This window comes from Raphanus sativus, chromosome 6 (genome assembly GCF_000801105.2).
Source record: "Raphanus sativus cultivar WK10039 chromosome 6, ASM80110v3, whole genome shotgun sequence".
NCBI lineage: Eukaryota > Viridiplantae > Streptophyta > Magnoliopsida > Brassicales > Brassicaceae > Raphanus > Raphanus sativus.
Window position 1 is genome coordinate 23,520,700 of NC_079516.1, and position 56,101 is coordinate 23,576,800.

General features: G+C 35.2%; 4 protein-coding genes across 6 annotated transcripts; 2 read left to right on the forward strand and 2 right to left on the reverse strand.

Annotated features, from left to right (window-relative positions):
* Nucleotides 1-14,181: 14,181 nt before the first annotated feature.
* LOC108821212 (NADP-dependent malic enzyme 1-like) lies at nucleotides 14,182-15,556 on the forward strand. The gene is made up of 7 exons (XM_056988586.1): nucleotides 14,182-14,424; nucleotides 14,515-14,635; nucleotides 14,711-14,785; nucleotides 14,861-15,014; nucleotides 15,096-15,201; nucleotides 15,282-15,347; nucleotides 15,421-15,556. Exons 1-4 carry the CDS (start codon nucleotides 14,300-14,302, stop codon nucleotides 15,005-15,007), a joined length of 468 nt encoding a protein of 155 aa, XP_056844566.1. The 5' UTR covers nucleotides 14,182-14,299; the 3' UTR covers nucleotides 15,008-15,014; nucleotides 15,096-15,201; nucleotides 15,282-15,347; nucleotides 15,421-15,556.
* Nucleotides 15,557-22,876: 7,320 nt separating this feature from the next.
* On the reverse strand, nucleotides 22,877-26,147 carry LOC108820157 (uncharacterized). Of its 2 annotated transcripts, XM_056988584.1 has the most exons (3): nucleotides 25,404-26,147; nucleotides 24,973-25,143; nucleotides 22,877-24,780 (listed from the first exon to the last, which is right to left on the reverse strand). In XM_056988584.1, exons 1-3 carry the CDS (start codon nucleotides 25,447-25,449, stop codon nucleotides 23,027-23,029), a joined length of 1,971 nt encoding a protein of 656 aa, XP_056844564.1. In that variant the 5' UTR covers nucleotides 25,450-26,147; the 3' UTR covers nucleotides 22,877-23,026. The 2 variants fall into 2 exon arrangements, with proteins under 2 accessions (XP_056844564.1, XP_056844563.1); XM_056988583.1 differs by lacking the exon at nucleotides 25,404-26,147 and having other exon boundaries at nucleotides 22,877-25,217.
* A 6,812-nt stretch (nucleotides 26,148-32,959) lies between these two features.
* On the forward strand, nucleotides 32,960-41,986 carry LOC108822778 (NADP-dependent malic enzyme 1). 2 transcript variants are annotated; one of them, XM_056988585.1, is made up of 20 exons: nucleotides 32,960-33,058; nucleotides 33,231-33,355; nucleotides 33,445-33,565; nucleotides 33,632-33,706; nucleotides 33,801-33,952; nucleotides 34,030-34,135; nucleotides 34,210-34,275; nucleotides 34,346-34,441; nucleotides 34,509-34,580; nucleotides 34,662-34,745; nucleotides 34,823-34,921; nucleotides 35,005-35,052; nucleotides 35,127-35,180; nucleotides 35,263-35,361; nucleotides 35,444-35,533; nucleotides 35,611-35,688; nucleotides 35,770-35,935; nucleotides 36,024-36,075; nucleotides 41,543-41,619; nucleotides 41,690-41,986. In XM_056988585.1, the coding sequence occupies exons 2-20, from the start codon at nucleotides 33,231-33,233 to the stop codon at nucleotides 41,776-41,778; spliced, it is 1,749 nt and encodes a 582-aa protein (XP_056844565.1). In that variant the 5' UTR covers nucleotides 32,960-33,058; the 3' UTR covers nucleotides 41,779-41,986. The 2 variants fall into 2 exon arrangements, with proteins under 2 accessions (XP_056844565.1, XP_018451442.1); XM_018595940.2 differs by lacking the exon at nucleotides 32,960-33,058 and having other exon boundaries at nucleotides 33,072-33,355.
* Nucleotides 41,987-42,169: 183 nt separating this feature from the next.
* LOC108810583 (uncharacterized) lies at nucleotides 42,170-45,860 on the reverse strand. The gene is made up of 14 exons (XM_018582685.2): nucleotides 45,537-45,860; nucleotides 45,248-45,303; nucleotides 44,985-45,159; nucleotides 44,740-44,841; nucleotides 44,503-44,574; nucleotides 44,168-44,284; nucleotides 43,991-44,068; nucleotides 43,797-43,859; nucleotides 43,607-43,703; nucleotides 43,434-43,512; nucleotides 43,130-43,344; nucleotides 42,897-43,042; nucleotides 42,638-42,760; nucleotides 42,170-42,544 (listed from the first exon to the last, which is right to left on the reverse strand). The coding sequence occupies exons 1-14, from the start codon at nucleotides 45,624-45,626 to the stop codon at nucleotides 42,392-42,394; spliced, it is 1,566 nt and encodes a 521-aa protein (XP_018438187.2). The 5' UTR covers nucleotides 45,627-45,860; the 3' UTR covers nucleotides 42,170-42,391.
* Between the last annotated feature and the right edge of the window lie 10,241 nt (nucleotides 45,861-56,101).

Genomic DNA, 56,101 nt, shown 5'->3' on the forward strand with positions numbered 1-56,101 from the left:
TTCATATCAACATCAAATCCCCACCCTTTTTGGGGATCAAACTTCCACATCCCACAAGAAGCATAAATATGCATCTTCTTCAACAAGAAATTCAGAAAATTTTGATGGTTTCTAAAGAAAAAAAAGAGATCGATGAGGATGAAGAAGAGAACACGTTTTTTTTTAAAAAACTAACTTAGGAAACAAGATAAATAAGGAAAATATTTATTTAAAATATATTCTCAACAGATTTTAGAGAGATTTTAGGAAAATATACATTTCGCACTTGGTAGAATATACCTTCTACTGCCGTAGAAAGTAGATAAAACAGTAGTTTGCATAACGCGCCCACGGTAGAGTAAAGTACTTTGGTAGAAAATGCCAGGCATACATCAGTAGATATATTAGAAAACGTAGTTAATGAAATCAACTGAAATCCAGAAATAAGATGGAAGCTGAATAAATCTACCATGGTAGAAATGTATTTACTGGCAGCTGATTGTTTCTACGATGGTAGAGATATGTACAATGGTAGATATAATTGTTCTACCAGATGTAGATAACTAAGTTATTTAATGAATATACTATCTACGGCCCGTAGTTGGTAGATTAAGTTTTCTTCTGTCCGTAGATCTAAGTATGATATTTTGATATAATAATATTTAGTCTATAAAATTATTTTTCATATGATAGTTACTTGTTTATATACAGTTTGATTATTTTTCCATATTTTTCTGACTCTTAAAATAATTGATATGATTTTTTAAAGTTATTCAGGGGTATCTAAGTACAAAACAGATCAAAAAGTGATTTATGGCAAAGGGACAATGTAGTTGTTTTTATGTTCTCTTTTGGCAATTTTTTCTTTAATTAATACAATATATAATCATGGCGGTGGAAGCAGCTTTTTTTTTTTTGGACAACCTTGTGGAAGCAGCTCATCTGAAGTTATATGAGTATATTTCTAATAAACTAAACTACACCAAGCCGACCAAATCAGACACTACTGCATGTTGGGAAATCGGCCAATTTATACATCAACAGAGGGTTGCAGTTCCGATCAATACATCAACACGGATCCTGTGCCAAAACATACATCAACACATAAAATATTCAAATTTCATACATCAACTAACACAATTCGGCTTTAATATACATTGACCAATTATCTGTTAGTCAATCATGACGGAATCTGAGCTGTCCGTTATATATTGATTACGTGGCTTTTTATATTTCTAATTAATTATTAACTATTAAAAACAAAATTTCGAAAATGAGGTATGGGAGACTCGAACTCAGGTCTGACCAGGGTAACAATGGACCCATTAGCCACTGTGCCAAACGCAATTAAGTGATTGTGTTCTCTATTGGCTTTTATTATACATAATGAATATTTAAAAAGAATATATTTTCATCTTCTTCTTCCCTCTCATCATCCAAACAAACTAAATAATCAAAGGGTCTTTCTACTCCTTGATTTATAGATAATAAAAATAAAATATTTTTTAATAATTTGAAATTATATATTTTCAAACTTGAACTTTTCTAATCTTTTATCAATTTTTTTCTTAAAAAATCAATTTATTGAAATTCAAAAATATATATTTTTTTTGTTGAAATGTTAAATTTATTTATCAACAAAGAAAAAAAAAGTTTACAATACGAAGGAGTTCGAAAAGACTGAGAACAACATCATCGTATAAAGAGAAACAACAGGTTAGCCATTTCTACCCATCCAGCGAATCATCATGCTACTGCAGGTCTCTGCGTTTCTAGAACGGAGAGAGGAGATGCGGTTGCGAATTGTCTTGTCCATAAATTTCGTGAGTTGCTGAGCTGTACGGTAAGTACCCGTGTGCTTTCTGCTGTTCCGTTCCCTCCATATACTGTGAATTGCAGCTTGGAAGGAAAGTCGAAGAAGACATGAATCAATGGCAGACCTGCGAGGCGACAACAGTGTTGTAACCGTGATGCTCCAGTCTGGGCTTGGCCAAGGTAGAAGAGTTCCTGTGAGCTCTGTCCAAATCGTGTATGAATATGGACATGCGAAGAAGAGGTGGGCGCATGACTCGTTAGGCTCACCACATAATCGACATGGCTGATACTCGCCCCACACTTGAGTACGATCACCAGTCGAGAGTCTGTTACGGAGGGCCAGCCACGCGATAAAAGAATAGCGGGGAACAGCTTGTGAGAACCAGATCAGCTTGCTCCATTCCACTGTAATGCCTTGTCTTCTTACTTGATTCCAAGTGTTCTTCGATGAGAACCAACATTTGTAGTCATTTTCCCCATGACGCCAGAGCAAACAGTCGCTGCCTGCCTCCTCTACTGGCGGTGGTACTGAGTTGATACGAGTAATCATCGCCCGTAGGTGACTACTACGACATCGCCTTAAGTTCCACTTACCAGACAAGGCGACAGACGCTACCGTTGCATAGCGTTGAATGCCCATGACTTGAGTACCAGAAGCTCCTGCAATATCAATCAACTTGCCCATATCCAGCCAATTGTCAAACCAGAAGAGAGTATCTTTACCGTTATGAATTTCAGAACGCAGAAATGTCGCAGCCTGTTGCCGAAGCTTGAGGAGCTTGCGCCATATCCATGATCCCGACGATTTATCACTTACATCCCAGAAACATTGATTCCGCAAGAGGTTTCTTCGGGTCCAAGCAACCCATAGAGAACCTGAGTTGGTAAGCAATCTCCATATCAGACTTAAAGAAAAAACCCGAGACGAGTCAGCCATACATCGTATTCCCAGTCCCCCCTCCTTCTTTGGTTTACATACATCTTCCCATGCCACTTTAGCTCTGGCGGTGGAGTTTGGCGATCCAGACCAGAGAAAAGCGCTGCACATGCTCTCAATAGTTTCAAGACATCTCGTCGCGAGACGGAACACTGAACACCAAAAATTTGTAATGCTGACGATTACAGTGTTGATGAGCTGCAGCCGACCAGCATAAGAGAGAGATCGGCTAGACCAGGAGAGTAGGCGGGTTCTGATCTTGTCAATGAGGGGTTCATAGTCAGTGCACGTCATGGATATAGTCGTGAGAGGGAGTCCCAGGTACCGGACCGGAAGGCTATCGACTGGAATTCCCATATTGGTAACTTCGTCACGAAACTCTTGACTGATTCTTCCTGCCATGTAGATAGAGGATTTCGCTGGGTTTATATTAAGACCAGAGAGGCGCTTGAACTGGTCTAGGACTGAGAAGATTCCTCGAAGAGAATCAGTATCTCCGTTAGTGAAAATCATGATGTCATCGGCAAAGCTGAGACGCGTAAGGTTCACTTCTGAGCATGTGGGATGGTAACCAATAACTCCAGATGTGGCTGCTCTGTTCAGAAGACGTGAAAGAACATTAATCGCAATGACAAAAATATACGGAGAGAGAGCGCAACCTTGACGGAGACCCCGAGTACTGGGGAAGAACCCTTCAAGTTCCCCATTGATAGATACAGAAAAAGCAGCTGTCGAGAGGCATACATGGATCCAGTGCACAAACTGTTCGGGAATGTTCATGGCTCGAAGTGTGTCTAGAATGAAAGACCAGTTTACGGAGTCAAACGCCTTTGATATATCGAGTTTCAGTACACTGCGAGCCGAGATGGAGTCCTTATGGTAATTCTTGACCAGTTCTGTGGCTAGTAAGACATTTTCTAGGAGAAGCCGCCCCTTCACAAAAGCGCATTGGTTCGGTTCAATCAACTCTGGCAGGAAGACTTTCAGACGATTGGCAAGGATTTTTGAGACAACCTTGTAGAGAATGTTGCAGCAAGAGATAGGGCGGAAATCTTTTAAGGTTTCTGCTCCTTGAACCTTTGGAATGAGGGCAAGAATTGTTGCATTTACACCTCTCGGTAAGAACCCATACAGAAAGAATGACTGGACGGCAATGGTGAAGTTGGTGCTGATGATGGGCCAAGCAGAGCGATAGAACTCAGCAGGGTAACCGTCGGGTCCCGGAGCTTTATTTGAAGGCATAGCAAATAGCACATTCTTTATCTCTGCCTCTGAAATAGGACGAACGAGGAGCTCTGCAATATTTTCAGGGCAGCGAAAGTCTAGCAGGTCCGAGAGGCTTGGTATATCATCAGTTTCAGGTGGCGTTTGATCAAGGACAGGACCAAGAAATTGCGCAAAATATGTCGCTGCAGCCTGTTTGATTTCTGCAGGGTCAGTAATTATCACTCCACCCGCGAGAACCAGTTTCCTGATTGCATTGTACGATGTCCTGCTCTGTACAATCTTGTAGAAGAAAGTTGTATTCTGGTCACCAAGCTTTAGCCAAGTAATACGAGACTTCTGTCTTAGAAACTGCTCCTCTATACCAGCCCAGTAGTTCCAAGATGATGTTGCTTCTGCTACAGCTTCAAAAGCGACGGTGTCTGGATTTGCCAAAGCTTGCTCCTGTTTCTCACACAGGTTCTGAAGAGCTTCCTTTGATCGAAGAGGAATATCACCAAATCTGGTCTTACTTAGAAGCCTAAGAGCGGGCTTCAGGAGCTTTAATTTCCGGTGGAAGAGATAGAGAGCAGAGCGTGAGTGGTACAGTGGCTCTGTCTCGTTCCAAGTCTCAGCGACGACAGTGGCGAAATCTGGGTGATCAACCAAGAAGTTAAAGAACTTGAAAGGTCTTTTCTTCCCCAAAGTTTGAGCTTCCAAAAACACCTTGCACCGAGTATGATCCGAGACACCACATGGTTCAAACTGAGCATAGGACTGAGAGAATTGAGTAAGCCATACATCATTGACGAGAACTCGATCCAACTTCTTAGCTATGGGGTTTGCTGGTTGGCTGTTGGTCCATGTGAAAGTGTTACCCAGTGACGTGAGGTCCGTAAGATTGCAGGTGGAGACAGTGTGTTGAAACTCCCGCATTCCTCCTTGATGCCGAGGGTTGAGGCCCGTGGAATGTTCAGAAGAAGAAAGAGTCTCGTTAAAGTCTCCCATGATTATCCAAGGCACTCCTTGAGACGTGAACTGAGTATTATTTTGAATCAAATCTTCCCAGAGATGTCGTCTTTCTCTCTGAAAGTTGGAAGCATAAATACAAGAACAGAGAAAAGCTTCCCCTGTCGCAGAGGTGACCCAGACGGTGATGATCTGAGCACTCTTGTACAGGACAGTAACGTTGACGTTGTCAGACCATACGACCCAAATTTTTCCAAGTCGATGATGATGGTAGTTATTAAGATGCTTCCAGCCTGGAAGAGTAGTAGTTAAAATAATTTTTGAAACTACTGTATAAATTTATATTTTTAAAATTTGATATTGTTTTTTAAAAACAGAAATAATCACTAAGTTATTTACATACAATTACTTATGATATATATACTTTGTGAAACTAATTCTAAGCAATTAAAACCCCATAACAAGGAATATGAATATATCCTATTATTTTCATATTCCTACATAATTACACATTTTCATATGTTCATATTCCTTGTTATGAGTTTTAAATTATTTAGAATTATTTCCACAAAATATATTAATCATAAGTAATTGTATGTAATTAGCTTAAATATTATTACTGTGTTTAAAAAAATATTAAAATTTCAAAATATTAATTTTAAAATAGTTTCAAAAAGTATTTTTAGATTTTAATAAAAATTGCAAAAAATTGAAAAACAAATCGAGATTTTTTTTTGAAAATGTTCAAATTTGAAAACATATAATTTCAAACTACTTTTTATCTATAAATGAAGGGGTAGAAGGAGAGGGAAGAGGCTGAAAATACTTTTTTAAAAATTAGGTATAATAGAAAGTAATAGAGAATACAATCAGTTAATTGCGTTTGGCACTACATGTTGATGTACTGATCGGGACCGCGACCTTTTGTTGATGTATGAATTGGCCGATTTCCCACTACATGTTCTATCTGACTTTTGATGTAATAATATAAGAAAATTATCAATTCTATTAAAACAAAATAAAACAGAAGTACAATAAAACTTTTGCGTTTTTTATATAACTTTCTTTTTCACACTTTGTCTAATTAATAACTCAATTTCAGATAAATTTAATAATTCATGTCTAAAATATAATCAGAACTATTTATTTAATTTGACCATTTCTACCATATAGTTTAGATCACTTTCCAAATTTAGAGGTCACATTTATAGTTCAATCTTGCATATCGTTTAGATTCCATCTAATTAATATGGTTGTCATGTACAAACATTTCATTTCCTAAACAAAAACTAATACATGCGTGGGTCAAGCTCTAGTTATTATTCTGACCGAAAGACAAAATCATGTTCAGAGGTTAATAAATACTAGGATAAGATCCGCGCCCTGCGCGGAGTGAAGTTATTATTTTTATTATGTTTTGAAGAATGAAATAATAGTTTGGTTTTATTTGGATTAAGAGTGTTCAATCCGAATATCGGGTTGTTTTCGATTCGGTTCAGTTTTTTCGGTATTTCGGTTTGTAAAATATAACTAATATTCTAAATCTATATTTACTTCGGTTCGATTTGGTTTATATACCGTCAGTTTGCATTTTATTTGGTTTTATACCAAAGAGCAAACTTATTTAGTTTGAGATCATATTATATATTATACGAATTTTGGAGTCATGTTGTCAAAAGTCATTTTTTAAAAATATTATATATTTAAATAAAAGAATAAAAAACAAAAAAAATGTTTCTATCATCTGATAAAATAATCAAATATAAAATTAATATCAAAGCTCTAAATTAAAAAAAACAGAAGCATGAAAGAAAATTTTTATTATTCTTCCATATTTAGTGTTCATCTAATTAATATGTTTTCGATTGAACACAACTCTGTTTGTTTAAAGATAAAAAAAGTTGTAAAGAATTTCAACTAATTGTTATCCATCAAATTTATAATCTTTACTTTAATTTAGTTACTGTTAAAATAAAGCAAAAAGATCAAAAAAGACTAAAAAATAAGAAGCCTTAGTTGTGGTAAATTGTTACTTGATTCAAGTGATTTAGTATATATGAGATATGTTGGGCTGAAAATTTGTAATTGTAATTTTGGACCGCAATATATTTTGAATTTATGATGAGTCTGATCGATTTGGGCTTAAATTTTTTATCACCATGTTTATCTCTATAAAAAATGTATGTGGTCAATAAGTCATTTTTATTCTAAAAACAGGTTATAATTTTTTTTTAATATTTAACTTTCACATCATTGAGAACCATTTTAATGATTTTATAACCATCACCTTATTATTTCCAAAATGTTTCAACTGGACGACTAAATTGATGCAACCAATCTTGTTGCTTTAAATTGTTAGTATTTATATACATATATATATATATATATTATTTAATTTGAATATTTATTAAATAAAAATTCATATTAATACAATTTTATGATCATTTGTATCTTATAATAACAAAATAAATTATCTATTGATCACAAAATTTTCAAAGTGGGATCTTCAAATTTCTAATAATTTATAGACGTTTTTAAAACTTCAAAATAACATATAAGAAAAAAATCTAAATGTTTTTATTATATAGTTAATGTGATTATTTAATATCTTTTAATAAAAAAAATTAAACAAAAAGAACTAAGATACAAAAATTGTTATCAAATATTTATTATTCATAATCATTAATTTTCATATATACGTTAATCATATTAGGTAATTTCGTAACTTTTATTTAAGGATAGTTATTTAATTTGAATATTTATTTAATAAAAATTCATATTAATACAATTTTAAGATCATTTGTATCTTATTATAACAAAACAAATTAATCTATTGATCACAAAATTTTCAAAGTGGGATCTTCAAATTTCTATTAATTTATAGACGCTTTCAAAAATTCAAAATATAACATATAAGAAAAATCTAAATGTTTTTATCTATCTATATTATTAAAGTTGAAGTACACAATTGGATTGTTTGGAAACAAGGATAGTAGAATAAATGAGATATGTTTGGAAACATGAATAGTAGAGGAGAAATTGCCAAAAAATACCATTTTTATAGTACCACTTTTTATGTTTACACTAACCTCTTTTACCACTATTTTTAATGAAGGGTTTAGATTTGAAGGTTTAGGATTTAGGGGTTAGATTTGATGTTTTAGGGTTTATGGTATATATTCTAGGGTTTAGAATTGAGGATTTAGGATTTATAGTTGAGGTTTTAGGGTTTATAGTGAGGTTTTAGGGTTTATAGTTGAGGTTTTAGGGTTTAGGGTTTATGGTATTGAATTTAGGGTATATAGTTTAGGGTTTAGGGTTTAGAGTTGAGGATTTAAGGTTTAGGATTTAGAATTGGGTTTTAGGATTTAAAGTTTGTGGTTAGAATTTTGACAAATATATAAAAACAAAGATATAAGAGTCTTTAACCTTGTAATAAATAAGGTATTTTTGAAAATTGTTTTTAGTGGTGGTAAAGATAAATAATGGTACATATAAAGTGGTATTTTTGAAAATTCCCCATAGTAGAGATGTGTACTTTCTTTTATTTACACATTTAGCCATTATATTTTCAATAAATTAATAACAAATGAGAATTGTTTAAAAACATGAATAACATATTTAATACTTTTTTATTTAAATTTTTAGCCATTTTTTTTACAATAAATTAAACAACCTTCTTTCTATATTTATTTTTATTTACAATTCTGTCACTATATTTACAATTCTTTATGGTGAAAATAAAAACACAAACTGAAATATAAATAGTATATTATATAAAACAATTTTTAAAAACAGTATTATTACCTTATTTAGTTTAGTCAAATATAAAATTTCAAGAGTTCATTTTTCAAAAGACAAATATCATAAATTTAATAATAATTCATAGAAAACTAATGCAAAAAATTAAAATTTTGAAACATGGATAAAAGTAAGAAGAAAAAAGTAATGGCTTATGTTATTAATAAATTTTGGAAATCCATTATATCAGTTTTAAAATATACAAAATGGACTAATCAATTACCTAAAAACATTGTTTTGTCTAAAATAATTATAAAATAAAATTTAAACTTTATGTACATATTTCAAATCAAAATAATAATTTAAAATTGATTTATATCAAAAATTGATTTAGAATATGCATATATTCAAAAAGAATTATTTTTACTAAAATATTTTCCAATAACCATTATTAAAAAATGTTTTCAATATATATACAAAAAATACAACAAAAATATTAATTTCATATACCAACTTAATTTATAGTTTTTATATTTCACATTAAACTTTAAGAAAATAATATATGTGATTATTTATAAAATGGTACATATAAAATACTATTAATTATATGATTATTTATATGATGGAGCAATACAATTAATTATATGATGACATATATATGATACATAAAAGTGACTAGGGCTGGCGTTCAAGTATCAATTTCGGTTCGTTTCAGATCTATTTGGGTATCGGGTTTCTGGGGTCAAAGATTTCAGCCTCATTCATATATTTCTAAATTTCAGTTCGAATTATATTAGGATCTTTGCGAGTTCAGTTTGGGTTCAGATAACCTATTTAAATTATTTTTTAAAATTCATTATATATTTTGAATTTCTTAAAATATATAAATAAAATAATATATTGTATATAAATCTAAATAACATATGTCAAAATACCTAAACTTAACATATAAATCGGTTTTGTTTAAATTTTGGATCAAAAATCAAAAATTATTTTAAATATTTTTGGTGTTTTGAGTGTACTTCCGATATGTTAGATATTTATATTTGACTATTTTTATATATTTTCAAGTATTTAAACCAACCTAAAAGTATCATATATATTCTGGATGTTTTTATATACATTAAAAATAAAAATAATACTTCGGTTCGAATTGGTTATGGTTTTGGTTGTCTAAATATCAAAATTTTGAATAATTTAGATATTTAATCAATTTTGGTTCGGGTTTGATATTACTCTTTCGGATCGTGATCGGTTCGGTTCTTCAGATTTGAATTTTTTTATCCAACTCTGATATTGACATAAAAAAAATAAACAGCAATATATTTTTGAAATATACACCCGCACAGACGTGCAGGTCAAAATCTAGTTATATAGTTAATGTGATTGTTTAATAACTTTAATGATATAAAATAAATAAAAAAGAACTAAGATACACATTTTTTTATCAAATAATTAATTTTCATATATACGTTAATCATATTAGGTAATTTCGTAACTTTTATTTAAGGAAAATGCGAGATTGTTTTTGTACATTATTTATCAATTCGATAGTTAGTTTAATAAAAAGTGTAATAAGTTAAGATGGACCAACATATTTTTCTAAGAATAGTATATTTTATATAGTTATTTATTAAATGAAACTTCATAATCATTTCGTTATATGATCAGCGCTTATATAATAAGTTTATAATTTATAAATTTTTGTGAAAATTCATTGAAATTTTTAATATTAAAATATTTATGTAATCTTATATGGTATATATTTTAATCTATACTTGGGCGGGTATTTATTTGATGTTTTTAGTTTTATATTTATAAATGATATATTTGTAATATTTAAACATAAATTTAGATTGAAAATTAACATTTGTAGTTATAATAAAAATTAAACGTTTTAAAAAATATTTTGATATAAATTTTAAATTCCTAATTAAAATAATATAGAGATGGGTCATAATTTTTTCCAATTCCAAAATCTTAGCAATTTTAATAAAAAATAAAATAATTTATAAATAAATAAAATATATAAACATATTTGAATTAAAATATTTTTTTTTAAAAAAAATCATACGCCATTGTTGTTTATTTCAATAGTTTGACCCGTGACCGTATAAATATTTGCTTTCACTTCAATTTTTTTCTTTGTTCTAATGATAATATATATATATATATATATGTAAATTAATATGTATTACATAATTGTTAGTATAACATTTTAAAACAAAAATTTTATTTATTACTTTAAATAATTATATTATGTAATTTTAATCGTCTATTATATCACAGTGTATCATATAAAAATCTAATATTTATAACTAATTGGACTTATATTATAAAAGTGTTATACTAACAATTTATAAATAAAATATTTTATATTTTATTTATATGATATATAAATTGATTTTGATGTGTGATTTTTATTTTATTATTTTTATTAATAAATATTGAAAAATATTTAATGTCAACAAAAAATCTATAAGGAAATTTATTTTGGTTAATATTCATTCTATTAAAGAAATCTATTATTTAAATTAGGAAAAAATATTAAATACTTAAATGTATCATTTAAATAAGGAAAAAACAAAATTCTCTACTATCTTTGTTACCAAACAAAATTTAATTTTTTTCAAGACTCATATCCCTATTACCAAACAAAAGTTTAAAGTACTTCTACTTTAATAAGATATATATATATATATATATATATATATATATATATGTTTTATTATTAAATGATATTTTTTACTCATATGATTTTAAAATCATGTGTATCTTTTTATAACAAAAATGTTAAACCATTGATCATTAATTTATGATAATAATTTTTATATTTTAGTCATTTATTGTCGTTTTTTAAATTCAATATATAATATATATGAAAAATCCAAATTTAAATTTTGTAGCTAATTTGATTGTTTAATTTATTTTAATAATATAAAATTAAATAAAAAATGATGGAGAAGATATAATTTATTATCAAAACTTTATTATTATAATCATTAATTGTCATATATATATATATATTAGTCATTTATGGTAATTCCGTAGGTTTTATTTAAGAAAAGAAAATAAATAAATCAAATTAGACCATTCACTTTTTTAATTTCAATGTAATCATGACACGTAGAGTAATTATAACATTCTAATTGAATGACACATGGACATAAGGTTTTTTCTAAATACTACAAAAGTGAGGTTATTATTTTTCAAATGTTCCTCCTTTAATATATAAGGGATTTTCTTACATGGCTAACAAATAACCATATCATTTGTCTATAATGGTAAAGAGAAGAGTTTGTGTGCTTAACATTTTTTTTTTATAACCGTGGGGTCTGGCGACCGAGGTCAACCGACTAATTCCACAAAGCCCACGGCACTCCACGTATTTTTGCGATTTAACGCTAACCCGGATGACCACCGCAAATCGAACCCACGCAGCGCTATCTCTTTGACGCTTACCACTGGGCCACCTTGAAGTGGTTTGTATGCTCAATATTGCCGTGTCAAAAGCGACAGTTCGTGTAGAATTTGGTTTACCTGAAGAGAAGATGTAGAAGCATAAAAACTTAAAAATAGTGCAAAAGTAACAACCGAATCAATCCATCATCTTAGGGGACACTAAAATAAAAGCGTGTAACACAACTCATGTACTATAGGAGTCGAGTTTGGCAATGATTAAATTCAAGCAAATGAGGAGCTTAATTGGAGTTCAAGAAATTGGAATTAAGGGTGAATGTTGGATAATTTCAGGTTTGTGAAAACTTAACATATTATTAGATGTTTAATATATTAAGGATAACCACAAAAAAAATCTAGAAATGGAAAAAAAAATTATTTAGGTTACTTTATTTTTCCATATCCCACATGTTAAAAGAGAATTGTTTTTCTAGAAATAGAGGTCTCATAGAAAAGTGTTCCACAAAATTTAAGAGAGTAAATCATATGATCTAATAGAGATATTGGGAGCTGTAGTTTTGAGAAGTTTCTGAAGTTAATAAGAAAAGTTGTTCTTGTAAATTTTTTGTTTCTAGAGATCATAGAGATTTGAAAGTCATGCCTTTTTGATGTCTTCCCTCAGAACCTCTGTTAAACCATACACAACTTCTTTCCGAACCCATCATTACAATAGGTGAACGATTTTAGTGAGGTGGGGTAGTCACTTGATGATTTAATGTCAAATACATAACACACATTTCTGTTAAGCAAGGAAACACTTTAGAAGAATCAAGAAAAGCAAATGGACCTTTGTGGTAACAGCACAATACAGCATCCACTGTAGCAAAATCTGCATCCTCTGCGGAGATCAGTCATTGGTAGTAGTTTATGAGGACAGAGAGAAAGGTTTTGACCATTGATCACTTATATATACACCACCACAGAGCATATCATTGAGAAGCAGATTCGTAGCTCTTGAAATTTTTGTTAGAGATGGAAATCACTTAATACTCGAGCTCTCAAGTGATGGGAGGGAAGAGGCTTCCCATTGACTGGCCAGCTTTTCTATCAGCAGTCATGAGAGACTGCCACGGAAACGCGGATGATTTGCAAGAAGCCTTACGCTCTGACATTCAATTGAAAAAGGGATTCCAAGTCACTTGTAAAATTTGGTAATGCATTTGAAATCAAAACTAAGATACTTCACACATTCCAAGGCATTACGTACTGTGTTCACTCCCAATGCTTAAAGAGCTTTGGGGTTGATCACAAAGCACTTGTTATCTGCCCTATTTGTACTGTAAATAAGCCTTTTTGTTGTGATATCATCATGTATCATAAGAAGCGTGTGAGTCAGGTATCTTACCTTGGTAAAAACATAATATATAAGTGAAGCTATCCGTTCCAGATGTGATGTAGCACCTTTTGTTTTTAGTTCTACATCTACTCCTCATCCTCTATTGTATGATACTTTCGTGTGTTTGCTTACGAACTGTTCTTGTATAAAATTGTTAAATATCAGTTAGTTAGCTCTGCTGCACCAGTGTTGAATAATCATGAAACTTGTAATATAAGTACCAAAATAAACGCTTTGAACCAGCTTCCTCGGACGAGACAGTCAGACAACTCTACCGACAAGCATTGGCACTTGACAACTTCGTTTGCGATTATACCACCGTAAAGAACAAAGTTTGATTTTGTCGGTTTGTCTAAAAGGCTGCAGGACCGGTCTGTTTAAGTTTAACTTAAGAAAACAGAGAAGTCAAACCCCTGTTTAACTTCTGTCCTCGAAGAGCTTTCGGGTTCAACAAACTTACTTGCCATGTTCTGTGCTGTATGATAGGTTGCGTGTTGATCAAGTATCTTATTTAAGTAACCTAACTTGTAGGGTGGAGCTCTGTGGTGTATGCCTTTTGGTATTAGTTCTAATCCTTAATTTTGTCCTCTAATGTGTACAAGTCCGTGTCTATATTTGCTTATGATTAAAATAAGACTAAGCTTATATATTTTATTTTCTACCTAACTGTACGTGGCGACCTGTGGAGTTCATGTGGTGTACAAATCTGTCTTCTTCAGTGTGACACCTCTCTGCATCCTCAACCCTCCATTTGGCTTTTCCACCACCTTCTTCTTGATCCTTTATACTATAATACATAAACAAAGTTCTTTCCAGATTCTTGCCTTGTAATACTCTCTTCAGATACACTTCTTTTCAAGATGGAGAAGAATGTGACAAACTCAGATTTGAAATCCTCTGTCAACGGTGGCGTTGTTGATGTCTATGGAGAAGATTCAGCCACCGTTGAGCACAGCATAACTCCATGGTCTCTCTCTGTTTCTAGGTAACAAGTTAACTCCTCCAGGGTCACAGAACTACTAAGTCTCTAACCTAACAGATAAGGTAGTAAATAACTCTTATTTTTTTGTTCCAGTGGTTATTCATTGCTGAGAGATCCTCGCTACAACAAAGGACTTGCTTTCACTGAGAAAGAGAGAGACACACATTACTTGCGTGGCCTTCTTCCTCCAGCTGTCGTTGATCAAAATCTTCAGGTGAAAACTTGATGATTTTAGTTATTATTTAGATATCTTTTGTCAACACTGTTTCTGTGTTTCAAATGATTTTAGGAGAAGAGGCTGATCAACAACATCAGACAGTATCAACATCCATTACAAAAATACATGGCCCTGACAGAACTTCAGGTAGAATCTTGTTTGTTCAATCTGATGATATATCAGAGAAAGATGAGTTAATCTCTTACTATTACTATAATTCAGGAAAGAAACGAGAGACTGTTTTACAAGTTGTTGATAGATCATGTTGAAGAGCTTCTACCTATCGTTTATACTCCCCAACTGTTGGTGAAGCTTGTCAGAAATATGGCAGTATTTTCAGGCGACCTCAGGGTTTATTCATCAGCTTAAAAGAGAAGTATGGATCATAACTTTTTATCTTATGATTGTTTTTTTTTGTTTTCACACTTTTAACTTTAACTCTTTAATATTCATACAGAGGAAAGATTCTGGATGTGTTGAAGAACTGGCCTGAAAGGAACATACAGGTTATTGTTGTTACAGACGGCGAAAGGATTTTGGGATTAGGAGATCTTGGATGTCAGGTATGTAGCTTCAGTTCAGAGTTTTGATATGATCTTTGTATAACTAAATGAACAGAGTTGTTGTTGTTGTTGCCTTTTAGGGGATGGGTATACCTGTTGGTAAACTGGCGTTATATTCAGCACTTGGAGGTGTTCGTCCTTCTGCGGTAATTGCTTAGGGTTTGTTGAGTGTGTTACAAGTTATGAATATGAGACTAAATTGCTTTTTTTTTCTGGCAGTGTTTACCTGTAACCATTGATGTGGGAACAAACAATGAGAAACTTTTGAATGATGAGTTCTACATAGGACTCAAACAATGATCTTCTTTTCGGAATGAAGGGTCGTGCAAATCTTTTCGGAATGAAGGGTCGTGCAATTTTTGCAAGTGGAAGCCCATTTGATCCAGTTGAGTACGAAGGAAGTGTGTTTGTATCTACTCGGGCGAACAATGCCTACACATTCCCTGGTTTTGGGCTTGGCTTGGTCATCTCAGGAGCAATACGAGTACATGATGATATGCTTCTGGCCGCAGGCAAGTATCTAGAATGCCTGAAAATCTCAAAGAGAACTAAAGCTACTCTAAAAGCTTTGTTGGTATTATATAGCTGAGGCATTAGCTGGACAAGTAAACAAAGAGAACTATGAGAAAGGAATGATATATCCTTCCTTCTCTTCCATATGAGAATTAATAGAAATATGAGAATCAAAGAGTAAAATGTGGCTGGAGAAATGAAGAACAATGAAGAACAAGAGAGAGAGAGTGAGTGAGACGAAATTAAAGAGAGGAAAGGAGAGAAATAATTTCCTTGATTCATTTAGTTGTCACAAAGGTTACATAAATAGATAAACAAGAGAAAGTAAGACAATCAGAATACATAAATAATTGTAGACAAGATCAGGGCATGTCATTTTCAACTGAGATGAAAGGGACATCTCCTCTTTCTCTTCTTTCACATGTGACTTTGGTTTGTCACACTCCTCCAACAACTCCTACCACTTGCTACCACTTGTTTAAACTCGTCCAAGATATCAGGAAGGTAGTTAAATCAGTCTTTGACATTTCCATACCTTCCAAGACAAGTTTAGGATAAGACTTGTACACATGTACAACCAGGATGATCAAGACTTGTACTCATGTACAGCCTGGATGATCTAGACTTGTACAGACTGTTCTTCTTATTACTACCACTTTTGCTCTTTTATTCTCTTCATGTCAACACTCTCCTTCAAGCTTGATCATATGGAACAAGTCAAGCTTGGAAGCCATGAATCAATCCCTCATTAAAACCTTAGCTAGGCAAAATCCAACGGGATAAAATCCAAGCCAAGAAAAAAGAGTAGATCACTTCATGGAGGAGAGATCAGTGACATGAGATATCTATGAGTCCCATCCTTGAATGGATGGACTCACACACCTTAGTACTTGCTGCCTTTGTGAAGATATCAGCTAGCTGGTCTTCACTTCTTGTGTAGCATGGAAGAATCACTTACTGTTCCACTGCTTGTCTCACCTTGTGGCAGTCTACTTCTATATGTTTTGTCCTTTCATGGAAGACTGAGTTGGATGCAATGTGTATTGCAGCCTGGTTGTCACAGTGCATAGTCATTGGTGTGTTGATCTCGATCCCCAAGTTTTTTAGCAGCCCCTTGATCCATATAAGCTCACTTGTAAGCTTCCTCATTGATCTATATTCTGCCTCAGCACTTGAACATGACACCATCTTCTGTTTTTTACTCTTCCATGTGACCAGGTTCCCTCCAATAAAGGTGCAATAGCTTGTGGTTGATCTTCTATCAACTCTGTCTCCAGCCCAATCAGCATCACAATACCCAACCACTTCAGTGCTCTTGTTACATGCCATCCATACTCCTTGACCAGGCGCCTCTCTTAGGTATCTTAAGATCCTCTCCACCATGTTCCAGTGATGCACCTTAGGAGATTCCATGTGTTGGCTTACTTGTTTCACAGCAAAGCACACATCAGGTCTGGTGATGGTTAGATATATGAGCTTGCCAACCATTCTTCTATACTTCTTGACATCTTTGAATGGAGTAGCTTCATACTTCCCCTCTCGCAGCACCTTGTAGCCCTCTTCAAATGGTGTTTTGGCTTGTCTACTTCTAAGGTTTCCTGCTTCATTTAAAATGTCAAGTGTGTACTTCTTTTGAGATAAGAAGAGCCCTTCTTTAAAGCGGCATATTTCAATCCCAAGGAAATACTTCAATTCTCTCAAATCCTTAATATCAAAGGCACTCTTAAGAAAAAATTTAGTTGAGAGGATACCTTCCTTGTTGTTACCAGTGACGATAATATCATCAACATATACTAGGATCACCACAATACCTTGCTGGCTGGTTAGGGTGAAGAGAGTGTGATCAGCCTCTGATTTTACAAATCCTCTCCCATTGAGAATGGTGCTCAGCTTGTGATACCAGGCTCTTGGGAATTGTTTCAAGCCATAGATGGCTTTCTTTAGTCTCAAAACATTTCCTGGTTTCACCATGTCTTCTAGGCCAGGAGGTGGTCTCATATACACTTCATCCTCCAACCCTCCTTGTAAGAAAGCATTCTTCACATCCATCTGCCATAGATCTCATTCCAAGTTGACAGCAAGTGATAGAACAACTCTTATGGTATGCAGCTTGGCCACTGGTGCAAATATCCCATTCTAAGTTGACAGCAAGTGATAGAACAACTCTTATGGTATGCAGCTTGGCCACTGGTTCAAATGTGTCTAGGTAGTCTTCACCATACACTTGAGTATATCCCCTTACAACCAGTCTTGTTTTTCTCCTTTCTGGCTTCCCATTAGCTCCATACTTGATGGTAAACAAGAGACGACTTGTCACTGCCTTCTTGCCTTTGGAAAATTCAGTCTCAAACCATGTATTATTCCTGATCATAGCTCCCATCTCATCACCAACTGATGCTCTCCATTCTTCATGTATCATAGCCTCTTCATATGTCTTTGGGATGTACTCCTGATCAAGTTCACTGATAAAGACTTGATGGTCCTTTGGATACTATGCAAGTGAGCACACGGCACTGATAGGATGAGCTACTGCCTCACCATTGAAGTATACTCTTGGTTTCCTGACTCTTGTACTCCTTCTAGGTTGTATCTGCTCATGTTGTACTCGTGTACTCCTTCTAGGTTGTATATGCTCAGGTTCAGCTTCATTGACTCCACTTGGCTGTACTCGTATACTCCTTATATGTTGTATATGCTCAGGTTCAGCTTCATTGACTCCACATGGCTCTCCCATTTGTACCTCAGCTTCTGATCTCTCATCTTGATCATGAGATACTGAGCTCTCTTCAGGTTGAACTTGTGTACGCTGCTCAGTTCTATCATCCCCTTCATGATCAAGATGAGTGATCCCAACATCCCCCACTGTTTCTTCTACAGCTTGTGTTGGAACCTCTCTGACCGGGGCTGGTGAGTTTGGTAAACTGATTTCAAACCTCTCCATAATAACTCTAAGGTTATTAGCTCTGTCTGAGGCAGATTGAGAGAGATTCTTTAGTTCTTCCCAACTCCTCTCAGCATAATACCCTTTTGATTCCAGGAACTTAACATCTTTTGATACTAGGAATCTCCTTGTCTCTGGAACATAGCACTTGTAGCCTTTCTGGTGAGGAGAATACCCAATGAACACTGCCTTTGTACTTCTAGCATCAAGCTTATTTCTCTGCCCTCCTGGTACCAGTACAAAGCAGATGCATCCAAACACACGCATGTGATCCAGAGATGGCTTGCTCTTGTTGAGAACTTCATAAGGTGAGATGTCGTTGAGAACTCTAGTTGGGGTTTTGTTGATCAGGTGACAAGCAGACACCACAGCATCACTCCAGAACTGCTTTGGAACACTCATGTGAAACATCATTGATCTAGCCACCTCCATAAGATGCATGTTCTTCTTCTCAGCAACTCCATTTTGCTGAGGATTATAAGGACAGCTAGTTTGATGAATAATCCCTTGTTGAGATAAAAATTGCTTGAAAGCTCCACTTGTGTACTCTCCTCCATTATCTGACCTGAGGATCTTCGACTTATCACTGAAGTGGTTGGTGACATGAGAGTGATAGTTCTTGAAAGCTTCCAAGACTCTGTCCTTAGTCTGTATCAGTGTTATCCAAGTGTATTTGGATTTCTCATCAATGAAGGTGAAAAAGTACTTGTGATTTTCTCTGGACATACAGGGAGCAGTCCACACATCAGAGTGAACCAGGTCAAAACAATTCTCATAGATTGTGTTTGACCTTGGAAATACTGTCTTGCAATGCTTCCCCAAGATGCAAGCTTCACACTCATCATTTTTAAACACCACTCCAGGGAGCATCAGATTTAATGCTCTAGTGTGCGGATGCCCCAATCTAGCATGCCATATGGTGCTCTCAACCCCAGCAGATGTACTGACCCAGCACCAAGAAGAAGATGATTCAGCTAGTTTAGTCTCTTAGAGATGATACACTTCCTGATGACTGTGACCTCTTCCAATAACATGCCCTGTCTTTAAGTCTTGAATTCAACCTCATCTGGTCTGAAGATAACCTGACAACTCAGATCAACAGTAGCTCTCCTCACAGATAACATGTTAGATGTAAACTTAGGCATATAAAAGGCAGTTGATTCCCTATCAAACAACCTAAGGTTCCCTATCCCTTCTATCTTCACCTTATCACCATTAGCTATCAGAACATTTCATGTGGCAGGCTGGATATCACTAATCAAGTTCCTATCACTAATCATGTGATGACTAGCTCCTGAATCTATAATAATGGGTTTAGAGTCAGGAGAGGATATACCAGCCTTCTTGGATGAGATAAGGGATTGGGCAGCTTTGATAAAGAGATTTTGCTCTTCTGGTTGCTGGACCATCCGGGTTGGTTGCGCCAGTCTCACTTCTCCACCATTCTTCTTTAGTGGAGTCACTACTGAGCGCTGAGTACATGGTTCTTCCTTGAATCACTGGATGCTCAAACTCCTTGAGCACATCTCCATCTGGTTGACTTCTAAGGAAACCAGCTTCTTTTAAATCTGGTATCTTCTCTTCTCTAAGGAAATAATTTATCAGACTGTTATAGGTTGAATCCAGGTGCAGCAGTAAGCTAAGAAACTTGTCATGCTCATAAACCACTTGAAGACTCTCCCATAAACTTCCATAGCCAATCTGAAGAGTCTCCCATAGATTCCTGGCGGTTTGAATATGAGAGTGTGCCTTCAAGATTGGTGTAGACAGAGAGTTGTGTATGATTCCAAGTGTTTGCTGGTCTTCTTGAACCCACTTGTTGTCATGCTTCAGGCGTGTGATCTTGATATCCTCTTGAGTCATCCTCTTTGAAGTTCCAGCCTTCATGATGTGGCTGTCCCAAAGTCCATGACTTTCCAAGGTGAATCTGGCCACTCTTGACCATATCAGATAATTAGACCCCTCAAGGATCACAGGAATAAAAAACTCTGATTTTTCCATCATGAACAGCTGAAGAACATCAAAAACAGCTATTATCCAGTGGTAGAGATTTGTTTTAAAAAAAAATATCAGAATGAGAAAAAGAAATTTAGAGTAGATTTGCGGAAGTAGAATTAGGTTTCAAGAGCTTGATGCTCTGATACCATGTGAGAATTAATAGAAATATGAGAATCAAAGAGTGAAATGTGGCTGGAGAAATGAAGAACAATGAAGAACAAGAGAGAGAGTGAGTGAGACGAAATTAAAGAGAGGAAAGGAGAAAAACAATTTCCTTGATTCATTTAGTTGTCACAAAGGTTACATAAATAGATAAACAAGAGAGAGTAAGACAATCAGAATACATAAACAATTGTAGACAAGATCAGGGCATGTCACTTTCAGCTGAGATGAAAGGGACATCTCCTCTTTCTCTTCCTTCACATGTGACTTTGGTTTGTCACACTCTTCCAATAGCTCCTACCACTTGCTACCACTTGTTTAAACTCGTCCAAGACATTAGGAAAGTAGTTAAATCAGTCTTTGACATTTCCATACCTTTCAAGACAAGCTTAGGACAAGACTTGTGCACATGTACAACCAGGATGATCAAGACTTGTACTCATGTACAGCTCGGATGATCTAGACTTGTACAGACTGTTCTTCTTATTACTATCACTCTTGCTCTTTTATTCTCTTCATGTCAACATTCCATCCGCAAAATATCAGCTCATATCGCTGCTAATGTAGCAACTAAGGCATATGAACTAGGTCTCTCCCTTTACTCTCTCTCTCTCTCTCTTCTCCCTCTCTAGCATACAGTCTTAAAACTAAAAATTTTGGGTTTACAGGACTGGCGGGGAGGCTTCCACGGCCTAAGGAGATTGTCAAGTTTGCAGAGAGTAGCATGTACATCCCCACCTATCGCCTCTACCGTTGAGACCAAGTAACAAAGCTCCTCTGAGTTATGCTTTGTACGTAAACAGCTGTTTCACGTTGTTCCCCAAGTGTTTTTCAGTACTCTTTCCAGGGGAAAGTAATAATGGAACTGCTTCGAGTTTAGCGTTCAAACACATACAAGATCTCATGTTTGCCTTGTATATCTTACCCTTACTAATACTACAAGACTACATATCTTTTCTACACAGGCAGAGAGAATTTAATCCACATTTAGAAATTGTATGGTCCCTATTTTTCTACACAGCCTACAAGGTCGCTGCATCTCTTTTTACTAACAGAGATTTGAATCTGTTTTTTTCTCTATGATCCTATAGATGGTCTTGTTGAAAACCAGCGCTGAAGTACTCCACCCACTCGAGTATCTCTGACTCTTTGAATCAAAAGAAACCTGTTTCTCACACTCCTATCAATCGTTCTGATCAGCTTTGTCGAAGGCGAAGATGTTTCACCATGTCTTCAACCATTTCTTTCCATCCACAATCCATGTATAGTTACATATTTCAAAGTGAATATCTTAATAGTATTTTGACCTGTAGAGATCGAAGATACTTTTTCAAACCAGTCACTTGTGTAATCATCTCCCGTAACTTCTCTCGCCAGGTTTCCCCACACTTCATCAGTAGAATATTGACACTCGAAAAACAAGTGATTCCTTGTTTCCATAGGCTCATCACAAGAAGAACAAGCTGTATTTGCATTCTCACCCACCTTAACATTCTTTCCCCTGTAGAAAATCTATTATGGCATAACGATCCATGTTAGGAAAGCAAATTTCGGAGTGGCATAACTGAACCAAACCCATTTACTCCATTCGCAATTTACTCCTTGCGTCCACAACAGGTTCCATGCTAATTTTTGATGAGAAATTGCTCTTGTACGTATCTCCCTTCTATTTACATTTAGCAATCTCATCTTCAATCTGGTTCAGAATCGGGACTTTGTGTCTTCGTCTACGATGCACAGGATCATTTCTTCCTCTACTGTTGCATTCCTTCCTTATCCCAAGATCAATATACCTACTTGGTCCAAGAGTATCCATGATACACCCCAGTTCTGACTGAACAAGAATCAAACCAAAATGAAGTATGCTTCTCACTGTTTACATTCACTCGATACAATGATTTCGCCATGGATCTATATTTGATAATCTTATCCCACATCCAAGTCCCTGCCAGAGTTTTCTCCTTTACTGACCGTAAAGATCCTTTACGAATCAAATATAGATCCAAATAGCTAAACTTGTCATCTTAAGAAAATGTAACATTCAAAAGAGAAAAAGTAAACATATAATTAGCTAAACTTGTCATCTTAAAAAAATGTAACATTCAAAAGAGAGAAAGTATTCAACAACTATATCCTTGGAACTTCTAAAAATGAAAGGGAAATTGCTACAAATTCTTGATGCATACCTGCTACATGACATTGAAATGTTAATCAGTCATATGTAGCATCTCTAGATGAAGTAAGACACATTCGAGAGCATAAGTATTTAACAAATCCATCCTCTGAAGACTTGATAATAGAAGGGAAAATGCATCTCTTGCTACACCTGGTGCAAATTGGTCTAGAGACAGAGGTGTTGGGTACAACTCCTCCTGAACCTGGCGTAGTGTATGTGAATTCTCCCAAAGTGCAGGAAATATGCAACACAACCCCACATTCATTGCATGTATAGAACCATTCCTCTGGGTTCAATTTTGTTTCACATGCTTCACACCAATATTTGCCATCCACACTCCTTTCACCATAAGACAAATAGAGGGGATGATCATCGTATCTATGCCTCATTACCTTTTGTGGTAAAAAAGCACACACGAAACACAATATGAAGTCGCACTCTTCACAAACTAAATATTTTGCCAATCTTCGTTTACATCCACTACAACTCATGTGGATTTTTTGATTCCCCATGTAGAAGTACAAAGGATGTGGATGGCTTCCATGAACAAATGGTTCTGAAAGGGAACCACATCGTACATCTATACACATACAATAAGATCCTCCAAGAGCATTAACGTACCTGAAACCAGTAAAACTTTGTAGACAAAGTTTACAGAAAGATGTTGATATTTCTTCTGTATCTATTTGTAGCGTAAGAGGAAGGTTGCTGCAGACATGCCGTTTCATCCGAGGAAGTTTAGTGCATTTTGTGTGAAGAGTGAAACTGCATTCCTCACAACTGTAGAACGGCTCTGAACAAATCTGGAACGAGCACGCTCGACAAAGTATGCTTTCGTGGAGGATGGCACCATCCTTGCTGATCCGTAAGTTATGATCATGGAGGAAATGCTTTATTGTCGTATCATCAATCACTTCGAATGGTGCTATTTCCTCTTCTTCTTCTGGTGTCCCTTCTCGTTCGACCATGCCCCATACTTTTTTGTTTGTTGCACATCTTGCATGAACAGCAAAAGTAGGACATTTGGAGCAAGAATAAGCTCCATAGAACCCATCAACTTTTCGACGGCAAACTATGCATTTCCACTCTCCATGTCCAAGGCGAGGGGTGTAAGAGATACAGTGATCATGGCGGTTGATGTATATGACACGTGGCAGATCGATACACTCCCAGTGGATCATGAAATTGCACTGAAGACAGAAATAAGGGCTTCGGTCACCAGTAGTCCCACAAGCATTGCAAGTAAACTCGATGAGTCTAGGAACAAGGTGAAGCTGATGCTCATGGGTTGTGAGGCTGACAATATCAACCGGTGGTGGGTTTTTCATGCACTCTTTGCATATGCTGAAATTGCAAACATCACAATGGTAAAATTCTAGGGAAAATGCCTTCTTGCAAAGAATACATTCCTTGTCAGCGTAAGTAGGTGCTGCTTCAGCCTCACGGTACTTGAGTGAATGTTTGGGATGGGAAGTGTGGCAAGCCTCTGTAAAAAATGTGACAGATTCTTTATGGAAGTACAATTTGCACTGAACACACATATAGTGAATGTCGTTGTGTTGACCATCGCACATTTCGCAAATTCCCGGGGATGTGTTGTGATCAACAAACTTGGAAGAAGGGCAGAGTTCTAGCGGATGCTCATGCAACCTGGGCTTCGAAAGAGTAGAAAGTTGAGGTGATCTCGCTGCACAATCCAAATCCAACTTGAAATCACAGACTGAACAAGAATAGACCAAAGGAGATCCATATCTCCTACATAAACTACATGCATAATACTTATCATCAACATTTTCATCATCATCATCACCATCATCATCACCATCATCATCATCACCATCATCATCATCATCATCATCAACATCATCATCATCATCATCATCATCATCATCATCATCATCATCATCATCGACAACATCGACATCATCATCAACATCATGAACATCACCATCAACATGAACATCACCATCATCATCAAGGCTGATCAACTTGAGAGGATGGTCGGGATGAGAAGAGTGGTTGATTTCTTGTAAGGCTTCACCACACTCTTTATGAAACATAGCACCACATCCCAACTCATTGCAACAATACCCTCCGTACATATAATCCAGAACATAACACCCTTTACAGTGACCGTCAACAAATCGAGTGAAGGGTAACAAACAGAGGCGGACCCACACAGAGTAAAGGGGTGTCAAGTGACACAGGTTAAATTATAAAAACTAGAATTGTTAGCTGTATTTGTTATTGAAAATAGCTCTGTTGGTTAAGTTGTTGAGCCATTGACCCCCCTTTCCTGAGCTCGATGCTCCTTCTTGCACCTATTTTATCTCTTTAATTTTAGTTAAATTATTTATTGTTCAAGGCCCAGCTAAACTATGACCCAGGTAAAATATTATCCTGGGTCCGCCACTGGTAACAAAGGATGCTCGTGAATTGATACCTCTTGTTTTTCCATTTTGATGTGTTTCGCTTTCCAAACAGCTAAACAGCTCTTCTCTTCTCTTGTGTCGATCTTTTTTCTGATTTTTCTTTGTTAATGAGTTTTTTTTTTTCTCAAAAGTAAACAAGGCAAGAGCACATGAAATGATTCTTTTGCCGTTCAGATCTCACAATTCACGATTTCACCAAGGCAAAAAGTAATGATAGACTATTGGAAGTTGGACATTTTAAAAACATTTTCAATATTTCTGAAACCGAGTTTTAATGTATGAGATGCAAATACCCTTTAATTAATCATGGTTGTAAAAGCAGCTCAGCTGAAGTTTTTCCTTTTTTCTTTTTTTTTTTTGTGTGGTTGATTATGCTATTACAAATCATGAAAAACATTACATAGATGATATTACAGCCGACAATACTACCTGTCTTCTGAAGATTCACGCCTGACTGCATCACCCTGAGTCGCCTTATGAGATTTATTCCTGACGGTATTCCTTGCGCCATGCTGAAGATCTCTTGTAAGCCTTTTCTCTAATATTCTTGCATAATCTGCCTTCTCCGGGAATTGAAACCCAGACCTCCTCCTGTAGAAATTGCGTTGCCTAAGATTCGAACCCAGATCTGGGTGTAGAAACCTTTAAACCTTGACTATTAGGCCACGGTGCTTCAACTTTCCTTTTTTCTTCTAGTAGTAAGATTTAAAATAACTAATCACGTTACGACTCACTTATTAATTTGATATTCTAAAAATATCAATATTACTAAAATCGTGTATTTCAAAATAAAATATAAATCAATGGTAAACTTACAAAAGTAAAATTTATTTTATTATATAAAATTTGGTTCTTCAAATTTGTTAATTAATATGATTTTGAGATATGTCAATAAATTTTAAAGATCGTGATATATGTAAAAAAAATCTCTTTTGTTTAGGATTTAAAAGAAATATAGAAAAGTAAAAAAAAATCCATTACAAAATATTAGTTTGAGATTTTTTTTTTTAGGATTTTAGAAAAGGAAAATTACTATTACACAATCTTTTACATTTTGTATTGATAAAAATATTTGATAGTAACTTTTAAGAGAAAAATATTATTTATTTTCATGTGTTCAATAAATTTAGATTAGTAAATCTTTTTTGATTAGGATATACTGTTAAAATATTAATTTTTAAGAAAAAAATATTAAACAAAAAATATTAGCTCTCTTGATTGCATTTAGATTAAACATTCTCTGCTCTTTATAATGACTTAGAATTGGATTGACATCTTTTTATACTATTTTGACTATTTTGTGTTTAAAAAATATATTTAAAAACGGCTTATAACAAAACACTAGTAGTCATTGGGAAAATGAGCATTTTATTGCTAAAATATTTGAAATAATCAATTTTAGTATTCAAATATTGATCACGTAAAATTATTTTTCAAACTGTGCGGAATTTGAAACGAAATAGTCAGTTGTTAATTGATGAATAGAAAAATAACGTTTTCCGTCAATCTTTTAATAGTTGAATATTCTAATCATAATTTTGTATAGTCAACGATTAGTTGGAGAATAAATATGCACATATAATACTTAAACATTTAATTTGCGGATTGAAAATTCTTGAAGAAAATTCTTGAAGAAAAAAAAAAAAAAAAATTCTTGAAGAATTTTTTTTAAATTAGTCTTTTTTAACTAGAACTTAAATATTTTCAAATCAGATATAACCAATATATGAGACTTTTTTTATTCTTGAAGAAATTTTTGAATTTTCACAATGACGTATTAAATAATACAAATAAAAAAAAGTCTTTATCCGCAAGCCTTGGCACTTTACAACATCGTTTACGACGACCATGCAATCAAAATGAACAACGTTCGAAACTGTGGATTTGTCTGGAAGGTTGCAGGACCGGTCCTATACTATGCAGGTTCTGCTCTACCTTGAGAACACGCAAGGAAAATCCTTACTGTGTTCACGCACAATGCTTAAAGGGCTTTGGGGATGAACACAAAGTAATTGTTATGCCCTGTTCTCGTAGTATAAATAAGCCTTTTGTTGTGATAGCATCATGTAACATAAGAAGCGTGTGAGTCAAGTATCTTACAACCTAAGCTATCCGTTCAAGATGTGGTGTATAAGTGCTTTTTGTTTTTAGTCTTTTCTGCTCTGTTCTGGTAAAATAAATAAATAAAAGCCTGCTACTGGTCTAGTAGGTAGCGTGTTATTCAAGTATCTTATTTAGGTAACCTAACTTTTAGGTGTATGCATTTTTGGTATTATGGTATCCCTTATATATTATAAGAGAAACATTTGAAAAACTGTAACTTCAATTTTTTAATAGTTAAAAAAGAAACCAATGCTTATGTCACTCAATTATGTAGTCAATTACATTCAATAAGTAAGTTTACATTCGATATTTATATGTTACTAGATACTTTCGTTTGTTAAACTATATGATATAATGATATAATATGCTATTTACGATAGAAACATTTATGATTGTTCTGCTAGATATAATTACTATTTTCTTTTCTTTCCTTAAATAAAACATGCGGAATTACCATAAATGACTAATATATATATGACAATTAATGTTTCTAATAATAAAGATTTGATAACAATTTATATCTCCTCCATCATTTTTGTTTAATTTTATATTATTAAAATAAATTAAAAGATCGAATTAGCTATAAAATTAAAATTTATATTTTTCGTATATGTTATATTTTGAATTTTAAAAAATGACAATAAATGACTAAAACTATTAAAATTATTATGTTAAAAATTAATGATCAATGGCTTAACACTTTTATTATAAAAAGATACACATGATTTTAAAACCATATGAGTAAAAAGTATCATTTAATAATAAAACAATATATATATATATATATATATATATAGATTAAACTATATACCATATAAGATTACATCAATACTTTAATTTCAAAACTTTCAATGAATTTCCAAGAACATTTTATAAACTTATTAATTTTTTCACATTGAAAATTTTGTTATCAATGATTTAAATATTTTGTTATGATTATGAAGTTTTATTTAATAAAAAATAATAAAAAATATAATATATAAAATATAATATTCTTAGAAAAGTAGGTTGGTCTATCTTAACTTATATTCCAATTTTTATTAAACTAACTATCGAATTAATAAATAACTAGATGATAACCCGCGCCATGCGCGGGGTGAGTTTTTAAAAATATGTTGTATTGAAATATTACAATTAGAATGCATCTTGTTATCAAGATTTTTTTTACATTTGATTTGGGGTGGACATTCGGATACCATTTAGTTCAGTTTGGTTTGGTTCAGTCCAGTTATGTTTCGATTTTTTGTGAGTTCGATCCGGTTCGGATCTGCGGGTTCGGTTTGGATTTGGACTCAGATAACTCATTTTATTTTAAAAAAATAAAATTTGTATATACTTTAAATTTCTCAAAATATAAAAATAAAAAATTATTTATAACATATAAATGTGTATAATGCAAGCTAAAATACTTAAACTTAACATAAAATTTGGTTAGCTTCAATATTCGGATAAGAAATCAATAGATATTTGAAGTATTGGTATTTTGAACATCATTTAACTATTTTAATCATGTATTTTTAACTATTTGTAAATATTTTCAAGTATTTTGGACAACTTAATAACATTTTATATATTTTTATATTCTTTTAGATATTAAATTATAAAAATAATTAATATATTTAAGTATATAAATCTGGTTTCGATATATTCGATATCCGAAATATTTTGTTTCGGATCAGGTTCCGTTCTAAAAAATATCATCTTAATAACATCTTACAATTTTTGGTAGTTTATAGACGTTTTAAAAAATTCAAAATATAACATATATGAAAAATCTATTTTTTTTAATATGTTTAAGTGATTTTTTTTTATAATATTAATTAAAATAAAATGTAGAGGATACAAATTTTTTTATCAAATATTTTTGATTTGTAATCATTAATTATCATATATACGTTAATCATATTAGGTAATTTCGTAGCTTTTATTTAAGAAAATAAACTTACATAGCTTTTATTTAAGGAAATAATTTAAGACTACTAATTAATATGATAATTAGTTTAATAAAAAGTATAATATATATGTGTATGGACCAACATATTTTTCTAAGGATTTCTGAGAATCATCCTAGTGATGACAAGTGGCTACAGAACATATTGTAATGTTCCAGGATTAATATATAGGAGATGTACAAAAAACAATTTGGCATTTTCCTTAAATAAAATTTATGAAATTACCTAATATAATTAACGTATATATGAAAAGTAATTATTATGAATAATGAATACTTGATAACGAATTTTGTATCTTAGTTCTTTCATTATTTTATATTATTAAAGATATTAAACAATCACATTAACTATATAATAAAAATATTTAAATTTTTTCTTATATTTTATATTTTAAATTTTTCAAAATGTTTATAAATTATTAGAAATTTGAAGATCTCACTTTGAAAATTTTGTGATCAATAGCTTAATTTATTTTGTTATAATAAGATATAAATAATCATAAAATTGTATTAATATGAATTTTTATTTAATAAATATTCAAATTAAATAATACATATATATATATATCCCCTATATACTAAAGGAGAAATATTTGAAAAATTGTAACCTCAATTTTGTAATAATTAAAAAAAACCCCATGCTTAAGTGTCACTCAATTAGGTAGTCAATTACATTCAATTAAAAAATAAGTAGGTCCACATTCGATTTTTATATGTCGCTAGATACATTCGTTGGTCAAACTATATGATATGATGATATAATATGGTATTTACGATTGAAGCATTTATGATTGTTCCGCTAGATATAATTATTATTTTCTTTTCCTTCCTTAAATAAAACATACGGAATTACCATAAATGACTAATATATATATATGAAAATTAATGTTTCTAATAATAAAGATTTGATAACAATTTATATCTCCTCCATCATTTTTATTTAATTTTATATTATTAGAATAAATTAAACAATCGAATTAGCAATAAAATTAAAATTTAGATTTTTTCGTATATGTTATATTTTAATTTTAAAAGATGAAAATAAATGACTAAAACTATTAAAATTATTATGTTAAAAATTAATGATCAATGGTTTAAAATTTTATTATAAAAAGATACACATGATTTTAAAACCACATGAGTAAAAAGTATAATTTAATAATAAAACAAATATATATAGATTAAACTATATACCATATAAGATTACATAAATATTTCAATTTCAAAACTTTCAATGAATTTTCAAGAACATTTATAAATTATAAACTTATTAAATTTTCACATTGAAAACTTTGTTATCAATGATTTAAATATTTTGTTATAAAACGATATGAATGATCATAGAACCGTATGATTATGAAGTTTTATTTAATAAATAACTATATAAAATATAATATATAAAAGATACTATTCTTAGAAAAATAGCTTGGTCCATCTTAACTTATATTACACTTTTTATTAAACTAACTTTCGAATTGATAAATAATGTACAAAAAACAATCTCGCACTTCCTTAAATAATAGCTATGAAATTACGTAATATGATTAACGTATATATGAAAATTAATTATTCTGAATAATGAATATTTGATAACAATTTTGTATTTTAGTTCTTTTCTATTTTATATTATTAAAAGATATTAAACAATCACATTAACTATATAATAAAAACATTTAGAATTTTTCTTATATGTTATGTTTTGAATTTTTCAAAACGTTTATAAATTGTTAGAAATTTGAAGATCTCACTTTGAAATTTTTTTGATCAATAGCTTAATTTGTTTTGTTATAATAAGATACAAATAATCATAAAATTGTATTAATATTAATTTTTATTTAATAAATATTCAAATTAAATAATATATATATACTAACGATTTAAAGCAACAAAATTGACTGCATTAATTTTAGTCGTTCAGTTGGAATCTTTCAAAACTATGTGGAAGACTAAAGTTAAAGTAATTCAATTTTGGAAATAATAAGATGATGGTTCTAAAATCATTAAAATGGTTTTCAATGATGTGTAAGTTAAATATTAAAAAAAATATAGAACAAGTTTTTGTAATAAAAGTGATTTATTGACCACATTAAAGTTTTTATAGATATAAACATGGTGATAAAAAATTTAAGCCCAAATCGATGAGGCTCATCATAAATTCAAAATAGATTTCGGTCCACAATTACAATTACAAATGTTCAGCCCAATATATCTCCATATATTAAAGGCGAAGCATTCTAAAAAATGTGTTCACACTATAATAGACATGCGGCAGTTTCACAATGATTTGAGAAAGAGCATTTACACTCTTATAAATGTTTTCACACTCTACGTAAATGTGTTCAAACTGTGTATTTATGTTTTGTTTTAATATAAAATTCACATGTAAGATTCCAAAAAAATATGAATTTAAAATCTAGTTTTGTAATAGGATATTAAGACATGATAAAAATAATCAAAAACCAACTAATATCCAAATTATGGTTGTTCAATATGCTAAAACCGAAGAGTACCGAACCAAACAGAAATAGATAATATGGTTTTTTTGGTATATACCAGCATAACCAAATGGATGTGATTTTATAAAAAAACCGTAGGATTTGGATATGATTTGATTTATAACCGATTAAACTGAAACATGTAAATATGTATATATTTATAACGACGCATGAATATCTATTTGTTATATGAGTTGAACTATAATTATAATTTGTAAATCACTTGAATCACTTGAATAATAATTAAATAACAATTTACTGCAACTGAGACTTCTTATTTTCTTAGTCTTTCTTTTTTGATTTTTTTTTATTTTAACAATAACTAAATTGAAGTAAAGATTATAAATTTGATGGACAACAATTAGGTGAAATTCTTTAAAACTTTTTTTATATTTAAACAAATAGAGTTGTGTTCAATCGAAGACATATTAATTTGATGAACACTAAATATAGAAGAATATGAAAGCTTTTATTTCATGCTTTTGTTTTGTTTTTTATTTTTATTTTTAAAATTTAGAGTTTTGATATTAATCTAAATTTTATTATTTTATTAGATGATAGAAGCATTTTTTGTTTTTTATTCTTTTATTTAAATATATAATACTTTTTAATAAATGATTTTTTGACAACATGACTCTAAAATTCGTATAATATACAATATGATCTCAAATTAAATAATTATATTTTTGGTATAAAACCGAACAAACCGAAAATTGACGGTATATAAACCAAATCGAACCAAAGTAAATATGGATTTAGAATATAGTTATATTTTACTAACCGAAATACCAAAAATACCGAACCGAACCGAAACCAACCTGATATCCGAATTGAACACCCCTAATCCAAATAAAACCCAACTATTATTTTATTCTCTAAAACATAATAAAAATAACAATTTCATTCCGAGCAAGACAGCGGATTATATTTCTAATTTGAATCCTTAGATCTGTCCTCTAGTGTACAAGTCCGTGTGTATATTTGCTTATGAATTAAAATAAGACTTAGCTTATACTCTTATTTTATACCTAAGTGTACGTGGCGACTTGTGGAGTTCATGCGGTGTACAAATCTGTCTTCTTCAATGTGACACCTCTCTGCATCCTCAAGCTTCCATTTGGCTTTTTAACCACCTTCTTCTTGATCATTTACTATAATACATAAACAAAGTTCTTTCCAGATTCTTGCTTTGTAATACTTTCTTTGAGATACTCCTTTTCACTTTTGTTTTTGGGTTGTGTTAATTGCTCCTTTCAAGATGGAGAAGAATGTGAAGAACTCGGATTTGAAATCCTCTGTCAACGGTGGCGTTGTTGATGTCTATGGAGAAGATTCAGCCACCGTTGAGCACAGCATAACTCCATGGTCTCTCTCTGTTTCTAGGTAACAAGTTAACTCCTCCAGGGTCACAGAACTACGAAGTCTCTAACCTAACAGATAAGGTAGTAAATAACTTTAGTTTTTTGTTCCAGTGGTTATTCATTGCTGAGAGATCCTCGCTACAACAAAGGACTTGCTTTCACTGAGAAAGAGAGAGACACACATTACTTGCGTGGCCTTCTTCCTCCAGCTGTTGTTGATCAAAATCTTCAGGTGAAAACTTGGTTATGTTAGTCTTATTTAGATATCTTTTGTCAACAGTGTTTCAAATGATTTTAGGAGAAGAGGCTGATCAACAACATCAGACAGTATCAGTTTCCATTACAAAAGTACATGGCCTTGACAGAACTTCAGGTAAACTCTTGTTTGTTCAATCTGATAATCTGCTATGTTATCATACCATAGAAAGATGAGTTAATCTCTTAATATTATTATTACTATACTTCAGGAAAGAAACGAGAGGCTGTTTTACAAGTTGCTGATAGATCATGTTGAGGAGCTTCTACCTATTGTTTATACGCCAACTGTTGGTGAAGCTTGTCAGAAATATGGCAGTATTTTCAGGCGACCTCAGGGTTTATTCATCAGCTTAAAAGAGAAGTATGGATCATAACTTTTATCTTATGATTTTTTTTTGTTTTTACACTTTTAACTCTTACTCTTTAATATTCATACAGAGGAAAGATTCTGGATGTGTTGAAGAACTGGCCTGAAAGGAACATACAGGTTATTGTTGTTACAGACGGCGAAAGGATTTTGGGATTAGGAGATCTTGGGTGTCAGGTATGTAGCTTCAGTTCAGAGTTTCGATATGATCTTTGTATAACTAAATGAACAGAGTTGTTGTTGCCTTTTAGGGAATGGGTATACCTGTTGGTAAACTGGCGTTATATTCAGCACTAGGAGGTGTTCGTCCTTCTGCGGTAATGGCTTAGGGTTTGTGGAGTGTTTTACAAGTCAGTAATAAGAGACTGAGTTGAGTTTTTCTTGCAGTGTTTACCTGTCACAATTGATGTGGGAACAAACAATGAGAAACTGTTGAATGATGAGTTCTACATAGGCCTCAAACAAAAGCGAGCAACGGGACAGGTATGCTATAATCTTGTTCTTGATAGTTTTGAAAACTTGAATTTTTATGCATAACATGTGATTGCAGGAGTATAGTGACCTCTTGCATGAGTTCATGAGTGCTGTGAAACAGAACTATGGTGAAAATGTTCTTATACAGGTGCTAAGTTATGAACTATTGCTTCTTCAGTATGATTTTTTGTGTAAGTTTTTGTTATGTAATATCTTCCATTTGACACAGTTTGAGGATTTTGCTAATCATAACGCATTTGAGTTACTTGCAAAGTACCGTGATACTCATCTAGTCTTCAACGATGATATACAGGTAAAGGGTTTAGGCTTCTTTTTGGCGTTTCTTGTCGTCTCCATAGTTCTAAAGAGTTTTGTCTTTATGAATATCAGGGGACAGCTGCTGTTGTTCTTGCTGGATTAGTGTCCGCACAGAAGTTAACTAATAGTCCACTTGCGGAGCACACCTTCCTCTTTCTTGGTGCTGGTGAAGTAAGAATCAATTTTCTTGGCAGAAACAGTCCCTGATCCTTACAAGTTTGGTCAAGAAAATTTATGATGTCTTGTCGTTGCAGGCTGGTACTGGAATAGCAGAACTTATAGCTCTCTATATATCGAAACAGGTGATGAATTTTCTTAACATCCGGTGAAACATTTGGTCCAGTTGTTTTCAGTTTACCTCATCTTTCTTCTGCAGATGAATGCTTCAGTTGAGGAGAGCCGCAAGAAGATCTGGCTTGTTGATTCTAAGGTTAGAAGAAGTTACAAAATTCTCAACAAAAGATGGTTCATTGTAACTATAGTTTTGAAGCAAGTTTGGTTCATTGTGATAGGGATTGATTGTTAACTCTCGTAAAGAATCACTGCAAGCTTTCAAGAAACCATGGGCTCATGAACATGAACCTGTCAAAGACCTCTTAGGTGCCATCAAGGTTTGAAACTTCTTCTTCATGTTTAGATCTCAATCTGTTTTTTAATTTATTTATCCTCTTAAGTTATATATTTTTTTCACAGGCCATAAAACCGAATGTTCTGATTGGATCCGCTGGCATTGGACGGTCTTTCACAAAAGAAGTGATTGAAGCCATGTCTTCCATTAATGAGGTATGTGTTATTTTTCTCTGCTAAGTGATTGCATCACGACAACTTTTTGGTTTAAAGAAAAGAACATGTTCTTGCAGAGACCTTTGGTAATGGCGCTCTCTAACCCAACAACACAATCAGAATGTACAGCTGAAGAAGCTTATACCTGGAGTAAGGTATGAAGTTCTCCAAACCAAATATGTCTTCCCTTCATATGCAAAGATATTAAGTTTTCTGATCTTGTTTTGGTGATGAAGGGTCGTGCAATATTTGCAAGTGGAAGCCCGTTTGATCCAGTTGAGTATGAAGGAAGTGTGTTTGTATCCACTCAGGCGAACAATGCCTACATATTCCCTGGTTTTGGGCTTGGCTTGGTCATCTCAGGAGCCATACGAGTACACGACGATATGCTTCTGGCTGCAGGTAAGTGTTTCAAATGCCTGAAAATCTCAAAGAGATCTCAAGTTAGCAAAAGCTAACTCTAAAAGCGTTGTTGGTATGTAATATATAGCTGAGGCATTAGCTGGACAAGTAAACAAAGAGAACTATGAGAAAGGAATGATATAAATGTTACCTATGAAGCCACACATCCACCTATCATCTATCAGTACCGCAGAAAGGGGAAGGCCCAACAGGAGTCGTAGCAGAACAGCAATGGGCTTCATCAGTGTGAAGTTGGAGCCTGATGATACGCCGTCAACGATAAGGAATAAACCACCAGTCTTTTTGACTCAGCGACAACAGCACGTGAGATGTTGGTGACGTGGGAGAGTCACAGGCTGCTTTATATATTTGCTAGTAGTACGTTTGTTAAGGGTATCGAGTGTTTTGTCGATCACGCATTAGGAGAGGTGAGAAAACTCTTCCAAAAACTTTCTCAACCGTTGTAATCGCATTTGTCGTTTTGGAATAAAGCTTTATTTCCTTAAAAACTGTGTGATTACATCATTGTTCGTAACAAACTTGGTATCAGAGCCTGTACGTGACTCGGGAAGAAGATGCCGCCGAAGAAATCTGAGATGGAGATCGCTGTGGAAGGCTTGCAACGCGACGTCGGTCGTATAGCGGTGCTGGAGCAGAGTCTCGACGAGATCAAAAAACAAATGGGGAGGCTGAGTGTGTTGGAGAGAATCGAGCAAAGGATGATCGAAGAGGAGGAGGCGAGGAAAAAAATAACTTCCGAAACTCCTCTCTCTGAGACCGTCTCGAGCAAGATCGGTACCTCTTCAGCCACCGCGTACCCAGATGGAAGAAACGGGAAGAGCATCGACGTCGATCCGTCGTTGCGGTTGGAAACGGGTTTCCTTGATGGCGTGGGGAGCAAGGAAACACCGCCACCAACCCAGCGAGCTACGGAGGTGACGTTGGATGACGATAACGCTGCGTTGATGCGGAAGCTGAAGATTCCGGAGTTCAACGGAGACGATGCAGAGTCATGGGTCGTGCGGGTGGAGCAGTTCTTCGAACTCGGAGACTTGAAGGAGGAAGGGAAGCTCCGAGCGGTAAGAGTCTGTTTCACCGGCGACGCCTTGATCTGGTATCGATGGGAGAGAAACCGGAATCCGTTCCTAACCTGGGAGCAGATGAAGCAGAGGGTCCTTGAGCAGTACTCTCCGGTTCACGACACAAAAGCCGGGGAGAGGCTCTTGACTCTCCGACAGAGAGGATCCGTCAGAGACTTCTGTCGCGAGTTCATCGCCTTGGCGTCTAACGCCCCGGAGGTGACTGACGTGATTCTCGAGATGGCTTTCATGATAGGGTTAAGGTCCAAAATCAGAGCGGGGGTTCGTATGAGGGAACCTCGCGGCTTGAAGCAGATGATGGACACCGCGAAGTTGGTGGAAGATTGGGAAAACGCTGAAGACGACCCGCCGGAGGAGACCCAGTCCACCGGGACGCGATTGGGCTCCAAAGGCCCAAGTCGTTATCAGCCCAACTCAAAGCCCAACAACAACAACAATCAAGGAAGTGGGCCGGGGAATAACAAACCCAAGCCCAACGCGCCTAACAATCCTGCGGGAGGTCGCAACTCCGTGGGACACAACCGCTTGAAGCCTCCGTTTCGAAGACTAACCGAGGCTGAGGTTGCAGAGAGAAAGGCGAAGGGGCTATGCTTTCGTTGCGATGAAAAGTTCCATCGGAACCATAAATGCCCCTTTCCGGAGCTGATGATTCTTATGGTGCAAGCTGACGGAACAGAGATCGACATCTCCGATTTCCTCGACGACGGAGAAGAATCGGGGGAGACGGAGGAGATTGAAGTTGCTGAGATCTCGATCAGCTCAATCGCTGGGATATCATCCTCGCGAACCATGAAGCTGATGGGAACGTTGAGAGGGGAGCAAGTCGTTGTCATGATAGATAGTGGGGCGACCCACAACTTCATCGACACCTCGATGGTGGAGCGACTGCAACTCACGACTGAGAAGACGAGAGGGTTCGGAGTACTGACTGCAGGAGGGTTGATGCTGAAGGGAACCGGAGTCTGTCAGGAGCTAGAGTTGGAGATGCAGGGGCTAGCTGTCAAATCCCGCTTCCTGCCACTCAAACTGGGGAACGCAGATGTGATACTGGGGGTCCAGTGGCTCTCTACTCTTGGGACTACGAGAGTCAACTGGAAACTCCAGCTGATGAGTTTCAAGGTTGATGGCGTTAGACACCTGTTGCAAGGAGACCCGAGTCTGAAGTGTGCAGCAGTGTCAGCGAAAACAATGTGGAAGGCGTTAGAGCAGGAGGGAGAAGGGTTCATGGTGGAGTACAATGGGGCTCAATTGGAACGGGGAGCAGAGGAGATAACACCGTTGAGATGGGTGAAGATATTGGAGAAACATGCCCAGGTGTTTGCTGAACCAACGGGGTTACCTCCGTCGCGCGGGAAGGAGCACTCGATCAACCTACAGCCGGGAGCCAATCCAGTGAGCGTCAGACCGTTTCGATACCCCCAAATTCAAAAGGAGGAGATAGAGAAACAGGTCTCTGCGATGTTGGCTGCAGGAATAATCAGAGACAGTGAGAGTCCATTCTCCAGTCCTGTCCTCTTGGTGAAGAAAAAAGACGGCAGTTGGCGTTTTTGTGTCGATTACAGGGCCCTCAACAAGGTCACAATCGCTGATTGCTACCCCATACCCATGATTGACCAGCTGCTGGATGAGCTGAGGGGAGCAGTGGTGTTCTCGAAGATCGACCTGAAGTCTGGTTACCATCAGATCCGAGTCAAGGAGGAGGACGTGCATAAGACGGCGTTCCGCACCCACGACGGGCATTATGAGTTTCTGGTGATGCCTTTCGGGCTGTCAAATGCACCGTCAACATTTCAGGCCTTGATGAACCAGATCTTCAGAGAGTTCCTCAGGAGGTTTGTGCTTGTGTTTTTTGATGACATACTGATCTTCAGTAAGTCCAATGAGGAGCACGAGGAACACCTGCGACAAGTCCTATCAGTATTGGGAGCTAATCAGCTCTATGCTAATCGTAAGAAGTGCCAGTTTGGGACATCATCAGTGGAGTATCTGGGTCACGTGATCTCCAAGGAGGGAGTAGCAGCTGATCGCAGTAAGATTGCAGCTATGGTAGAGTGGAGGATACCGCGCACCATCAAGGAGCTTCGAGGGTTCCTTGGCCTCACGGGGTACTACAGGAAGTTCGTGCGTGCGTATGGAGACATAGCGAGACCGCTGACATCGCTGCTAAAGAAGGAAAACTTCATATGGAAGGAGGAGGCAACCATGGCCTTTGAGAATCTGAAGCGAGCAATGTCTACGGTTCCAGTGTTGGCTCTCCCTGATTTCGAAGCTCTATTTGTGATTGAGTCTGATGCTTCCGGAGTGGGATTGGGGGCAGTACTCATGCAGAACCAGCGTCCCATCGCTTACTTTAGTCAAGCGTTGACAGATCGACAGAGGCAGAAGTCAGTTTACGAAAGGGAGCTGATGGCTATCGTCTTTGCCATCCAGAAATGGAGGCATTACCTGCTGGGACGTAAGTTTCTGGTTAGGACTGATCAGAAGAGCCTAAAGTATCTATTAGAGCAGAGGGAGGTCAATCTAGAGTATCAGCGGTGGCTCACTAAGTTGTTGGGGTTCGATTTCGACATCCACTACAAACCTGGGTTGGAGAATCGTGCAGCAGACGCCTTGTCACGCAAGGAAGAAGTAGCGGAGTTGAACGCGATGTCAGGGCCTTTCGCCATTCAACTTGAGGAGATCAGTAAAGAGGTGGACCAGGATGAGGTACTGCAGAAGATTATCAAAGAGAAAGTGGCAGACGCAAGTGCTCATCCTGATTACTCCGTCGTGAAGGGGAGATTGCTGAGAAACGGGAGGCTAGTGTTACCAAAAGGGTCGCAGTTGATCGGAGTTCTGCTAAAGGAGTTCCACGATGGGAAGCAGGGAGGACACGGAGGAGTCCTCAAGACCCAAAAGAGGATCAATGCCTCTTTCTATTGGGCCGGTATGATGACAGACATCAGAAGGTATGTGGCAGCTTGCGCGGTTTGCCAACGACAGAAGTATTCGACTTTGGCTCCAGGCGGTCTGCTGCAGCCTCTGCCAGTTCCAGAGTTGATTTGGGAAGACGTGTCGATGGATTTCGTAGAGGGATTGCCACGATCAGAAGGAGTAAATGTGGTATTGGTGGTAGTGGACAGGCTGTCTAAATATGCACACTTCATTGGCATGAAGCATCCGTTTACAGCAGTTGATGTAGCGATGTTGTTCGTGCAAGAGGTGGTTAAGCTACATGGGTTCCCTAAGACCATTGTGTCAGACCGCGATAAAGTCTTCACCAGTCAGTTTTGGAAAGAGATGTTTCGGCTTGCAGGAACCGTCTTGTGTTTCAGCACAGCCTACCACCCACAGTCCGACGGTCAGACAGAGGTAACCAACAGGGGATTAGAAACTTACTTGCGTTGCTTTGCAGGGGAGAAGCCGCGTACTTGGGCTCAGTATTTACCTTGGGCAGAGTTCAGTTACAATTCGGCGTTTCACTCGGCAATACAGATGACGCCGTTCAAAGCCGTCTATGGAAGAGAAGCGCCAACGTTATTGAGGTTTGAAAACGGATCAACAAACAACGCTGAGTTAGAAGAAAGGCTTGTGGAGAGAGATGGCGTCCTTGAGTTACTAAAACAGCATATCCACAAGGCGCAGCAAGTGATGAAAAACCGAGCCGACAGCCACCGAAGGGAAGTAACGTTTGAAGTTGGAGACAAAGTGTTTCTGAAACTACGTCCCTATAGGCAGCAGACTCTGGCTCGACGCGCTAACGAGAAATTATCCGCAAGGTACTACGGACCGTACAGTATCGTTGCTAAAGTGGGGAAGGTCGCATACAAGCTAGAGTTGCCACCGGAGGTCCGCATTCATCACACCTTCCATGTGTCACAGTTGAAGAAGGCAATTGGGGAGGAGATGAAACCGACACAGATCCCGGTTCAGTTGTCGTCAGATGGAGTGCTTGAGGTTGAGCCCGAGGGGGTCTTAGAAGAGAGGATTAACGGCCGAACTGGACAAGAGGAAGTTTTGGTTAAATGGAGAGGATTACCAGATTATGACTGCACTTGGGAGTGGAAGCAGGTCATGCGGAATCAATTTCCAAATTTGAACCTTGAGGACAAGGTTGATCTTCAAGGGCCCGGTAATGTTACCTATGAAGCCACACATCCACCTATCATCTATCAGTACCGCAGAAAGGGGAAGGCCCAACAGGAGTCGTAGCAGAACAGCAATGGGCTTCATCAGTGTGAAGTTGGAGCCTGATGATACGCCGTCAACGATAAGGAATAAACCACCAGTCTTTTTGACTCAGCGACAACAGCACGTGAGATGTTGGTGACGTGGGAGAGTCACAGGCTGCTTTATATATTTGCTAGTAGTACGTTTGTTAAGGGTATCGAGTGTTTTGTCGATCACGCATTAGGAGAGGTGAGAAAACTCTTCCAAAAACTTTCTCAACCGTTGTAATCGCATTTGTCGTTTTGGAATAAAGCTTTATTTCCTTAAAAACTGTGTGATTACATCATTGTTCGTAACAATATCCTTCCTTCTCTTCCATCCGCAACATATCAGCGCATATCGCTGCCAATGTAGCAACTAAAGCATATGAACTAGGTCTCTTTCTTTCTCTCTCACTCCCTCTTCTCTCTCTCTAGCAGTCAGCCTTACAATATTGGGTTTACAGGACTGGCGGGGAGACTTCCACGGCCAAAGGAGATTGTCAAGTGTGCAGAAAGTAGCATGTACAGCCCCACCTATCGTCTCTACCGCTGAGACCAATAAACAAAGCTGCTCAGAGTCTGCTCTGTATGTAAACTGCTGTTTCACTTTGTTCCCCAAGTGTTTTTCAGTACTAGCTTCCCATAATAATGAACTGCTTGTGTTTAGTGTTCAAAACACATGCATTATCTCATGCTAGCCTTGTATCTTTTACCCTCACTAATACTACAAGCCTATACTTATCTGTTCTAGGCTTTTGTCATGTTAGCCTTGCATCTCTTACCTTACTTTTTACTAATACTGAAGATCGTACTTGTCTGTTCTAGGCTATTGCTGTTTGGTTCAACCTAACCCAGAAATTTACTTAGATTTACACTGTATGGCAATATAAACATTGTATGAGAGCAGAGAACAGCTCAGCTTGAAGGGGTTAAACAAACCAAAAGAAATCAACAAATAAGAATTTCCTAGAAGGCAATCATGCATTTTTTTCTTCACCAATAAACATTTTGTACCCAAGAAAATGAAAGAAAAAATATCAAATCTTCCCCCCATCTGGAAAAAGAATCACCAAAGAATCATCAGTTCACCCGCTAATTCCCGGGCATGAGAAACCACTTTTGAGCTTTGCTTTCTAACTTGTATTTAACAAAACAAAACGAACTTATTAAACATCAAACTTCTTTGGTTGTCGCCAGTGAGCCAAGTTTCTCCCCAATGAGCTTAAGAAGGAAGCTTTCTGTGAAGCTCCCTTCTTACCATACAAGTGTTTCCCTCCTAAATCAGTCTTGGCTGGTACCATATCATTCCTTCTCTCTATCTGTTATCACATCACATCACATCACATCGCAAGAAACAATCTCAACACACACTTGTCTTGGTGACATATACTTAAAAGACACACTTGATTTACCTTGAAAACCTTTCCATTTCTCAAGTGGTATCTAATTCCAGACCAGTTTATGGATTGAGAAAAGTGAGAACGGAATGCTGAGATCGGATATAGAAAGTTATCCACTAGCATTGCTACGAATATCTGCAATCAAATTTCCCCCAAAAAAATCAAAACCGAGAAACCTTCTTTTGCGTCTCTCTTATCTTATCATCGCTGACACATCATTACTCAGGTTCTGTATCATCTAATCAATAAAGAGGGGTTGAAAAGCACGTACAAGTCCCCAGTTGTAAGGTGCAAGAGAGAGACGGGGAGCCTCTGGGGATAACAGATTGCATAGTGTCACTTCTCGTCTTGTCAAATTCCACATTGATAGAAGTTCGATGAATGTGCAGATCGCCAACAGTATAACAAGCGACATACCTGCACAGAAACCTCATCTTTCCAGGTCAGTATATAGCAAAAGAACAGCATACAATCCTACAGTTATAAGAGAAAAAGTATGCTCACCACTAGAAGCAAAGGTCGTGTCTTCAAGTTGACTATATCCCTTGAAGTATATTCTTAAAGCCGATGTGATGTGGATGACAGCCATGATATATGGTGCAACAAAACCCCATGATAGATAACAGTGAACAGCAAACAAAGCCTTGTTCATTATCCAGTTAACTTTGGATATGTAAGATTCAAGCACAAAGGTTTGCTTTCTCAAGTAGTTCCAGTACCTATATAATAACAGAGGAAGAATGGTTAATCATCCAAAAAAAAACGTATACTTGGGGCTTCAAACAAGTGAAATATGAGAAGTATGTACCGTCCAAAACTTAGATCAGTTGCAAGAGGATGAGGGAAAACAGCAACAGGAGGAGATGTAATGAGCCTCTTGTGAGCACCTGAGGTAAAAAAAAAAAACACAGGTGAGTGGAAGGAAACAAGAAGAAACTATCAACTTCACATAATAGAAGAGAATTCAAAAGCAAGTGTCACCTGCTAAAGCGGCAAGTGTCATATCATCTGAATATCCACCATCACGTAAGCCAGAGGCAACACCATATCGATCTTGTCTGAAATCATCAGCATGCATCTACAAAATAATTGCAAAATGATCACCTAAAATTAGATGAGATGTAGCAGGGATAATACAAAAGAAACATTATCTACCATGCTATTTACATACCATCATGCACCCTCCCCACAAAAAGAATGTTGTCCCACCAGTCGCAAATCCCATTGAGCAAGGCTGAGAAGAGATAATGCCAATATTAGCTCAACTTACAAAAAAAACTACATAAACGGATAATAGGGAAGCCAGTGATTAAATTATATATACAAAAACAGAACTGAAGTAAGAGTAAAGGGATGTTACTGTACCATGTGGTACTCATAGATGCAGTAACTTCCAAGAGTTCCAGAGGGCAAGTCTAGAGGATACCCAGTTTGAATAAATATCTGCAATACATCACCATTGATGTTAAATAATTTCAACAGAAGGAAACATAAACAAGCTAATATATTCATGATGATGAACTATATAGTTTGGGTGCCCACCTCTGGATTTTTCTCCATCTCAGCTGTGAGAGCTCCAATTGTTCCAGGATGCAGGCTAACATCATCGTCCAAAAACAACACATATTTGGTATCTTTGTGCATTTTCTCAACTCCAATCTTCAAAGAAGCAGAAACCAAATAAATAAATAAAAGTCAGCAAAAGCAAATGAATAAACAACATAAACGAAAAATGTATATTGAAAGATAGTTTAGCTTTTCATGGTTGTGCTTACAGTTTAGCCAAGAACAGTTACAATTACAATGGAGATAAGATTATATTGAGAGAGGGAAAAAAGCACTAAAATCATTTAAATTTCTTCAAAGATCATACATACCAACTGATTATGAATTTTCTGGCTGCAAGTCGTTGCTAAACCAGCAATAACAACCTTAGCTTCAACCTGATCCTGCGCACATTTAAGCATAGTAATGAGCAAAGCCTTGGATTCAGTACAGATTTCCAAGACAAAAAGAAGGCCATATGACCTAGGATTTTAAATTTCTTGGAGAGTACTTTCCATCAGTGATCCTATAGAAAACAAGTTATAGAAGCTGTTGAAACGTGTATGTACCTGATGCATAGATAATAGACGGGAAACAGCATGATAAGCAGGGTCTTCAGTACTTTCTAAAACAAATAGGAATTCCAATGGTCCACCATAGAGAGATGTAATCTACACAAATATATCGATCAAGATTAACAATAAATTTGGAACCAAGACACTTCTCTGCCAAAAAAAAGCTTAACCATGATGAAGAAAATACAAAAAAAAAAAAAAAAAAAAAAATCTGCCAAGAACATGAGGGACTGACTGACCTGACTTCTCCAATTGTGCAAATTGTGTTCTCCAAAGCCTTTGAGAGGCATGACAACGGAAACCCTGGGAAGTTTAGCCTGCCTGGAGTGCTCAAGTTCATTGATGTCTTGATAGAGGAACGCCAAGCTGTTACCCGCTTTCATGCTGTTTTTAATTCTCTTAATCTCTCGGTTCCTTAAAGGTAGACATAGAAGCACACACAGAGACATTTCAGAATAAGAAAACAGAGGCAGATGGTAGTTTAAAAGGCAAAGAAAAGTACCTGATATATGCAGCCATTAACCAGCCTAGAGCAAGGAGTAAGCATATAACACATCCCTGAGACGCATAAAAAGAAACAGTAAGAACAGCAAAGACAATAAAAACAATCTTATCTTGATGATAAAATGCGCAACCAGACAAGACATTAAGCCAAAAAAAAACATTACTTTTCAAAAACCAGACATAGATTGTTTGTCCAAACAACGAATTGGATAATGTCAAAACGAATCAAGAAGAGGCAAATGAATCTTAAAAATCCAAACTTTAACAATGAAAGCTTCGAATCTGACCTGGATTTGAACGAAGACGGCGAAAGGGGTGCAGAAGGCTCTGCTGAGAGAGAAAAGAATCGAATCCATGGAGTCCAATGTAGTAGACATTAAGATTGTTCCCCTGCTCTCCAAAGTGTTCGCGTCCCTCCTTACGAAGAAGAAGAAGCAAAAACACCCAATGGAGGAAGAGGAAAACGAGGAACCCTAAGATTTGAAATTCGTCTCTGAATCTCTCTTGTCGAAACCAATTAAAGCGGTGAAATTTAGCAGATCGCCATTGGTGGAGCAGCGAAAATCCAGAGAGAAGGAATCACACAGTTCATCCATTTTAATTTAATCATCAACACATCCCTTTCCTTCCTTTCTTTTTTTTTTCTAATTCAAATTTTAAAATAAAGTTTACTATTTTTAATTATAATATTTGTTTCTAAAATTATTAAATACTAGTTATTTTGTTTCTTCTTTTTACCCACTCTCTCTACTTAAATAAGAAATATATAGTCTGACAAATATTTTTAAAAGTATATATAAGGAAAATATATTTTTACGCGTTTCTTAACATAAGTCTATTTGTATATACGTGGTTAAAAAAAAAACATATTTGTATATACACTAAGATACGCGTAAAAAACTTTGTAGGAAAAGAAGCATTTTTGTATGCATAGTTTTCATTGTGAACATAATATTCTATTTTCTTTTGTAGATATTTTTAAAGTTTGATGCTTATAATGTTTCATTCTTTTTTTTTCTTTGGCCAAACAAATGAAATAGCCCTTTTTAAGGTCATTTTAAAGTGAAATAGCCTTTCACATAATGATGAAATAAGCCTTTAGTCAAAAAATAAAAAATAAAACTAAGTGATATATTTGATTAAAATTAATAGATCTGGATATTCATTTAGAAAAAAATGACATTAAACATAATGTTCAATACATATTTACTGCAAAAACTCTAAATGAACACGAACTATGTTAAAGCGTAGTTATAAAACTTTAAATTAATAGATCTGTTGACTTAAGCTAGAAGATAACTACAAAATATCCTAATGAGGTTAGGATTAGAATAACTAAGAGTTATCTATAAGTTATGTTTTTACTAATGAGTTTAGGTTTTCATAAGTAGTATATAAGGAAGTGCCAATGTTGTGGCATTACTTATCCGATTAAAAGAGCTTTAGTTTTTGTGAAGAGTTTTCTAAAGCAATAAGAAGTTTGAGTTTGAGATCTTGAGTTCTAGTTCGTTGAGTTACGATCATAAGGTTTATTTCAATAATTGGTATCAGAGCATAATATTGAAATCAACCCTAGTGAAAGAAGAAGAGACCGAACGTGATGGGTGATCTAACGGTGGCTACTACCAAGGAGAAAGAGAATGGTTCTTCTGCAATTAAGTGCCCAATGCTTACCACCACCAACTATACGGTGTGGAGCATGCGCATGAAAGCAATGCTGAAAGTGCATAAGGCATGGGAGTCCTTAGAACCAGAAGAAGTTGCAGGAGATAAGAAACCAGAAGGTGGCGAAGGAGACAAAGGAGACTTGGCCAGAGCACTCTTGTTTCAATCAATTCCTGAATCACTAATTCTCCAAGTTGGTAATCTTACAACAGCTAAAGAGATATGGGAAGCGATAAAAGCAAGACACGTAGGTGCTGATCGGGTTCGTGAGGCAAGGTTGCAGACACTTATGGAAGATTTTGGTCGAATGAAGATGAAAGATACAGAAACCATAGATGAGTTCTCTGGTAAACTTGCAGAAATATCTTCAAAATCTTCGGCTTTAGGAGAGGTTATTGAAGAATCAAAGCTAGTGAAGAAATTTCTTAGCAGTCTTCCTAGGAAGAAGTATATTCACATCATAGCTGCCCTTGAACAAGTCTTGAATCTAAACACAACGACCTTTGAGGATATCGTTGGTAGACTAAAAGCCTATGAGGAGAGGATTCGTGATGAAGAAGAAAAAGATGATCAGGGAAAACTTCTGTACGCTAACTCTGATTCTCAGCAAGAAGGTTATGGAAGAGGAAGAGGACAGGGAGGTCGATATAATAACAGGGGAAGAGGACGTGGACGCAACAACGGACGCGGTGACTGGAAACAAGGAAACGACTGGAGACAAGGCAGAGATGCATCGCGAGTAGTCTGTTTTCGGTGTGACAAAGCTGGTCATTACGTCTATAACTGTCCGGATCGACTCCTTAAACTCACAGAGACACAAGAAAATATCGAGAATGATAGTACACATGAAGCTGAGGAGTTAATGATGCAAGAAGTGGTTTATTTAAATGAAGGAAAAGTGGTGCCTAGTAAGTTCGAAACTCAATCATGCGATGATAAAGTGTGGTATCTAGACAACGGGGCAAGTAATCACATGACAGGAAACCGCAGCTACTTCACCAAACTCAATGAGGAAGTCACAGGTAAGGTGCGATTTGGCGATGACTCTAGGATTGATATAAAGGGAAAAGGATCCGTTCTGTTTATCACTAAAGACGGCAAACGGAAGCTCTTGGCAGACGTATACTACATTCCGGGACTAAGAAGCAACATCATCAGCCTTGGTCAAGCCACAGAGTCGGGGTGTGACGTTAGAATGAGAGACGATTACTTGACTCTACTCGATCGAGAAGGAAACTTACTAGTTAAATCGATGAGGTCGAAAAATAGACTGTATAAAGTTGCCATGGAAGTAGAAGGCACAAAGTGTCTCCAACTTGAGAAGCTCGGAGACTCAACCCTTTGGCATGCAAGGCTCGGTCACGTCGGTATGGATGCCATGAGATTGATGATACACAAGGAGTTGATTACAGGTATACCTAAAATAGATGTCATAAAAGAAACATGCTCTTCTTGCCTCTTAGGAAAACAAACCAGAGCATCTTTTCCACAAGCAACTATGTATCGTGCCACACACACTTTGGAGCTGATTCACGGTGATCTCTGCGGTCCAATATCACCAACAACAGCCGGAGGAAGCAAATATATCTTTGTACTGATCGATGATCACTCTAGGTACATGTGGGCGTTATTGATGAAGGAGAAGAGTGAAGCATATGAGCGATTTAAGAGCTTCAAACGTCTTGTGGAGCAAGAAACTGGTGGTACTATCAAGACATTTCGAACAGACAGAGGTGGAGAGTTCACCTCTCAAGAGTTTAAAGCTTTTTGCGACAGCCATGGAATCAAACGTCATCTAACCGCACCGTACTCGCCACAACAGAATGGAGTCGTAGAGAGGCGAAATAGAACATTATTGGAGATGACCAGAAGTATTATGAAGCACATGAATGTGCCAAACTACTTATGGGGAGAGGCTGTGAGGCATTCAACGTACTTGATAAACAGAGTCGCGACACGAAGCTTGAAACATCAGTCTCCATACGAATGCTTCAAAGGCAAGAAACCTAATGTAGGACATCTAAGAGTCTTTGGTTGTGTATGTTTTGCAAAAAGAGACACTCCACATCTCAAGAAACTTGAAGACAGATCGAGAGAGTTAGTGCATCTCGGAACCGAGCCAGGATCCAAGGCCTATCGGCTACTTGATCCTAAAAATCGAAAAATAGTGGTCAGTAGAGATGTGAAATTCATTGAAGACAGAGCTTGGGCATGGAACGCAACCAGAAATAAGACAGAGGTAATAAACGATGAGACACTCGAGTTTCCTTTTCCTATCTATGGAAGAGTTACAGAAGAAGATATACGAAGAAATATAAATGGTGAGTCCAACGAAGAAGATGAAACAGAGGAGAGAGAAACAGAGGAGAGAGAAACAGAGGAGATAGAAACAGAGGATGCGGAAGAAGAAGGTAATGAAACTGGAGTTGAGCCGAGAAGATCAGCAAGAGTAAGCAATCGTCCTGGATATTTGGATGATTATATTTTAATGGCGGAAGTACTTGAGACTGAGAGGATTTTATTGCTCATAAATGATGAGCCGTGGGATTGGAATGAAGCTAAAGGAGAGAAAGTGTGGAGAGATGCTTGCGAAGAAGAGATCACTTCGATAAAAAAGAATAAGACGTGGACTTTGGTTGACTTACCTTATGGATGTAAAGCTATCGGATTAAAGTGGGTCTTTAGGATCAAACGCAATGCTGACGGGAGCATAAAGAAGTTTAAGGCTCGGCTAGTGGCAAAAGGATATGTGCAGCGTCATGGGATCGATTTTGACGAGGTCTTCGCACCAGTTGCAAGAATTGAAACCGTTCGTGTCATTATTGCACTTGCTGCGTCTAATGGCTGGGAAATCCATCATCTCGACGTGAAGACGGCGTTTCTTCACGGAGACTTGAATGAAGAGGTCTATGTAACTCAACCGGAGGGGTTCAAGGTTAAAGGCAATGAAGATAAAGTGTATAGATTGCATAAAGCTCTCTATGGTTTAAGGCAAGCGCCTAGGGCGTGGAACGTCAAGCTAAAGTCTATCTTGAAGGAGTTGAACTTTGCTAAATGTTCCAAAGAACCGTCTCTGTTCAAGAAGAAAATAAGAGGGCGTTGTCTCTTTGTAGCAGTTTACGTGGACGACCTCCTAGTCACAGGTTCGAGTCTGGATGCTATACAGGAGTTTAAGGATGAGATGGCGTCGAAGTTTGAGATGAGTGACCTCGGACGTCTCACTTATTATCTTGGAATCGAGGTAACTCAAAACGAAGATGGAATAGTTCTCAAACAAGAGAGATATGCGGCCAAGATATTGGAAGATGCAGGGATGACTGAGTGCAATGCAGTGAGTATACCTATGGATCCAGGGCTAAAGCTGTCGAAAGCTGCAGAAGAAGATGATGTTAGCGAGAAGGATTTCAGACGAAACATAGGATGTCTTAGGTATCTGATTCATACTCGTCCTGACCTTGCTTACTGTGTAGGAGTTCTTAGCCGGTATATGCATCAGCCGAAGACTTCTCATGCTGCTGCTTTAAAACAAGTATTAAGGTACCTTCGCGGAAGCTGCTCACTTGGACTCGTTTACAGACGTGAAGCGCAGAAAGGTTTGGTGGGTTTTAGTGATAGCAGTTACAATGTAGACCCGGATGATGGCAGAAGCACGAGTGGTCACATTTTTTTATCTCAACGAGTGTCCAGTGTCTTGGTGTTCAACCAAACAAGAGATCGTTGCACTCTCGTCTTGTGAGGCAGAATTTATGGCAGCGACAGAGGCGGCGAAACAAGCCATTTGGCTTCAGGAGCTCTTAGAGGAGATTGTGACTGATAACAAGAAGGTTGTGATAAAGATCGATAACAAATCAGCAATCGCGTTGACAAAGAATCCAGTATTTCATGGAAGGAGCAAGCATATTCACAAGAGGTTTCACTTCATTCGAGAATGTGTTGAAGATGGACTTATTGACATTGAGCATGTGGCTGGAGTGGAACAGAAAGCTGATATACTCACCAAGGCACTAGGAAGAGTCAGGTTCAAAGAGATGAGAGTTCTCATAGGAGTTCAAGATGTGAAGAAAGATGACTTCAAGCTTAAGGGGGAGATTGTTGACTTAAGCTAGAAGATAACTACAAAATATCCTAATGAGGTTAGGATTAGAATAACTGAGAGTTATCTATAAGTTATGTTTTTACTAATGAGTTTAGGTTTTCATAAGTAGTATATAAGGAAGTGCCAATGTTGTGGCATTACTTATCCGATTAAAAGAGCTTTAGTTTTTGTGAAGAGTTTTCTAAAGCAATAAGAAGTTTGAGTTTGAGATCTTGAGTTCTAGTTCGTTGAGTTACGATCATAAGGTTTATTTCAATAAGATCTGGATATAAAATTTAGAAAACTTGACAGACTAATACTGTGTTTTTTATTCAGTATTTTTTTTTTAAAAAAATTGTGTTTTTTTAGTGTTTCGAAAAAGCACAATATATTTGTAAGTTATTGAAGTTTTTCGTTTCCACATTTAGTAAAATCTTTGATATACGTTTTTTAGTTTGTTTCTTTAACTGCATTGCATCTGTAGTTATCAATATAAGTCTTTAAAGAATCAAGTTGAGAAACAATTGAGAATGATTAAAAGAACAGCAACATTATTCATTGAAAACAAATAAAATAACTACAGTGTCATATTAACATAGAAAATAAAATAAATAAAATAACTAAAAATAAAAATAGAAATTTTATATGTACTATATCATAATATTTAAAATCTGACTGAAAAAAACAAATACTGTAAAATATTATAAAATACCAGTTATACACAAAATTTATCATATTGTAAGGTTTTATAATCCTTATCACTCAGATATTTTAAAATAATAGCTAAATAAATCTTATTTGTCTAAAATAGTTATATTAATATACATTTTAATTGTTCTAAATTGGTATGTAAGATAATTAAATTTAGCTGGACTATGAATAGAAAACATATTATCATTTCATTTTATATGGATTAGAATGGTAACAACCAAAAACCAATAAAATTTGAAGAAAAAAAGAACGAATTCAAAAAGAAAAGAAAAACAAAATTTAATAAAAAATATGTTAAAGAATATAAAACTTATTATGGTAAGAAGTAAATTTGGCGGCAAAGATGCCAGAATGTTATGCCGAATCTGAAGGAGAGGGACCATGTCTTCCTTTTCGAACAGGCTATCACAAGTGGTGACAGCTTACATACATGTGTTTTTTATTTATTTCTTTTCATTTAGTATTAGATTTTAGATTTTATTGCTCCTAAGACATAATCATTGATCTCCTTTGCGAATTTAATATTCTTGTGGGTATATTCTATGCATCTTCTTCTGTGATGCGACTATAAATATATGATTTTGTTTGCTTGCAATGTTCTTCACCTCAAATCAATTTTTGGTGAACAAAAAAAAATCAATTTTTGGTGGAAAACTAGATGGATTATTAGATTACTGAATTTTCTAGTTAGATGAGATCATTGGATTTGATTAGTTGGATAGTTTATATAAATATAGTTACACATACTGTATTGCAAGCCAGCACAACGATTTTTGTTTTCAATGAATAATGTTGCTGTTCTTTTAACTATTTTGAAAATATTAATTTTACCAAATTTTAGCAAAAAAAAAAAAAAAAAAAAAAAAGAAAATATTAATTTTATATTCAAAAAACTAATCAATTCTAGTTGAGATGTTCTTTTGGGCATTACGGTCAAACGATCACTCGTACCAATCCAAAACATTGTTTGCTTTATGTACGTAACTAGAGTTGCTTGTGTGCAAGAAATTAAGTGTATCATAAGAAGTTGACTTCAATAGATGATTTTTTTTCTTTTTTTTGCTTAAATTCAAGGCCTATTTAGGTGAATATACAAATTTTTGGTGGTAACTGCAGATGTGTGCTTTATTTTTAAATATTTGCAGAACCAAAAAATTTTTGTCACGATTTGCTAATTCTGTCCTCCACCTAACACATCCGTATGATCTGCTACCGGCAAAGTTGAGAGAAAAATATTATTATTTTGGACAAGAAGGAACGTAAAGTAGAAACTGAATCCGGATTCATTTTAAAAGATTGAAGATATAATAATTTGAAACCGGATATAGTTACAATAATTAAAGAGACGAAAGTTTACAAATATTTTACCGGTGTTTGAGAATTTTTTTTAAAACTTAGATATTTAATGAAATTGTTGGTGGGAAATGGTCTAGGTCATATTAACATAGATTCATGTTCAGTTTCGGATATCCCGATATAAACTTCCCAATGTTGGTGATAACGTGATCCCCCACCATGACGTAAACGACGGAATCATCGATGAATTAATGGGAAATGTCAGTTATTCCTCTTTGGCACAACGAAATGCATCACTGTGTCTTGTAAATTATCAATCTTAGTTGAAATATAATTTACGTAGAAATCCTTTATAATTAATTTATACTTTGAAAATCATATTATAACATCCAGATTCTATTTTAAAAACCGGTATCTTTCTATATAGTTTCTATATTAACATCCGGATACACTGTTTCATATCTGATGATTTATGTTATTATCTATGGCGACTATGATAGGAATCAGCTGCAAGAACAAATAGTGCGGCGACCCATTTACCTTTTGTTTCGCATAACCAAAGTGCAGCCTTGGAGGATGACCATTTATCGGCCAATAAGCACAACAACCGTATGGTTAGTTAGAGGAGAAGGTATTTTCGAAAAGGATAAGATATTTTCGAAAAAGAGAAGAGAATATTTGTTTTCTAACGAGATATCCATATATAAGGATTTGATACCAGATAGGCCAAGATTTGTTTCCTAACGAGATATCCGGATATAGGGATTTGATACCAGATAGGCCACCATATATTATGTGTCAGACCAGTGGCTATAGTGGCGACCTATATATAGGAAGCCTAAAGATTACTACAAACTCATATGGTAGTGATCTACCGGATACAACATCAAATATCCGTATATTCTATAAGTATATCATGAAAACTACAAAATGAAAAATGTACCATGTTATTCAAGTCAAAAAATCCATTGGATGATTACAAAATCATCATCATGTATATATATATATATATATATATATATATATATAAAACCAGATTTCTTATTGTATATCCGGTATATAACTAGATTTCTTATTGTATATCCAGTATATCTGGATATAAGGATTTGATACCAGATAGGCCACCATATATTATATGTCAGACCAGTGGTTATAGTGGCGACCTATATATAGGAAACTTAAAGATTACTACAAACTCATATGGTAGTGATCTACCGGATACGACATCAAATATCCGTATATTCTATAAGTATATCATGAAAACTACAAAATGAAAAATATACCATGTTATTCGAGTCAAAACATACATTGGATGATTACAAAATCATCATCATCTATATATATATATATATATAATCAGATTTTTTATTGTATATATATAACCAGATTTTTTATTGTATAACCAGATTTCTTATTGTATAATAAATTTGCATTATTGATATTTTTTTTTGTACAACCGACTGTTTCAAGTTATCCCGTCTCAAGTCTAACAGGTAGTGTGATTAGATTTTTGTCTGGAAAAAATCTAGGGGTTTTTGCACTTTTAACAAACGAGATATTTCACATTTTCTGTTCTTTGCATAATTATCATTTTGTTTCTTCAACCGACTCGACCTGTTGTGACGTCAGTTAATTGACAGGTGCATGTGCTACGCTTTCATACCAAATCAGTGATAGTTTTGGGATTACCAAAAATGCTACAGCGTCTTTACCAACTAGCTAATTTCACGAGGAAACTTTACCATGTAGTGCAAATTCCCTAAATTCAATAGATGATTTTATAAGCAACGGATAACATATTTAACGTGACGAATAAAATGTACAGTATAACCTCTTTAAATTAGTAATCTATAAATTAATATCTCTATAAATTAATATAATTTCATAGTTCCAAATTGAATAATTTCTATAAATTAATAATTTCTATAAATTAATAAAAAAAATCATAGTTTTGGTATAGTCCCAACATTATTAATTTATAGAAGTTTCACTGTATTAATGTTTTTAAATGTAAAAACTTTACAAAAGGATTTGATTGGTAACAATTGTTTTTATAAATCGGTTGAGAGCTGGCTTTAAGGGGAGAGGCAAATAGGGATATGTAGGGTCAAGTGATCCCACTAAAATTGAGAAATTTTTATTTTAATGCATTTTCTTAAAAAAAGTTACTAAAATATTTAGTTAAAATTAGTTATCTGATCCTACTAATTTATGTAAAAAAATTTATATGCCACCACTAATTTGTAAAAAAAAATATTTTATAACAATATATATTTATAATCTAAATATTAAATTTATATATTATGATCCTAGTCAAAAATATTTCTAGTTCCGACACTGACTTGTTCAGTAATGTAACATCTTGTTAGCTAAACATGTTACATCTCTCCTTATATCTGAAAGAAGAAACATTTGGCGTATTCATGCTTTTTGCTGAACTTTTCTGGTGTAAAATTTTATGAGGGTGATGTTTTGCAAATAAAATCTATAAAAATGGTCTTTTCTCACTAAATGTAAGCCAATTAGTTCCATACCAATTTAATTTTTAGTAAAAACTGTTGTAAATTACGGTTTGAATCTTTGGGATTATAGCTTTTGTATCCAATTCATTTTAACACCATAGTCAAATGGTGAAGTTGTAGTCAGAAGGAGGAACAAGGAGGATATGGCGAGTTATTGTTCCATTTCAAATATTTCCGAAACTTTTTTTTTGACAAAACATTTCTGACATTTAACCGTAAAATGGGAAAAGTGTAGCAACAGAAACTATGGCGAAATACCATGAAGAGACGAGAATGGTGGTGAGGTTACTGAATGCTCATGGTCATGTAGAGCACTCAGTTATCTCCCTAGCTCTTCCATGAGTCCGAGCCATCTCTAAGGACAGACACTCTTTGAGCTCCATAACAACCCGGCCCATGCTTGGTCTCTTACTACATTGTTGTGAACAAACATATAGCAACAGAATAAAAATGTTTTTATCTCCAAATGTGAAAACCGACGTGTATACAAATATAAACAAAAAAAAATATTATTTCATTAATATTAATTTCGAAAAATAATAATTCTGCACTTCAAAACTTCGGATGAGAATATAGTTTTCAT

Excerpts from the sequence above, each read along its gene's own strand:
- LOC108821212 (XM_056988586.1), top strand. The coding sequence starts at position 14,300 with ATGGAGAAGAATGTGACAAACTCAGATTTGAAATCCTCTGTCAACGGT. Across the intron at positions 14,425-14,514 it reads TGGTCTCTCTCTGTTTCTAG|TGGTTATTCATTGCTGAGAG; the intron begins GTAACAAGTTAA and ends TTTTTGTTCCAG. Across the intron at positions 14,636-14,710 it reads TCGTTGATCAAAATCTTCAG|GAGAAGAGGCTGATCAACAA; the intron begins GTGAAAACTTGA and ends AAATGATTTTAG.
- LOC108820157 (XM_056988583.1), bottom strand. The coding sequence starts at position 25,093 with ATGTACGGAGGGTATTGTTGCAATGAGTTGGGATGTGGTGCTATGTTT.
- LOC108822778 (XM_056988585.1), top strand. The coding sequence starts at position 33,231 with ATGGAGAAGAATGTGAAGAACTCGGATTTGAAATCCTCTGTCAACGGT. Across the intron at positions 35,689-35,769 it reads AAGCTTATACCTGGAGTAAG|GGTCGTGCAATATTTGCAAG; the intron begins GTATGAAGTTCT and ends TTGGTGATGAAG. Across the intron at positions 36,076-41,542 it reads AACTATGAGAAAGGAATGAT|ATATCCTTCCTTCTCTTCCA; the intron begins ATAAATGTTACC and ends TTGTTCGTAACA.
- LOC108810583 (XM_018582685.2), bottom strand. The coding sequence starts at position 45,626 with ATGTCTACTACATTGGACTCCATGGATTCGATTCTTTTCTCTCTCAGC. Across the intron at positions 43,860-43,990 it reads GCATCTATGAGTACCACATG|CCTTGCTCAATGGGATTTGC; the intron begins GTACAGTAACAT and ends ATCTCTTCTCAG. Across the intron at positions 43,704-43,796 it reads TGTGGGGAGGGTGCATGATG|ATGCATGCTGATGATTTCAG; the intron begins GTATGTAAATAG and ends ATTATTTTGTAG.